This window comes from Theropithecus gelada, chromosome 9, assembly GCF_003255815.1.
Source record: "Theropithecus gelada isolate Dixy chromosome 9, Tgel_1.0, whole genome shotgun sequence".
NCBI classification, from domain to species: Eukaryota; Metazoa; Chordata; class Mammalia; order Primates; family Cercopithecidae; genus Theropithecus; species Theropithecus gelada.
In genome coordinates, this window is record NC_037677.1 from 77334485 (window position 1) to 77406573 (window position 72089).

The following is a 72089-nucleotide window of genomic DNA, read 5'->3' on the forward strand; positions in this document are numbered from 1 at the left end:
ATATTTATCCATGCCTCTATAACATAATTGCTTTTTTCTAGAATGATTTTTGTCTTCTTTTATCTGGCAAATGCATTTTATCCATCAATATTTGTTCAGATATTACTTCCTCTGTGCTATACCAACAGCCCACCAAACAGAGGTAAAGATTACATTCACTCTTAGATATTTTTTATGCCTTACATGTTACCCTTTTATTAAATTGTATCATTATACATATTATTATAATCGTTATAATATTTGATTATACTTTTGTGTAAATATGGCTTTCTATTATTAAAAAATATTCTGACACTCGTTAAAATAAGCAAGACTTTATTCAATACTATTGCAATAAGAAAGACGGGGCTCAACTTTGAATACAGCAAAGATTGCTGGGGGTTTATATCCAATGAGCAGAATGAAGAGGTGAGTTGATAGAAAATTACTAAAAGCAGGTATCAAAGGTAGGCATATTTTTACTAAGTTAACTTAGCAGGAATCTTGCTGAAGGTAGGCCAGGGTGATAGCAAAAGTAGGGGCTGAGAAATCCAAGCAGATACTGAGGGTGATCAGATATCAAAGGTGGAAGAATCTGAATAAACTAACTTTGCAGATTTCTTGCTAAGACTGGACTACACAGGTCAAAGACAGAAGAAAGACAATGTTCTGGTTTAGCCTAAAAGGGTGCTCAAAGGAGCCTGTTTAAAATTTAGCCAAGGAGGAAGTCTGTCAATATTAGATTGGGTTTTGCTTTAAAGATAGAATAAGTCCTTTATTTCATCATTATACACCTAACACAATGCTTGGGAAACTGCAGGTGCTTGGTACGTATGTGTTTGATGGACTGAACTCTTTTCAAGTAAGGTCATAATTTGAGATTTCAAGTGATTTTGATAGCCAATAAGAGAGGTTAAAGGAAGTATAATTTTAAGTTATATTCCCTTCAATTATATATAGGTTGACTTTAAGTCTAATATGACATCATAATTTTGGATTTGACAATTTCTGCTTAGTCTTTTTATCTTGTTCTTAAGTGGGTGTGACCCTTTCAAAGAAGTTACTGTTCTGTAATACACTGAATTATAGATTGATCACACCTGTTTTTAGTTGAATCTTCCTGTAAGACATTTGTAAGTTTGGGGGCATAATGAGTTTAATATTAACATTTCCTTCCGGTGTTTCCCAATAAACTTCATTAATGCCTGTTATATTTGTCATATTTTTCAAAATTTAAGTGTATAATAATCTCCTTTTCACTAGATAACTTTGCTTCAAGAAGTCTCAGGATCAAAACAGTAATTTATAAATAAGACTTATTTTTAAGGTTTATTTATTTCTTTTATTTATTTTTATTATACTTTAAGTTCTGGGATACATGTGCAGAATGTGCAGGTTTGTTACATAGTTATACACATACCATGGTGGTTTGCTGAACCCATCAAACCGTCATCTACATTAGGGATTTCTCTTTTTTAAAATCTCAATTGAAATATTATGTATATAAGTGTACACATTTTAAGCATATATCAGTGTAAATTATATGTAAGTATTGGCATAAACACATTTCAGGTCAGGAAATGGGAATAACTCATCACCACAGCATGTTTCCCTGAACTCCGTATCAACTGACATTACCACCTCTAAATACATGACAAAGTCAACTATTATTTTGATCTCTATCTCAACAGATTCATATTTCCGGTTCTAAAAATTCATAATAATTTAACAATATAATGTGTTTTCATTTCGCATTTGACTTCCTTCATTCTATATAATGCCTGTGATAATTAATTTTCTTACAAAGATCAGCAGTTTGGTGTTGTCTTTGTGGTGCTGTGTTTCTTTAGAATACCAATGATTGGTGGACATTAACTTTTTTTTCTAGTACTAGGCTGTTATGAATAATATGACTATCTATATTCTTGAAAACATCTTTTGGTGGATACAGACACTCATTTATTTTGAGTATTTACCCAGGATAACATTTCTGGGACACAAGGCTTATAATGTTTAACTTTAGTAGTAGCGTATTTTCTTTCCTTCTTTCCCTTGCTTTCCTCCCTTGCTTCCCTCCCTCTCTTCCTTCCCTCCTTCCTTTCTTCCTTCCCTCCTTCTTTCTCCTTTTCCTCTTCCTTTTTCCTTTCCTTCCCTTTCCCTTCCCTTCCCTCACTTGTTTGCTTGCTTGCTTTATTATATACCTGGAAACTTTGTTAGAATGTTCAGTAGATATTCTGATCTTTTTTCCAATGTCAAAGAAAAATGTGCACTATTTCACAACTAAAAGTTACTTTATTAAGTTTTTGTAGGTGTCATTTATTGGAGTAAAGTAAGGAAGACTTTTTTTGGCCCTCTTGTGCTTGATGTATTAGTGTATTTATTATCAGCAGGTATTAAGTTTTACCAAATATTTTTGTGCATCTATTCTACTGACTATAAGGAAATTTACATTTTTTCTTTGAATACTATGAATTATATTTATTTTTAAATTTTAAATTTGTTTCTCATTTTTAAAATAAACCTAACTAGACTATGAAGTATTATGCTTTTTATAATTACTGGATTCCATTTGTTAATATTTTCTTTATGATTTTTACACCTAAGTTCATGAATGTGATTAATCTCTAATTTTCTTTTCTAATAAGAAAATCTGATTAATTTGATGTTTTCTTCCAATAAAGAAGAATCACTTTAATTCTGGTTTTTTAAAGCAAATTATTAAATGTTTTGTCTTTTCCACTGTTTGGAAGATTTAGTATAAGATTGTTCTTATTTCTTTCTTAAATATTTAGAAGAATTAACTAGTAAAATTTCTTGTCCTAGGCCTTTTTCTGTCTGAAGATTTTAAACATAAGCCTACTTCATTGAATGCATACGTGACTATCTTGTTTTCTTTTCCTCTTAAGATGATTTTGTAAGTTTTATTTCAAGAAATTTGTTCAATTTTTCTAAAATTTAAAAATTGGATAAAATAATTTGTAATCTTATTACTTTTTACTATATGTAGTCTATCTCCTGAAGTCCCCTTTTAAATATAGAATATCAGAGTTTGGGTGTTTTCTTTTTTATTCTGTAACATTCCTGCTAGAAGTTATAAATGTTATAACTCATCCAATGTAAAAAAATATGTTATCTCTGTTGTTCATTATTATTGTTTGTATTTAATTAATTTTGTATATTTATTATTATCTTTCTTATAATACCTTTGGCTTTACTCTTTTTAAAATATCTTGAGACAAATACACAAATATTTGATTTTTACCTTTTGATTTTGAATTTAATGTTAAAAATATCCCTCTAATCAAAGCTTTATGTCTTTTCTATGTGTTTAATATATATTATATTACTCTGTTTAAAATACTTTGAAATTTATTGATGATTTCTTCCTTGAAATATTGGCTATTTAAGAAGTATATTCCTCAGTTTTTAAATATTAGTCATTTTCAATTTGATTTTGTCATTGACTTCTAGCTTAATTACACAATGAAAAAGTAATCTAGGCATGATTTCAATTTTTGGAAATTTGGTGAAATATAGTCTTGATATTTTCATTTTATTTGATAATTGTCCATAATCACTTAAAGCAAATATATAATTCAGTATTGAACTAAGCCATGTAGAGATGTAAAAAGGCAATCTTTCCTACCCACAACAAAAGCAACATCAAAAGGCCAACAAATTGGATGTTTTCACTTAAAAAGAAAAAAAAAAAAACTATCAGGAAGTTGTGATTGCAGAGCCACCATGAGGCACAAGATTTAGGAAGAGGCTGGTGCTTACAGGATTAGAAAATAACAAATGCTGGCTTACCTTGGGGAATTAAACTGTACACTTAACAGAAGAGGACAGTCAGTGAATAGGTGAAGTAATGGAAGCCAAATGTGCACTATTGTAAGAGTATCAAGCTCCTGGGGGTCACAGAAATGGTGAAGTCTGCTCCCTTTTGCAGAGTTGTCCTTCATGAACTCAACAATGTCCTCAGAGAAAAGACTCCAGATAATTTTAAGAAAGCACTCCTTGTGATGCTGATCTGAGAAAGAACAGCAGCTTCCATTGCAAAGTACATGAAACTCCACTTGGGCCCTTATTCCCTATCTCCACTTCAGAACAAAAGATAATCTCTAGGAGGAAGATGGAGAACAAACATTGTTGCTCTTAGTACACTGGATATCCAAAATAATGGTGACAGCATTCGGTGTCTGGTGGGGGCCTTTTTCTATATTCTCACTTAGTGTAAGGGGTGAAAATGGCAAAAGAAAACAAACACTCTGTCTTCACATGCTGGGAGGGCAGACAGGCAACTTCCTCCCTTAAGCCTTTTTATAAGTACTCTAATCCCATCCATGAGGGCTCTGCCCCCATGGCTGAATCACCTCCTACAGGCCCTGCCTCTTAATACTATTACATTGGTGATTGACTTTCAATGTATCAGTTTTTGTGAAAACATTCAAATCATAGCAATTGTGTAAGCCAATTTCTTATACTGCAATATACACAAATTCTATTGGTTCTTACTGGTTTTGTTTCTGTGGAGATCCCTGGTTAAAACAATAAGTTAAAAAACAAACAGACATGTTGAGGGAAGCTTCTGTGGCACTTAACCAGCTGCCTAAAGGGTCCTTGGAAAGAAAAAAGTTAGAGAATCACTTCTGCCATTACCCTACCAAGCCAGCATTATTATATACAATTTTGGAATTAACTCACTGCATGTAAATGTAGCCTGATTTTCTTTATAATCATGTATTTAAATAGTGACAATTAAGCAAACATTTTAGAATGTGTTATTTCCTGAGATTAAACGCTTTTCCTGATAACTTTGTTCCCCTCCCCATATAGAGTGTTTTTTTAAAAAACAGGTCACAGCAAAGGACTTGCTGCCAATGAAAAAGCAGTATGTATTTTATAATACAGTCACATAAGAACTTCTTCTGCCAGTAGCTGTTGATTGCAGCCTGAAGGGCTCACCCCTTCTTTTCTAGGGTGTTTCAGTCATTGCTTTTTGCTGTTAATGAGACTAAGTCCCACTCTGTGACTTATGCACAACTCTTACTGAGATAGAAGACTGAAAGACTTCCTTCATGATGCTGTTCTTAGGTTCCCCGAGGCACTATTTAATCACTGGTGAATTGTGCCTCACAGAGAAACTTTTTTTTTTTAAGCTTTTTACTTCAATAGGAGAATTTAATTTATTACAATTACTGTTAAATTAAACCTGAGATATAAAACAGGCCATTTATAGTAGTAACACATTATTTTAAGCAAAAGCAAGAGAGATGCTAGTCTGCAGTCATATCAGTCAGAATGCCAAGGCTATACTGAAGTGACACGTCACCTCTAAATCTTGAGGACTAAATAAAACAAATAATTCTTTGCTCACACTGCATGTCGATCATTGGTGGGCTGGAGGCCCTCGTCTTCGTTTTCCTTATTCTAGGAAGAAGACAGATGAAACAATCAGCATGTGAAATGTTGCAGATTGCCAAGATAGAGAATAAAATAGACCATGGACTTGTGTTTTGGCTCTTGAATCCTCCAGCTAAAAGTGCTGTATGATACTTTCTGCTCACATTTCACTGGCCAAATAAAAAAAGAAAAGAAAAATCACATGACCACTCAACTTGAATCAAGGCAATGAGAATATTTGTTACAAATATTTTCTGATGACAACTAGAGTTACAATGTACCTATTAGTATACTTTTCAGGGATTTTTTTCTGAGGATTAGTGACTTTGAGTAGTAATTTATATTCTTCATTTTGCAAAATGATTTCTGGGAGCTTATCCAAGGTGTATGAATGTACACTGTAATGCATCTTGTTAAAGCAGAGTACACAATTTGTACTGAGTACTAGTAATATTCATTTTAGGGACAAAAATCTTAATTATAGTCACTTTTTGAGCTATAGTTTTGACATGGATTTTTAAAACGTTTGAAAGGAGCGTTTAATTTGTTATTTTAATAATAGGAAAGTATTGTTAATTTTTAAACACAAAACCTATAAAATGAACCCTTACCGGTTTACTGAACCAGTGAATTGTATTATTTTTTCTTTTGAGACAGGGTCTCCCTTTGTTGCCCAGGCTGGAGGGCAGTGGCTCAATCTAGGCTCACTGCAACCTGTGCCTCTTGGGCTCAAGCGATCCTCCTGCCTCAGCTTCCTAAGTAGCTGGGGCTACAGGGGTGCACTAGCATACCAGAATTTTTTTTTTTTTTTTTTTTTGTACAGGCAGAGTTTTACCAAGTTGCCCTACTTGGTCTGTGAACTCCCAGGCTCAAAAATCCTCCCACTTCTGCCTCCCAAACTGTTGGCATTTCAGGCATGAGCTACCATATCCAGCCCAATTTAATATATGCATCAAGCTAAAACTAAACAGCAGTTTGGTCCTGTTTCTATTTCAAATCCTAGTGAAAACTTCTATGAAGAATGACCGATAGCCCTCAATCTCTTTGTCATTCTAATTTTACATGAGATTATTGTTTCCTTTATGTATGCTTCATCTTTGCATATTGTGTTGCTTACATGATGTCATGGCTTTCAGCATTAATTCTAAATATTTCCTTATCTTTATTAGACTTAACTATAAAGGCTTAAGCAACACTCTTTCTATGACTTGCATACCTCTGCTCACGGGAACTTCAACTTTTTTTTTCTTTCTTTTTTTGTTCAATGTACTCTGAGATATCCTTGCTGCTGCCTTCTCTCTACTTAATTTGCCTTTCTGGGCATTTCTCCTAATTATCTCAACTTTGTTCACCATGTCTTCACATTTCTTCATCTTTTTTTTACTGGAACAAGGCAGTTTTCATCTTGTGAACATGACCTCAAAAATATTCCACTTCATTTGCTTAAAGATCCCAGACTCTGGGACAATTGCTGGGCTGTCGTATGTAAAACTACTCTGAATATAAACATTTTAGGTCACTTTTGTAAATGCTTCATTGATTGTAACTGTTGTAACTGTAATGGGTAAGTTCCCTTTGTTCCAAAGCCAGTGGTTTTGATGTATTGAAATATTTTAGTCTATTAGTGTATTGAAATGTTTTAATCTAGTTCATCAATTTGCAAACATTATTGAGTCCTAGAAATGTTTCTGATGTTTAAACCATTTTTCTGGAGAGCTATTCGTGGAGAATCTCTTTGAATATATTAAGTAGGGTCCCAGAAACTATCTTTTTTGTAAAGTTACTCAAGGTATTTTTATGACCTCAATATATTTCTATTAATAGAATCATTATCCTGAAAATATAATCTAATTGCTGTGCCTCCTGATGTAAATGGAGAAGCTAAAGCACAGACAGCAAAACAGAAAAATCAAGGTGTTTAGAGAACAACAGAGGTGGATCCTACTTATGACAGTTGTGTGATCACTGATGAGTGATTTAACCTTGCTGACCTCTAGTTTCCTCATCTGTAAAAGTAAGAAACTCTTACAGGACAGTTGAAATATAAAGTTAGTTAATACATGTAAACTATTTAGCACATTTTTGTCACGTATTATTTGACATTTTAGGCTTTCGTCCATCTTTCTGGGTCTCTTGGTCAAATCTGACCTCTCCAAAATTCAGTAAATATTAGGAGAAAACTGCCATAAATATGATTGTTTTGTTTCTTTAAATATCATATGGTTCTTGTCTTAGAGTTCCATAAGTGGCTCTGTCCTTTAGCATAGAGCAGATTGTGTTTGTGACACATTTAGGTTCCCTTTATTGTGCCAGCAAACTCGTGTGTCCCAGCTGCTTTGTTTTAGCTGACAACAGTTTACACCTTCACCCTTTTCTGGTAGAATATCTCTTGGTTAACCTCAAATCACCTTTCCTAGAAGTATTTAAAAGCTTACACTTTTTTCTTCCCTCCCTGCTTGACATAAGCCCAATGACTGACATGCTGGTGTAAAACCTCCTTTCTTCACTCTGGGCAGGCTACAGCTTTTGCTCCAGAGCTTTTCTTGGCATCAGTCTAAGGTTAAAACTTCTTCTGAAACCATATATTTGCTGTATTCCTTGCTTTGCCCTATCCTTTTTTTTCCCTTACCCTCTTGCAGGTTCCTCCAGAGGACATTTCCTAAATAAATCATGTATTAAGCTCTGACTCTAGGAAACCTGACCATAACCAATGCTCATTGTGTTTTGTTGGCAAAGTAATTTAGAAACAAGTAGAATACCACTAGATCCTGTAACATGGCCCCTAGGCAAGAATCACCTAACATTGTCTAACATGGCAAAGGTTCAAACATATTTATTTAATGAATACAAAAGAATCATCCCTTAAAGAAAAAATGAAATTCAAACATTTTCTCAATCCTTTAGCTAAAGTTACTTGACTAAAATTTATCCCTTTGAAAATAAACTACCGTCCAGAAGACATTACAGATTTATTAAAGTGACACTGAGATAGTGAAACATCTTCAAGTTCAACATTTTTTCAAGTAGACTTACCTACTAGTGAAGAAGATTTGACTGAAATGGAAGTGGTTTGTTGAATAACAGCCTTTCTTGACTTCTGGATTCCAACCTGTACAAGTGATATTGGAGTATGGCTCATTGTGTATATATCCTATCTTGTTTCCCCTTTATGTACTTATCATGCCTAAATGCATTGAGAAAAGAGTCTTAACATCAGAGCATCCTGGGTTCTCATCCCTTGCTACATCTACTGTATGCTTCGGTCTTGGTTCTTTGTATTAGTCCTTCAGTTTAAATAAGAATCAAATAGCTAATGTTTAGTAAATATTCACAAGTGCCTCACATGTTTTATCTAATTTGATACTTCCAATAACTGTGTGAGGTAAAACAAGCTATTATTTTTGGAGGAGGACAAGTGCTGTGGAAGAGAAATCCAGTAAACAATGACAGTCAGGTAATCTATTTTTGTTTTTGCTGTGTGATGGCTAATATATTAATGATGACATGTATACACCAACATGGAAGCTATTATCTTCATTAGCCAGTGGTAGCTTTATTTGTTCTTACTGGCAAAAATTGACAAGGCAGAGGACATGTTTGGTGCTAGCATGTGACATTAACTTGGAGAATGTAATGACTTTATATCACCCATACCTTTTAACAATGGTGGTAAAAAAAAAAAAAAAGGGCTATCATTTAAAATGTGTAGTTTGTTCTAGCCATGCTATACAGTGCTTGTATGCTATTCAGTAATATGATTTATTTTTCAGGAGTTCCATGGAAAACCATTTAACTTCTGGAGTGTCATTAATTAAAATGGAAATACATTAAAACTCATTTTCTAGAAGCTTTCATATTATGTATTAAAAATTGGGTTATGATTCCTGGAATAAAAGGTCTTCTAATGTTGTTCTTTGAACATCACCCTTATGTAATGTCCATGATGGTGTATTTTGTGCAGAAAGAGTATTTATGCTTAACCTCAGGGAGTTTGTTTTAAGAAATAAGCAATATTTACAAGACTGATGTATTTTATAAATAGTTTCTAATGTTTATATAAATTCATTTTAATTACATGTTTATGTAGGTGGAAAAGACATATGTGATACTTCCAATAGAAGGCACCTAAACAACTTCTATGCTAATGCAATTACTTTGATTTACAGAGGAAAATTTGAGACATGGAGAATTTGAATATGCTGCCTAAACAAAGGTCAGGGGAATCGAGGAATTTATAAAGTCATGATGTTTAAGTCATTGAATATTTTCTCAAATACTGATAGACTGCATTACTGACTTTTGTTTTATCAAACAGTTGTTAAGAGTCTGGAACACATTCAAATAAGCATTGTTATATAAATGATTAGTTTCTTGGCTTCTAACAAATGCCTCCTTATCATTAAGTACAGTTGAAGCAGTATTTAGACTACCAATGAAAAATTATGAAATTACTGCTGTAGTATCAAAGAGAAAAACAATGACAAAATGAAAAATTTTATTTTCATGAGTTTTAGAGGTTAAGGAGAAATAAGTTTAATCAGGATGATGGAAAATAATTTCAAAGATGTTCTGAACAAATTTGTGGGAATTTTAGAAAGTCCTTGAAGATGGAAAGAGGGTCTCTCTCTTACATCACTTCAAAATGCACAGCTTCCCTTCCCCTGAGTGGTGTTGTATCACTAAGTCCGCCCGAAGCAGTCATGAGTAGAGTCACAAAATAAGGAGAAAGAGAAACAAGTTGAGCAGATTAAGAAAGCCAGAATGGGAGAGGAGAACAAAGGAATGAAAAGGATGTGTGTCGCTGTGTAAACAATTGTTGGAATCAGATGGATTAGTCATGAAAGACCAAAGAAATAAAGAATATGTGAAAGACTGGATAAGTTCCTGCCAGAACTGAGCATCAGTAAACGCCAGTTCCTAGTATCTGGACTCTCGTTGGAGTGGGCACAGAAGGTGGAGGTAGAGGATGTATAGGGATACTAGCTGTATGTGTGTATGTAGTTTTCCTAAATCTGCTGTTCATTACTAAGGGAGGGCCTATTAGGAGCTTAATGGTTTAGATTCTACTTTTAGCATATAAAGCATTGATTTCCGACTTTGTGAGGAAAAGTGTTTGGCTATTAAAAATAGTTTTACAGTCAATGTTCTGTGATCTGCCCAAGGTCAAAGTATCATTGACTGCAGGGAAAACAAAATGGAACTTTGGTTTCTGACTCCAAGTCCAAAGTAAAGTTTACCCTGGCCTCTTGCATTTTCTTTTATCAGATAGATTTTATTTTAAATTGAAAAACAAATTGACATTATGAAAAATTACTAAGCTTAGTGTCAAAGTGTATGGTTGGCTTTTAATTTTAAGCATATCCTAGCTTTAAGCCTTAGTGCAAAATAGCTTTTGCAATGATGCTTTTTTCATCTCCAATGGATACGTCTAATTTTTGAGAATACCAATTTTGCAAATTCATTTTGAGAAAAAAATGAGTAATGCATATCAAATGCTTAGCCCTGTGCTTGGCACATAGTAGGTATACAATAAATGTAGCTGTTCTAGTTATTTGCCTTACATTTCAGGCCAGGTGTCACATCTGAATCCCTGTTGTACCAACAGTACACAGAAAAAGTTTCTTGCCTTGTGTGTTTGTGGCACGTGATTTTGCACAGATGGAAATCCAATGCTTCTCAAGTATTCCTCAAGACAGACAGTCCCAATACTGATTTTCAAATCCGTGAGTTTTGACCAGTACCATTGACATTATCCCACAGATATATTTTAAAAGATAACTTTGATTAAATAAATTTGAAGAGGAGTTTTTCTCACAATCAAGTATGTAGAGAAACTGGTAATATTTGCAACAATTAATATTCTTTAAGCAAATTAAAAGAATGTATGAACAAGGGAATATTAAATGCAATATTAAAAATTGTGAAATTCTGGGCAAGGCAGACTTGATTCTTATTTGGGGTTCAGAGTTAAAGACTCAGGCTCAAAGCAATCAATAACAAAGGCTGTAAGGGAATTGTGATGATTATTATTGAGTGTCAACTTGATTGGATTGAAGGATGCAAAGTATTGCTTCTGAATGTGTCTGTGACGGTGTCACCATAGGAGATTAACATTTGATTCAATGGGCTGGGAAAGGCAGACCTACCCTTAATCCAGGTGGAAACAATCTAATCAGTTGCCAACATGGCCAGAATAAAAAGCAGACAGATAAATGTGTAAAGACTAGACTGGCTTAGCCTCCCATCTTATATCTTTCTCCCATGCTGATTGTTTCCTGCCCTTGAACATCAGATTCCAAGTTCTTCAGCTTTTGGACTTGGACTGGCTTCGTTGCTCCTCAGCTTGCAGATGGCCGATTGTGGAACCTTGTGATCATGTGCGTTAAAACTTAATCAACTCCCCTTTATAGATGATAGATAGATAGATAGATAGATAGATAGATAGATAGATAGATAGATAGTTCTGTCCGTCTAGAGAACCCTAATAGAAGAATCATATGAGAAAATACATTCCCAAAATGGTTAGGATATTGCAATGACCACCATGAAGCAGTGGACTCCCGATTCTGCATACTGCTGATCCTGCAGACAGCAATCCATGTACATGTCTTTTGGCCTTTCTGACACTGCTGCCTTTGATAAATAGATACCAAAAGCAAAACAGTTTTTCCATTGCTCTTTTTTGGCATAATTGTGATTCATCTTCCATGAATGTATCTGTTTGAGCAACCTACACCTGCTCTATAAGGGATGCTGAGAAAGAGCTATTCATATAATCCTCCTTTGAGGAGTGGGGCCTACAATTATAAAAGTAATATAAAATGCTGTACAGCTGTTACTTCATAATTTTGGTTAAAGTCTCAAAGCTAGTGAAAATTAGTAATAAAAAAATCAAACTTTAAAATATGGTGATAGTTACATTCCTAGGAAACTTGAGGAGAAATGACCAAATTGGTGCCATTATCACCTCAAACTAGAGCAAAAAAGAGATTTAAAGATTTAAAAGAGAACTATAAAAAGTTACTTAATGGAAACTAATGCCTATAGATTTGGTAATATGAGGTCTTCTCTAGACTCTAATCTTAAAAGCAGCAGCAGCAGTGGAAGAGGAAGAGGAGGAGGAGGGAGAAGAAGAAGAGGAGGAGGAGGAGGAAAAGAAGGAGGATAAAGAGAGAAGGAGGAAGGAGGAAGAAAGAAGAAAAAGAAGGAAGAAAGAAGGAAGAGGAGGAGGAGAATGAAGAGGAGGAAGAGAAGAAGGAAGAGGAAGAGATGAAAAAATAAGGGGAAAAGAACAAATCATGCCTCCTTTCTTATTGTAGGCCTATATAATTACTTGCCAGGCATAAGATTTGGAAAAGGAAAGAAGATTTAAATGAATGAAATAATTAACATTTGATTTTAAAATGATTTTTTACTAAACTATTATTTAAAAATACTTACAAGGCCAGACTAGATTAACTGTGGGAAGAGACTACACATGATCTTGACTATGAGGAGGCATGGTTCTTTAAGGGCTGTCTTTGAAGAGTAAAAGTCTTTCTTCTGGCTCTTAATAATTCATTATTTACAACATGCAAAATACACAAACCTCTCATCTACCAAGGCCCCCAAAACAAAATCTTTTAGCCATCTTCCAGAACTAAAGTTTAGGATTTCATCAATGAAATCAGGTTCAGGTGTGTATGAAACTCATTGGCTATGACTTGATTTGAAGACCATGTACTAAAGTTATCTGCATCCCACCTAACCAGCCTACAATAGTGAGACAGGAATAGGATAAGTACAATAAACACTCCATTTACAAAACTGGGGGTGAGAGGTTGCTGAGCACATTGCACTCACTGACTTGTAACGCTTCTGAAATAGGATGGGGTTACATGTGGGCAGTTTCACAGTACTTAGTGGCTCCTCCCTCTGAGCTCTGAGCTCCACTCTGAATCAGCATGCCATTTATGGAAGAAACATCCTGGCTTTGCAGCTGAGCAGCTTTCTAAACCTACTGCTTATCTGTAGATGGTTAAAGGTTCAGACATTGCTTTTATTTTGAACTTTTTTGTTTCTTCTGGTTTAAAACAGTGTATTTTTTTTTTAATTATGAGCTTTCTTGAACCCCATTAGAAAAAAACTACCACATTCTGAAATCTCCTTGAGACAAGCTTGTCTGTGTCTTGGCCAAAGAGTGAAGATGCTATGGGATTTATGGGAGCCCTTTTATTCAGCAGAGAAGATTTAAAAGACATAGACTTAAGATTATTACAAGCTATTTTGCCCAGCTTATAAGTTGTAAAGAAACATCTTTGTATATTCCTGAGGACTTTGATATGGTTTGACTGTGTTCTCACCCAAATCTCACATTGAATTGTAATAATCCCCACATGTAAAGTGCATGGCCAGGTGGAGATAATTAAATCATGAGAGTGGTTCCCCCATACTGTTCTTGTGGTGGTGAATAAATCTCATGAGATCTTATGGTTTCATAAAGGGTAGTTCCCCTGCACAAGCTCTCTCTTGCATGCTGACATGTAAGATGTGACTTGCTCCTCCTTGTCTTCTGCCTTGATTGTGAGGCCTCCCCAGACATGCGGAACTGTGAGTCATTAAACCTCTTTCCTTTATGATTACCCAGTCTTGGGTACGTCTTTATTAGCAGCATTAGAACAGACTAGTACAGGCTTAAAGAGGTCTTAAGCCCATATAATTTCTATCTTGACTCTTAAGAAGACATTTCAATTTTTTTCTTTGTTATGAGACCATTTTTTACTTTAAGAGTCTATTGGTGCCTGGAGAAGCTGGAAATGAGGAAGCTATATTTTCTCACCCTTCATGTCCTGAGTTGGTAACATTTCCTCTATATTCTGATTGAAAACTAAGTGAACAGTTCTTTTCTATTCTTACCTCCTTTCCTCATTATATACAACTAAAAGAAGACAGTTGCCACCTTCAATATTCTGTCTAGATATATCCTTATCTAAACCCATTAGTTTCTTAAGTTTTGGTTAGTGATTGTCTGAACCTTCAAATCACCAGTCTGAACCTTTGTTTTCCCCAGCTCATCCCACAATGTCATGAGTCTTATTTCTCTAATAGATTTCTAATTCATAATGTCCGTAGTGGTTATTTTTATCTCGTTCTACCCTAACTAGGGGCGGCATCGGAAAGCAGAATGCTGTTGTAATAAAAAGATAAAATGAGTGACACTGGCTTTGAAGTCAACTGATGGGCAGAGGCTGGAAGCACCCTAAGGAGACATCACAACAAACAACAAACAAAACACAATGAGCCAGGTAGCCAATAAAAATAATAATTTCAAATATAAAAAGAAATGATTGATATTACATTAAATACAAGTAAGATGAATATTCTAATCTAAACACTCTGAGAGTTTGATGAATAGAGAATAAAAAGAATAATTAACTATTGTATGTGTATAAGAAGTATACCTTAAATAAAAAATACATATTCTGTTGAAAGTAAAGGAATGAAAAGATACTACTTGTAATGACTATGTTAGTGGCAAACAAAACAGACTTTAATAGAGATAGAGTTCATAAAAATAAAAGTGTCAATGAAACACAAACTCAAAAATTATAAATTCATGTGGAACTAGTAATAGGTTATAAAAATATGTGAACTAAAAGCTAACATAATAAAAGAAGAAATTTTAAACAAAGTACACTATGAATACATTTTTAACATAGTTTTTTAGTAATTTATGAAAATATTAGATGAAAAATCAAGAATGTAGAAATCTTAATAAAAGTACAAACAATTGACCTAATTGACAAATATAGCTTATTATTACATTAGCTAATATGTAAAATATGCATTACTTTCTAAGGGTGTTGAGTTTACTATTAAATAGTTTTTATTAGGTCACGAAAGAAGTCTCAATATATTTGGAAATACTAAAATTTACTAAGTAGGTTATCTGACCGCAAAATAATTGAGGGGATTAATAACTATAAGATGTCTAGGAAAGACAAATGTATTAGAAAACTAAGCAATACACTTGTAACTTTTAACTCAAAAGTCATACAGTAAATTAGACAGTATTTCAAACTGAGTGACAATGAAAATAAAACATTTCAAAAATTTTTGTATGCTGCAAGAGCAAATTTACACATTTAATCTTTTTTTAAAGATAAACAACTAGTGATTTCAGTTTTTTTTTTAATTGAGAAGCTAGAGGATGATAAGCAAATTAAATCAAAATAAGTAGAAGAAATGAAAAAGGTAAAAACAAAAATCTGTGAAATAGAAAGGAAGCAAAAGAGAAAAAATAATCAAAGCCAAAGTTTCTTATTTAGAAAACTCACAAAATTGATATTCTTAATGAAAATGATCTTAAAAATCGCACAAATAACCAATATCATAAAAGAGGGAATATTACTATAGATCCTTCTATATCAGCTGAGTTTAAAAGGGATATAATAAGCTTTCTGTGTTAAAATTAGTCAATTTAGGTGAAAATGGAAAATTCCAGTTTTCTAATACAATTTCTCAGAAAACTACAAATTTAAAGAAACATTCTTACTCTGATAAAAACTTCTAAAGAAAATCCAGAGATAAATTTTATGTAAAAGTAAAACATTGAATGCTTTCCTCATAAGATTAGATATAAGGCAAGGTTGTCATTCTTACCATTTATATCCACGTTGTACAGGAGATCTTTACCAGTACAATAAGGCAAGTAAAAGAAATAAGAGGCAAAGTTTCAAAAAGAATAATAAAAGCCATATATATTCAGGGATGACATAATTTTTACAAAGACTATCCTAAGAAATTAAAAAAAAATAAATAAAACCAAAGCTATATCTAGTAAGCAAGATGAACATGGTCTGAGGTACAAGGTTCACATACAAGAGTATATTTTATTTTACATACCAGCAACACACAATCTGATTATTAAATTAAAAGTAACAAATACTATAAAAAGATAAAGCAATTAAGGAAAAATACTCTGAAATGGAGGAATATATTATGTTCATTGATATATTATGAAATGCATGATACTGTTTTCAATACTTTTATTTCTCTCAATTTACAAATTTTGTGTGATTCCAATAATTCCAACAGATATTTTTAAACAAAGTAAATAGGAAGCTGATTGTAATTTTCACAAGAATTTACAACAGACATAGAAACATAATTTTAAAAACAATCAAAATTGGAAAATTTGTGCATTTGAACACCAGGCTTACCATAATACTATGACAATCAACTAGTTTGTTATTTGCATTATGTGGACAGATAAATCAATGCACCAAAATAGTAAATTCAGTTGCACACTCATAATTTTATGGTTAATTGATTTTTCAACAAAAAATGCCAAAGCCATTGAATGGGAGAAGGATGATGTTTTAAGCAAATGGTGCTGGAACAACATATTCACAAAGATATGGAAAAAAAAATTGGCATCAAAGAATGAGAACTTTGTTTCGAGTAATCCCACAGAAAAAAATTAAACCTTGACTTTCTCTCACCTGATATTATACATTTTAAATTTTAGAAGAACACATAGCTTTATAACATGGGATTGACAGAGATTTCTTAGAAGGGCTAGAAAAATAATAAGAACAAAGGAAAACAACTGTAAAATGGATTTTATAATAAAACTTTTCTTTGACAAGTGATACCATAAAATGTATAAAGTGAAAGGATTAATAAAAATATAAGAAATATATTTGACAAAAGACTCAAATCTGGAATGTATTAATAACTCAAGTAAAAAGTAATTCTAGTTATAGAGGTAATACATATTATTTCACGTAAGTCAATCAATTCTATATAAATACATAAAGAATAAAACACCTATGAACTTTTCCAAATTCCTCTTCTCAAAATCACTCTTAATAATTTGCAATATTCTAGACTTTCTCGTCACACACATACCGCACAGTCTATATAAAGTTGCTTTATAAACTATGTAGATGTTAGAATATATTAAAACTCTTAAAATTATTCAATATTATAAATTATTTTTATTAGAGTGGCATAAAATTCCTATTATACAGTATTTACATATTTTTTAATGAATTCATTGAAATTCTATCTCATATATATATTTATGTTGTCTTAATTTCAGCTATTACAAATTAGATTGTGCCTAACGTGAACATAAATCTTTTTAAAAAATTGCATTCTCAAGACAGATTTCAAGGCATGGGATTACTGGAAACAAAGCTCTAATTCTTTGATGTCAAATGTTCAAAAGAGTTATTCAAAGTAGCATTGTCCTAACATTTCAGAGAAATTGAATCTTGATCACTGAAGTATTGTAAATAGAGGAATACCATACTGTCACTTATAATTTAGAAGAGAGGAATGAGATTGGAGACAGTATATACAGTTAGAAATCGATTACAATGGACAATGCAGAAAATAACGTGAATATATGCAACAACTGATCAGCCCTCATAATCCATTTATTTCTATAATATTTCAATAAATATTTATTGGTCATCCACTCTGTCCCAGGTAGTGTACTTGGGACAGACCTTATGTTTCAGCAGTAAAAACAAGAGCTTGCATTGCAGATTTAGGATGCTTGGAGGGGCTTGGAGAAAAAAGATCCCGTTTTCTGGCTTGATGACTAAGTGTATAGTAAGGAACTTTATTCACTACATTTCTCATTATTTTTCTGCACCTTAACACCCATCATTTCACCAAATAACTCTTCCTTCAAGTTTAGCATAAATGTCATTCCTTCAACAGGGCTTTAGGAATGGTAATCACTCGTTTCCAATGGGTGAGATGCATTTTTCAGCAACTATCTTGCCTCCTAAGCATAGACATAAAGCATCTTTAACATAATACCTTCAAAATAATTACAAACTTAAGAAGACCTGAGTACATATTTTAGAAGTATAAGTTTATCAATCCTTTCTAGAGAAACATTTTTACCCAGGACCATCACTTCTTTTCCAAGCTCCAATTGAAAATCAGCTCCTTGCCACACTGAAGTGTACTTTTTCCATTTTTCTTTGCCTTTCCCTAGGGAAACATGCTCTAGTTATTCTATTCTCTTGACAGGCTTGGATAATGTAATTATGCATTTGAATTTATTGTGGATCATGCAAAGGTATAAATGGGTGCACAAATTTCATCATGTATTGATTCATGCACCATTTGCCATGAAGTTGATTTGGAGAAACACAATTACTGCTGTTACACTTCATTTAAAAGTGTTTTCAACAGCATAAAGTGCTAAGTTTTAGAACTGATTGTCTTTGGAGGTACAGACCTTAAGGTATAGTTTTGAAATTTTCTTGCTTTAACCAAACAATACTTACAAAAGTATTCATAATTGGCATAGTTACCTGTATTAAAAATAACGATTTTGTATTGGCAAGGAGGAAACATTTTTCCACCATTATTCTAACAGTTTTATTGTTAAGACATAAAAATCTGTTTCTTTACTTGTCTTAGTTTTGTTTATTCTACAAAATTTAATGGACTAGTAGGCTGTATGAAGACTGCGCATATAAATGGTGCTTCTCCCAAAATGATGTATTTTCTTTCTTTGTATAATTATTAAGTATACTTTGTGATAGATAATGATATATCGTGTAATTTATTGAATACTATGATGAAAGTGAAAAACAGAATGATTTTATGGTTACTCACCATGAATGTACACAGCCAAAAGCACACTGTGCCTGAAGAATATTTGAGGCATTGAAGTAAAATTAATTGCTGGATGATGGGGATGCTTCAGTGAAAGAGTTATCAATTTGTCTCTTTTCTGATGAGGCTCTTGAGTAGCTGATAGAAGGCACTAGAACATTCATACTTGTTGATGGATTCACAGGCATGGTGTTCTTCAGGGTGATATTAAGTTTTGACTGTACCTTTTTTTTTCTTCTTTGCTTTATATATTTCTCTAGAGCAAGTAAGAGCATCCTGTATCTCCCTGTCAGCTCTTGAGAATCTCTCCTAATTAATGTTCATTTCTTCTAACTTTGGTATGCTACCACTGACAGTAGCAAACACCTTCACCAGTTTCTTCTCTGTGAGCTTTTTTGGTGTCTCGGGTATAATTTCTTCTTCCTCTACCTCAACTTCTTTACTTCTTTCTTTCTCCATTTTTAACAGTGCTTCACTGGAAAATCCTTCAGCCTCAGTGCCAACAAGCTCATGATTATCCTCTTCATGAATTCCCAATTCTGTTTCCCAAGCACTAATATCTTGTTACTTACTATTTTATCAATAGCAGAATCTTTGTTAAAGCCTTTGAATGTGTTCACGTCTTCAAAACTTTCTTCCTAATACTGATTATTTATTGTTGTGTGACTTCTTCCCAGACTACAGCCATGTTTCAGATAAGCATTTAGAATGCTAATACCTCTTCAGAACTATCAAAGTGTTTGGCCACGTTAGTTGCTTCAATTGCCTGCACAAATGTTTGGCGGAAGGGGAACATCACACACCGGGGCCTATCATGGGGAGGGGGGAGGGGGGAGGGATTGCACTGGGAGTTATACCTGATGTAAAGGACGAGTTGATGGGTGCAGCACACCAGCATGGCACAAGTATACATATGTAACAAACCTGCACGTTATGCACATGTACCCTAGAACTTAAAGTATAATAATAATAAATAAATAAATAAATAAATAAATAAATAATAATATTCATTGAAGGCAGCTATTGCGCCTTGTTGGTTGAATGTGTGAAGTTGTTTTCAGTGGCAAATCCACAACCTTTACATCAGAATGCATGCCATTGATAAGCTGTGGACGTCCCAGAGCATTGTCTATGATAAAAAGAATTTTGAATGAGAGCTATTTTGCCTACAGTATTCTCTTACCTATACAATAAAAGAGTTCAAAAATCAGTCTTTGAATAAGGCTGATGTCATCTAGGTTTTCTTTATGTTGACAGTAAGCAGGAAGCATATGCTTTTCCATGTTCTTGAATGCTCTAGAGTTCTCCAAGTGTTAGATTAGGAAAGTAATTAATTTGAACTTTGCAATATTTCTACTGAAAAGCAGCCATTACATGGGCTTTGAATGCCTTAAAATCTGCCATCCTGGACTCTTGATGAATGTATGACGGTTAAGATATACACTTCCAGAACAAGTATTTTTTTATCATTATTATTTGTCCTGGCAAATATTTCTCATTTACAATTATCCCATGCAGCTCTTTCTTAAAAGTTTTGGCGCCTTCAGTATCAGCACTTGCTACCTTACTGCTCACTTTCACATTACGAAAATCATGATGCCTTTTGAAGCTGTGGAACCACTCATGTATTGCTATAAACATTTATGTATATGTATGACCATCAGCATGTTTCTTTAGTGTTTTGAAAAGACATCTTGTCTTAGCCTGATGCTGTCACATATTTTGATTATTTACATAAAAAATGCATATCAATTTATATTGAATTCTCCTAAATTTTGAATGTTGGCACAAAATTAAAAACAAAATTGCCCAGGAAAAGAATATATGGCCCACATCAAATATGTCTAGATGCAGAAAATAGACTGTGGTCTAGCAACTTGCAGTCTTTCATCCATATCACAGCATACAAAAAGTCTGTTCCAATAATCGCATTTATTTTGTCCAGTTTGTTTCTCATATGGAGCTAATTTAGGGTGATATCACTTGGAAGGCAAAGAGATAAAATAGGTGAATTGAGCTATGAAAGTTATCAATTCTTAGTTTTTTATATATACAGAGGAAATGAATATTCATTTGCTCTTCACTTTAAATATTTTTTTAAAGCTGCTTCCTCTGGTAGAGACATATTTTAATTTAATCAAATTGAATGCACACAGTCCTTGAATGGTCTTATGGCAACTACTTTTTATTTAAGAGAAAGTTTTCCTACTGCTACATTAACTACCTCTCTAAGATAAGCACATAATTTTTTAAAGGAACTGTGTTATTTTTATTAACGGTAGAATAGTAAAAGCCACTTCCACATATGGTCTGTCAATAAACAGTAGCTAATAGTGAATGTTGATTGTTCTGTACTAAGTGTTAGATGCTTAAGAAAGGATAACAGCTCAGGAATCAAGGAGGAGCTTTTCTGTATTACCTCTCTCTCATACATTCAAGAGGAACACGGCAGAGGCTGTTTTAGCTAGGGCATTTGCGCTGTGAAGATAGAGGCTCTGAGGGTCACAGTAAGAAGGAAGAGGGAACTCATTTTAGATTATAGGAGCTACTGAAGGTAAAGAAAAAATCATCTGTACAAAATTTAAAATGATACAGGTGTCATGCTGCAAAAGATGAAGCATCACAGAATTCTCTAAATGTGATGAGTAAGTGGTAAGTGTTGGTCAGGTTAGGTGAAGAGGCAGTTATTAAGGCTACAGAAAACTAAACAGGCTAACAAATGTAAGGTGGTGTGAGCATCAGCTGTAGTCTTTAGTTAACCCAGACTCCAATGCTGCCAAGAGTGGATATCATCTAATGAAGCTGGGGAGGGAATGGAAAAGCAACCCAAATATAAATTCATGCAAAAGACTGTCTTTTTTTCTTTTGTGTGCTCTTGACACCTTTGCTGTATATCAGCTGACCATGTATATGTAGATACATTTCTGAACCTTCCATTCTGTTTCATTGATCTATATGTTTGTATTTATGCCAGTAACAAATTCTTTTAATTATTGTAGCTGTGTAATGTATTTTGAAACAGCAAGTATGATACCTTCAACTCTGTTCATTCTCAAGATTGCTCTAGTTGTTCAACAGTCTTTTACAGCTTCATATAAATTTTAGTATTGTGTTTTCTATTTCTGTAAAAAATGCCAAGAGGATTTGAACAGAAATTGCATTAATTTGTATATCCCTTTGGATAGTGTGGACATTTTAGCAATATTAATTCTTCTAATACATGAACATGGATTGTCTTTCCATTTATTAGTGATTGCTTAATTTCTTATTTACAGTTTTCACTGTACCTGCAAAATAATGAATTTGAAACCCTGTCTTACACCATATACATTCAAACTTAAATAGATTAAAGATATAAACATATGATCTGAAACATATAACTTCTGGAAGAAAATATGGTGGAAACCTCTTGAAATTAGTCTTGGGAATGACTTATTAAATTTTTTTTTTTTTTTTTTTTTTTTTTTGAGACGGAGTCTTGCTCTGTCACCCAGGCTGGAGTGCAGTGGCCGGATCTCAGCTCACTGCAAGCTCCACCTCCCGGGCTTACGCCATTCTCCTGCCTCAGCCTCCCGAGTAGCTGGGACTACAGGCGCCCGCCACCTCGCCCGGCTAAGTTTTTGTATTTTTAGTAGAGACGGGGTTTCACTGTGTTAGCCAGGATGGTCTCGATCTCCTGACCTCGTGATCCGCCCGTCTCGGCCTCCCAAAGTGCTGGGATTACAGGCTTGAGCCACCGTGCCCGGCCTGACTTATTAAATTTGACACCAAAACAGAAGCAACAAAACCAAAAATAGTCAACTGTGACTACATAAAACTAAAAAGCTTCTGCACAACAAAGCAAGTCATCAATAAAGTGAAAATGTGATCTACAGAGTGAGAAATAATATATGTAAACTGTCTGAGAAGGAATTAATATATAAAATATATAAGACTGTCCTATATCTGAATAGCAAAAACAAAAACATAGAAACCGGACCAAAAAACAAATAAGTAAAATGAACCAGGCACTGAGAGACCAATATGATATAATCTCACTTATGTGTGAAATCTAAACATTAAACTCAGAAGTAGAGATAGAATGGTGGTTTTCAGAGTTTGGAGGTAATAGGATGGTGGAGAGATGTGTAGGAAAAGGGGATATGTTGGTCAGTTAGAAGGAATAAGTTTGAGATAGAAGGAATAAGTTCTGATGTTCTATTGCACAGTATGGAGACTATAGTTAATATTTTATTTCAATAAAACTAAAATGGGATTTAAAATGTCCTTATCACAAAAAAGCGATATATATTTGAGGTGATGGATATGCTAAATATCCCAATTTGATCATTTCACAATGTATACATGTATTGAAACATCACATTGTATCACATAGGAATATACCATTATTATTTGTCAACTAAAAATGAAATTTAAAAAAATGGGCAATGGAAATGAGTAGATATTTCTCCAAAGAAAACATACAGATAGCCTTTTAGTATATTAAGAGGTGCTGTATACCAGGAAAATGCATATCAAAACCACAATGAGATATCGCCTCAAACCGACTATATTATATATAAACACATGCACAATGTACATACATGTTTCATATGATATATGACAACACCCATTGTATATGTGATAAATGTTGTCAAGGGCATGGAGAAATTGAAACTCTTATGTAGTACACTATTGGTGGGAATGTAGAAAGGTGCAGTCAGTAAGGAAAACCATATGGAGCTTCCTTTAAAAGGTAAAAATAGAACTATAAATGATTCAGCAATGCTATTTTTGGATTATATAAAGAAAATGAAATCAGGATATCAAAGATATATCTGCACCCCCACATTCATGGCAACATTATTCATAATAGGCAAAATATGAAAGCAACCTAAATGTCCACCAAGGGATGAATGAACAAATATATTGTGGTATATACATACAATGGAATATTTCTCAGCCCTAAAGAAGGAAAATCCTGACATTTGTGACATGTATGGACCTAGAAGACATTATACTGAGTGAAATAAGACAGTCACAGAAGAACAGATAACTGTATGATTTCACTTATATGAGGGATATAAAACAAAAAAGAAAAATAAACTCATAGAAGCAGAGTAGAATGGTGGTTGCCAGGAACTGAGAGTGGGAAAAAATAGAAACTTGTTTTTCAATTATACGTACATATATATATTTTATATATATATACACACACACATTCATATATGTGTGTGTAGTATTATACATGTATATAGCTGTATAGCTATATATAATATAAATATATTTATATAAATATTTTCTCAATATATATATTAATGCAGGACAAATAAATTCTAGAGATCTGTATAACATAGTACCTATAGTTAACAATATGGTATTGTGCACTTTAAAATGTATTAAGGAGATAGATCTCATGTTATGTGCTCTCACCAGAACAAACAGACACACATTCTCATACACCCCTACACAAAACACAAGGACATTTTTGGAGGTAATTATTATGTTTAGTATCTTAGTTGTGATGATGGTGTTATGGATGTATGCATATGTAAAAACTCATCAAGATGTATATGAGAAGTGTACACAATTTTTGTTCATCAGTTATACCTCAGTAAAAATAATAAACGTATGCATATTAAAAACCCTTAAATATGAGAATTATGAAGGAATTGGGACAAAGATGTGAGAATGGCTGTTTCATCACTTTCAGTAGAAGTCATCTGAAGAATATCATGGACTGAATGAAATAAGCCACATCTAATATCAAGTGGCTTGTAGTTGAGTATGATGTGGAGTTGACTAGTAAGCACTCTGCAGTGAGGGAGCAGAACCTCTGACAATGCTATGTTCCCCCAAAATATGTGTAAGTAGGAAGTTGACATAATATAACCAAGCAGGAAGCAGCTATGGACTATGTGAGGCTGAGAACAGTGACACTTTGAATAGCTTAGATAGCTAAGGTAAACGAAAGGAGGAAAAATTTTCCCCATCTAGGTTTAATCCAATTACGGAAGCTAAAGCCTTTTCCTGTCTTTTCCATATGATAAAAAATAACTACCACTCACTTGATTTAAAGAACATTTGACATCGTTTTGGGCTGGAATCTTTGTCTCAATTTCCTAGTAGTAATATTATTGGTAAAGACCTTAATCGTATTGCAAGTGGATTCCAGGCTAAGACTGGATACTGCCATTAGAATTTAAATATATTTGGATGGATACAGTAAGCTTGTATGAAATTTACCTAGAAAGCACCAGATTCCTCTGAAAATCTGTGAATGCATTTTGTTTTTATCAAGAAAACGTACTTCCACAGTTGATATGCATATACACATAGATTGTGAATAAATGGATTTTCTTTTTTTCTCAGCACCATAGCTATGGCCCAGAGATAGCAGCCCTTTCCTTTTGAACATCTTCACCCACAGGTAGCATTAGTGTCGAAAGACAACATTTTATAAATTGTTTTAAAATGCTATTATAAACAAATGTCTTAAAAAAAACTGATTTAAAAATCTAATAACAAAGCTATGTGTTAAAGCACTCTCACTGTTCAAATTAGAAAGGCATAAATGTTGCAAAAGGTTACTCAACACTCCCCACATCTGCTAAAACAAAGATGATTTGAGGTCAAATTAGACTTTTAAATACAAATGTTACATTGAAAGGAAGCATAAAATTTCAGTTTAGTTTGGATACATAATACCATAAGTAAACGAAAATATACAGGGATGTAAGCACGCTTTCATAGGCATATTTATATTTGTATAGAATTTTAATATAAACAAGAAGAATATTTTAGATAATTTTAAACTTATACCTTTTCTAAAATAATTTGTGTATGAACAAATAATCTATTCCCAGGTATTGTGCAGTTGTTTGTATATTCTATTTTCTTTCCCCACACATATAATGTAATTAAACTTTATTTATTTATCTACTTATTTAGTATCAGGCATGTAAGACAGGAGGTCAGTTTTTGGAGTATTATGGGAGAAATGGCGTAAGTAGTAAAATCTATTTCTCATACAATTATTATTTTATATTTGCTTCTAGGATAAGCAGTTTCTCAGGAAGACAAATTTTTTTCTCAAGATTTTAGACACTCACAATGGATGTATATAAAGAACATTTATTTGCTGAGCGCGGTGGCTCACACCTGTAATCCCAGCACTTTGGGAGACTGAGGCAGGCTAATCACCTGAGGTCAGGACTTCAAGACTGGTCAACATGGTGAAACCCCATCTCTACCAGAAATACAAATATTAGCAGGGTGTGGTGGCACACACCTGTATTCCCAGCTACTCAGGAGGCTGAGGCAGGAGAATTGCATGAACTCAGGAGGCGGAGGTTGCAGTGAGCTGAGATTGTGCTACTGCACTCCAGCCTGGGTGACAGAGTGAGACTCCATCTCTAAAATAAAGTAAAAATAAAAATAAAGAACGTTTCTTGATTGCTCTTGGGACCTTGTTGTTTCACTTGCTGTCATTTAAGAAGTTGTCAAGTTTGAACTGGGTCCCAGAGCAGCCTCTGCAAAGCAAGATGGTACACCTAAGATGCTCTTAGATGTGATGCCCCACTCTGCAAATATATATATCTTTTCCTTATTGGCTCTTCCATCATGTTGCTAGATTAAACATGTTCATTTTTTTAATGGCTTGTTTTTAAACTAAGACTGTCCAGTGGTTCAACTACTTTATTTGACCTAGAAAAAGAAATGAGTTTATGAAATAAATGTCTCTATTTGGGTCCTACATTAATAGGAAAAGTTATCTTTAACCCATTTTGTATGTTTTAATTTAAGGGTGTTCAGTCTCCAAATCCTAAACAAAACAACATGACTTTTGCTTTTTTGTTTTCCAAATGCTAAAAAAATCCAATATTCTCTAAAACAAAATCATCATACAGAGATGAGTATTTGCTTTGCTTTTTATTTTTTATCCCAAACTCCAAAGGTTAGACATTTAAGATGGATTCTCTAAGTAAAGAAATGACGCAAAACTTTAAGCACACCTGATTTAGATAATGGTTGGATATCTGAAGTTACAAACATCTCACTTCTGAGTTGGAATCACAAACTGCCACTGTAAAGAGCTTTAAAGTCTAAGATCCAGAAAGATAAAGTACTTAAGCTATATCAGCCAGTTAAATTTAGTATTAATAAATGGATGTCAGATTTCTGGTGTCCTGGATGTTATTTTAGTTCTCTCTCTTGTTTATGTTATAATTTAATGAGGTAGCTAAGAACAAGAGTTTGCAAATTCAGAAGAACATGGTTCAATTTATTTTCTATAACACATTAACTACCTATGCATTACATAAACTTTCTGAACTTCAATCTCCAACTGTAAAACAGGGATACTATTTTCATCTGTCTTAATAGGATTAAATTTTATCATAAGTGAAATTTGTTTGACATAGTGCCTGGCATATATTATGCCATCAATAGATGTTAGTGGTTATTATTCAATGCAGCATGTTGCATTATATTATTATAAAATATTATCAGAGTATGACAATATTGTTATTGACTATCGCCAGCTGACTCTATGCTTGTGACTATGTTAACCTTATGGGTAATATGATTTGGATACTGCACTCATAGTCTCTTGCTTGTTACATCTTAAAGTCAATGATACATATTTACTTGAAAAAGTCAGAAAACTCTGATGTCATATTTTCTCCCAAATCTCAGTGGCTTCAATAATATATTTTATTTCTCATCTATGCCACAATCCACCATGCTCAGCAGGTGAGTTCTCCATGAAGTAATTCAAAAATTTCGGCTCCTTCAATATAATACCTATAGCATTTTCTAAAACATTCCAGCTCCATTTAGAAATATACATATAAATATATACATATAAATATATACATATACACACATTCTGTTTAGCTTTTTTATCTTTTGTTTGCCAGGTACTGAAGTAAAATAAGAACTAATGAACACATGAAAGATTTTAAGTATCCGAATAAGAAGCAGAATATGTTACATTGGCCCCATTTCAACAGCTAGAACAGTCACATAGCCCCATAAAACTTTAGGGGAGGTTTGGAGCTTACTGTACGTATTCACACCTACGTAAAGGAATGGCCTTTGGAGATTACATTGATGTTTTCTCAGCCATAGTAAATGTGCAGAGTACAAACACTTGACTGATTCATGTGAAAGAAAATATCAATGTGAAAGAAAATATCAATAGTGAATGACTGTGTTTGAGCCTCATAATGCTCCAGTGAGATTGATATGTATTATCAGATTAAGAAAGTGAGACATAAGTGATTTACCAAGGTCCCCCACTGAAATAAATGAAGAATCAACATTCTACATCCGAAATTGTGACCTTGAAATTACAATGGGCCTATGCATTTCACTCTCAGGTTCTGCAAGTGCTGAATGATAAGGAATTGCACCTGCATCTTTCTGCATGTATGAGTAGTGGAGTCCTCTGTGGAAGGCTTCGCAGAATACTGCCTTTGAAAGAAGGATATCACCTTATTTAGAGGTATAGCCAATGATTAACATGTGCAGTAAATAACAGCTTTCTTGGCGTGAAAACTGTAGCACAATTCACTGCCAAACTCTCCATGGGACTGAGCTGAGACCTTACTTTTTGAAACCGTGTATTTACCTAGTTTCTTCTCTTGCTCAATCCTGCATCCCTCACTCCCTTACAGGTTTCTCCACAGAACACTCCCTTAGTAACTCACATGCTGATGGATCCATATATTACAGGTTACTTCTGAGCCAGCTGGTAGCAATAGTTTCCTGTTTCTATTGTAACGAATTACACATTTATTATCTTATGGTTAGGTATGTCCAAAATTTAACTTGTAATTTCACAAAAATCGGATGTTGGCAGGGTTGCATTATATTTTTGTGGTTCTAGGGGAGAATCCATTTTCTTGCCATTCCCAGCTTCTTCAGGTATGGAGCCCACATTCCTTGGTTCATGACCTGCATCTTTAAAGTCAGCAATGAAGACTAGTCTTTTTCATATTACATCCCTGTGACCACTTCTTCTTCCTCCCTCTTTCACTTTTAAGAACACTGGTGATTACATTGGACACACCTGGATAACCAGGTTACTTTGCTTGTTTTAAGGTCAGTTGATTAGTTACCTTAATTACAGTTGCAATCTCATTTCCCCCTTTCTATGGAATGCAATATATTCAAAGGTTCTGTGGATTGGAATGTGGACATCTTTGCAGGGGGTGTGCATTGTTTTGTCTTTCACACCAACTATAGACAGTTGGGGACAGGAGTAGGAAAGAGACTCTTTAAGTACAGAATACTGAACATGGATCATTTACCAGCAAGTAGGTAATGAGGACTCCATCACTGGTAATAGGTAGAGCCTTGATAATCTCTGACCCATAGAACAGGTAGAAGATGATTCATTATCTTGTGCATAGTTTTTGCCATTTGAGGGATATAAGGCAAATATTAATTTAAAATGCTGTGGAAATGAGTGGCTATTGATAATTGGCTTTTGCTGAGTGCCATTGATGCATGTATGCAGAGATTAAAAGCAGCAAACCATGGATAATTTATTAACCATCAATTTCAAGCAAATAGTGAAAGGCATAGAGCAGCCTTGCAGTAGTAAAAGATACCCTCATTTTTGTGAGCAAGAGAATTGTGCTGAAGACCAGGCTCAGGACTAAATTTTAAGAGTAGCATAATTTAAAGCAAAGCATTATAATCTACGAAAGTTATATACACTATATTCAGGCTGTTAATAAAGGAGAAATAAAACCCTATTACTTGAAAGGAGATATTTGGGTACAGGTAGATTAAAAACTTTACCATTTCACCCCAGATCCCCTGGGGCCTGCATGATCCCATGGTCTATCTTAGTCCATTTTGTGCTGCTATAACAGAATACCACAGACTGCGTAATTTATCATGAGTAAAAATTGATTGGCTCACAGTTCTGGAGGCAGAAAAATTCAATATCAAGGTGCTGGCAACTTGTAAGACTCTTCTTGCTGAATTGTCCCATGATTGAAAGTGCAAAGAGAGGGTGAGAGATCAAGAAAGGGTCAAACTCATCCTTTTATAAAGAAACTACTCCTGCAATAAAAGCATTAATTCATTCATGAAGGCAGAACTTTCACGGCCTACTCAGCTCTTAAAGGTCCCATCTCCTAATACTGTTAAAATGGCGATTAAATTTCAACATGAGTTTTGTAGGGGACAAATATTGAAACTGTAGCAATGCCCCATTTGCCCTTGTAGAGAACAGCTGCCTCTAATCCCTTGCCTGAATACTGTAAAGAGGACTCAAATGAAGCAGTGGCATTACCGGACAATATTTGCATTTCCTGGCAACATACATGCCCACTTTGCCATCAGACTAATAACTAGGGTAGTATTAGAATAATATCCTATGGCAGATGCCAGAATTGCATCTCAAAGTAATCAAAAGGCTCAGACAAGTGAGTATGTTAAAATAGATCGTAGTATAATTGGAATACCCACCAGTCAAATAGTTACCTTGGGAGTGATGACAGGAGTACATACACATTATCTATGCCATATTTATTTGTACATTCGACAAATATTTACTGAATAGATGCTCTGTGCAGGTCAAAATGAATGTATAAAATAAAATAAATAGTGCTCATCAGATAACATATTTGACAATTACAGAAGTTTGAGTGTTGCATATAAAGTTTTGTAATGGATATCAACTTGTATAATTGATTTTTTTAAAATATGCAATTCAACTTGTGGTTGACATTGACAAAGAGGTATAGGAGCCACCACAGTAAAAAAAATTTGATGGGTTCTCCAAAGCCTAGTCCAGAGTTATCGTTTCTGGAGGCTGTTAGCCCATGAAAGCTGCGGAGGAAAAAGGGAGGGCGGTATTTTCTACAAAATATCAGTCTGCACATTGGAGAGGCACTGCGTTCAGTAGAAAGTGTGATGTGTAAAGAGTTTTGACTTTAGTAGGGAAAGTTGTTGCCCTATTTCTCAGTCAGGTCTGTTTAAGCTAAAGGAAGGATTCAGACTTGTTCAGTTCTGATTGGTTGAGATAATTGAGTCCTGATGATCGTGTGGCTTCCCAAGCCCAAATCCAAACCCAGACTGCCAGATATTTCTTCCAAATTGCAATATGTGTTTGTGTGTGTGTGTGTGTGTTTGTGTATGTGTGTGTGTGTGTGTGTGTGTGTGTATGTGTGTGTGTATGTGTTAGAGGTGGGAGTGGAGTAGATTTTTGGCAAAGTTTTTTTTGGCTCTCCCAGAAACTGTTCTTGCTCAATGGTATAAAACAAAATGCGTGTCAAGAACTGCCTTTTCCAAAAGCAAAGGGCAGGGCACATGGTCACTCTTCTCTCTCTTCTCTATGGCCTCTTGGTTCTGTTATCTAAATTTGGGCATCTCTATTAACCACAGAGAGTCTATTTAGTCTGGTGGGCTTGGGGTCTTAATTATGGTTTTATGTCAGAAGGCTTTTGTTTGAATTGACAAAATGACATGAGTATCTTGGGTTTGACCTGGTGAAGGAATGAGAAGATTTTTTTTTTCTTTTTTTGACTATGACAATATAACTAAAACAGATCAGTCTTTGTTTCATAAACAATGAAAACTCTTCCTTTAGTGGTTGGTTCATTCATTGGTTGGTTCACAAATAATAGCATACTAATATAAGTTGTCAATAATAGGGGAAATTTGATGCAAGCTGTATGGAAACATTTTGTATGATCTTCTCAATTTTTCTATAAATCTAGAACTGTTCTCAGAAATAAAGTTTTTGTTTCTTTGCTTGTTTTAAGTGTGACATTAGCCCCAGAGTCAAATTAAAGCTTTATAATGATTAGGTGATAGACACATGGAGTCTTGTATGTTTGAAATTTTTTCTCCTTCAGGTTTTTTTTTGTTTGTTTTGTTTTTTTGCTCTTCTTTTATTTCCACATACATTTTACGTTAAAGTTGTTAATTTATACTAAAATGTTATGGAGATCATGGCATTGTCTTGAATAAATAGATCAATTTGGGGTGAATGCATATCTTAATATTGAATCTCTCAATATATACATATTTTATATATGTCTATTAAGGGCTTAAAAAATTTCTCTCAAATAACATTTCATATTTTTTCTGCACAGTTCTTTCACCCTTCTTTAAATTTATTCTGAATCATTTGATTTTTATGCTATTGTAAATAATATCTATTTTTAGATATTTCAAAATTTTGTGTTCTGTTACTGGAAATAACAAAACAATTTTATTTATATTCACCTCATATGCCACAAACTTACTAATTTCCTCACTGATATTAATAGTTTTTCTGTAGAATATATGTGGTTTTCTGCATTCATCCTTATGTTGCTTGAATATGATGTCACTCTTTTTTTAATCAATACTTACAATTTTATTTTATTTACTTTGTCATGCTTTTGGAAATGTACAGTAGGATGTTAAATAGAAGTTGAGATAGCAGGCATCTTAATATTATCTATCCTTTATCTGGGAGAGAAAGCTTGACATTTTTCAGTTCAATTTATTATGATAGTTGCTATAATTATTTTATTTTATTTATGTATTATTTATTTTTTGAGACAGAGCCTCACTCTGTTGCCCAGGCTAGAATGCAGTGACACCATCTCAATTCACTGCAACCTCTGCCTCCCAGGTTCAGGTGATCTCATGTCTCAGCTTCCCGAGTAGCTGGGATTACAGGTGCACACCACATTTCCCGGCTACTTTTTGTATTTTTAGTAGACAAGAGGTTTTGCTATGTTGGCCAGTCTGATCTCGAACTCCTGACCTCAAGTGATCAGCCTGCCTTGGTCTCTCGAAGTGCTAGGATTACAGGTGAGAGCCACCCCACCCAGCTACTATAATTACTTATAAACATCCTTCATTAGGCAAGGAAGATCTCTTTTATTTATAGTTTAATATGAATTCTTATTTTTATTATGAATAGACACAGAATTTGTTCAATGAAATTTGTTCAATGAAATAATCATGATTTTCTACTTTATTCTATTTGATTGATTTATATTATATATATGTATGTATATATATACACACACCTCTTGGTGCATCAATGTGTAAGAAATAAATATATAAAAAGGCAAAAATATGTATATTTGTTTTAGAAATTTTATTTTCTTTGGAGAGATTGATTTGCAATTTTTCTATCCTCTGATGTCCCTTTTAGGTTTTATTATTAAGGTTATGCTCATCTTATAAAATGAGTTGGGGATTCTTTCTACATTTTCCATCCTGTGGAAGAGTTATATAGGTTTTATCTTTCTGTAAACTTTGCTAGTATTAATTGTTGGAGTCACCTCTGTCTGGAATTTTCTGTGTGGGATATTTAAAATTACAGATTGAATTTATTAATGAATATAGAAATAGTCCTCTGTTTTCTGTAGAACCAATTTTGGTAATTTGTTCCTTAAGGTCTTTGTTCATTTAATATAAATGTTCAAATACAATGTTATACAGTACTTGATTGTATTTTAATTCTTTTTAATATGTTTATCCCTGACCCGATGTGCTCTCTTATATTCCCCACATAGATGATTATTTTTACTTTTTTCCGTTTTTTGGGCCAGTCTTAATAAAGTGTTATTAATGTTTTTAATATATTTAAAATGACGTTGGTTTAGTTGAATGTTAAATATTTGTTCTCAGTTCCTTTAAACTGTTCCTTCTACTTTCTTTGAGTCCTATTTGATATTTTTTACTAGCTTATTAAAATGTAAGCATTGATTTTCACCTTTTAAAATAATATATCTAACAATACTATAAAACTGTTTAAACATAGCTTTAACTGTATCTCACAGTTTTTATCATTATAGGTACTTTGTTAATATATTTTCTCCTTTTAATTTAATTTCTCATATAATTTCTGGGTAATTTAGTCATATGCAGCTTAAGAGGTGCAATGTTTTTAGTTTTCATTTTTAAAATTGTTTTTTAGCATAATTTCCGTGTGGTCCAAAAACATAATTTTCATGATTTCTGAATTTAAAATTTGATTACTTATTTTCAGAAGCCTCACATGGCTAATATGGGTGATTTATCTATGCAGATGAAAATAATATCTAACCAGGTGATACTACAGGTGTTTTTAATATATATTATTAAGTCAAAAATGGTAATTGTACTATTCAAACCTTCTATAGTATTGGTAATATTTGTTTTCTGCCTTTTTAAATTAATCATTAAAAGCTTTATTACAATTTCCTAATGTGATTGAGGATTTGACTGTTTTTCTTTTAAATTTGTTAATTTTGCCTACTAAGTTTTGAGAATATATATATATATTTCTCTATAAATATATACAATCTATATGAATATATAAAAGTTCTCTCTGGCGGAAAGTCACATTTACCGTTCTGCATATCTTAATTTATCTCCACTAACTACTTGCCATAAAGGGCTTTGAAACAGGTTTAGACGGCAATGGAAGCAGTTCTGCTTCTTTCCTAAAATAACCCAGTAGGCCCTACAATACTAGACTCATCAGTGGTGGAGAAAGCACCAGCTTTTTTTGACTTAGTAATTGCATAGTATATCTTTTTCCATTCCTTTACTTTTAAATTTTGGAATTCTAGTATTATGTCCTTCGAACTATTTTGTAGTTGTTTTTTAAATCCATTCTAATAATCTTTATATTTTAACTAATCTATTAAATTTATGTTTCATGTAGTTAGTAGTGATTTTAGGTTTAAATTTATTAATTTATGTTAGTGAGTGTATAGTGATGAAAACCTTTCTCTTTATTTTATGCCTTATAAATTAATAATTTTACCACTTCTCAGAAAATTCTCAGGAGCTTTCATACTGCTTGTCTTAAGAGCTGTTTTTCTTTTTGTATAAATTCTGTATTTGTTTAAAACTTACAAGATGTTTTATTATGTTGTTATTCTTTCTGCAGTCATTATTTGTCAATCAATATTTTCCACTTTCTGTTGTCTCTGCATCTCTTTCTGTGTTTCCTCTGGGATTTTTTTCTTCCCTTTGAATAATATTCTTTAATATTTTATGTGAGGTACATCTGCTTGTGTCAAGTTTTCTGTTTTGGTTTGTTTGCAGTTTTTACACTTGTAAAATTCTGGTTGATGTTATTTTCTTTTTTTAGAGCTTTGAGTTTATAATTAGAGTCTTCTAGCTTCTATTTATCTCTTGAGAAATCAACTCTCAGTACTTGTATTCCTTTTTTTAAAGGTAATATAACCCCTTTTTGCATTGGACTCAATGTTTCTTTATTATCTTTGATATTTATTAATTTACTGCAACATGCTAATATACTTTAAAAATACTTATCTTGCTGATTTGCATATTGCTTCTGTTATCCATCTTGTAGTTTACATTAGCTATAGAATACTTATCTTGCTGATTTGCATATTGCTTCTGTTATCCGTCTTGTAGTTTACATTAGCTATAGAACATAGAACCATGTCTTAAACTATTGCTCCTGTTTCATTTGCTCTTTTATCTCTTTTGGGGACCCCCGTTACATACATCAGGGGTCTACAAGCTTTTTTTTTTTTTTTTTTCCTATAAAGAGCCAAATAACAAATAATTTAGGCTTTACAGGATTTATAATTCTTTGTCATATATTCTTTTGTAAAGGGTTAAAAAATGTTTGAAATATTTGAAAACATCAAAACATCCTTATATCAAGGACTGTACAAACAAGGGTAGGTGGTATTTATTTCTATATTTTTTTCTTCCTTGAGTAAATCTTGTGTTTTTAAAATACTTTTTTTTTTTGTTTGAATGTCATTGTTTATTTAAAAATGTAGAAAATTTGAGGTTCTGAATTTTGTCCACTCTGTAGAGAGGTTTTATGCAGCTGACATGGACCTAGGCTAAGACTGTTAGAAATTTAAAATCCAGTCAGTATTGAAATGACTTAAAGCTGACCTTTAATTTTTGTGAGAGCCAACCTAGTTATCATTTGCCTTATTTCTAAGATATAGATTTTCAGGATCTGAATGGAAAGTTGGGGGGATTTTACTAGAGTCCCTCCTCCTTTAAAAAAATGCCTTGAATTCAAATTTTGGCCTCCAGGATTTGTGTCTTCCAAAATCTGTGCTCAGTTATTAGATCACCCAGTAACCAGTTTTGTTTCCAGAATCAGTTATCATCTGAAAGGAAAAAAGTAACCATAAAATCTGAACTCACTCCTTCTCCAAATTTTGTTCCCACAAATTCTCACTGCTTTAATAACTCGAAAATATCTTCAAATTTGTTTTTTAAAAAAAGTATTTTACCAGCTTCTATAGTTTTTGTTTCCATTTTATTTTTAATTCATAATTTCTCTGATTAACAATTGTCTTGATATTTCTAATGCCTGTTTGCCTTTTTTCATTCCTTCCTCCCTTCCTTCCTTCCTTCCTTCCTTCCTTCTTTCCGTCTTTTTCTTCCATTTTTTTTTCCTAATTGATTTATAGGACAAGGATAATTCTTTAGTTATTCCACATTTCTAAATGAAATAAATCTGGCCAATATTAGAATGACATAAGTTCCAATAAAGTGGCCATCAAAGGCGTCTGGTGGAGGGCACAAAAAATATAAAGTGGCACACACACTTAGTTTACTAAACAGGTGCTCTGAGGAGACTGCCTTAGACTTTAGAGGCTTCCTTTTTTTTAAAATCATCTGATGTTGTTAGGCTTTGTTTTCCCACCCAAATCTCATCTTGAATTGTAATCAACATAATTTCCACATGTCAAGGGCGAGACTAGGTGGAAGTAATTGAATCATGGGGGTGTTTTCTCCCATGCTGTTCTTGTGATAACGAGGTACTTCTCATGAGATCTGATGGTTTTATAAGGAGCTCTTCCCACTTTGCTTGGCATTTCTTCTTGCTGCCTTGTGAAGAAGGTGCCTTGCTTCCCCTTTCCCTTCTGCCATGATTGTAAGTTTCCTAAGGCCTCCCCAGCCATGCTGAACTGTGAGTCAATTAAACCCCTTTTCTTTATAAATTACCGAGTCTCAGGCAGTTCTTTATGGCAGTTTGAAAACAGACTAATACATCATCTAATCAAAGGAGATACATCTTCTAATTTACCCAACATCTGTATAACAAATGTATAAAGTAGGGAGAAATTCTAAAAGCTCTAAGACAAAATGAAGTGAGGCTTTTACTGCACAGTTGTTCCTAGATTAAAAAAAAAAAAAAAAAAAATCAAGGTGTCAAGACTGTTATATGCCTAATTCTATATATTACTTAATGTAGAAAGATGACATCAACCAGCTAATTTTTTATTATAGAACCTCACTTCTTAAACAGAAAGTCTAAATAATTGTCTAAATATTCTAAGCCAGTCAACATAAATTTTATACCCCTTACAGCAAAAATCTTATACTCAAATCACTTCTCATCCTTTTCCCCATCTTTAAATTGTAAGGCTAAAATAGTTTTATCTTTAAGAACCTCTATTATAATCTTCAATTAGCTTTTAAAGGGCCAATATTTGTATTTCTGTTTTGTTTCTGCATTTAGTTTTATGTCGTTTTTTCTTTTCCGAAGAAATTACTTGTGCTGGGCTCCTGACAGCAGTGCCTATTAACATTGTACACCCCTAATACATGTCACCTCTAATCCACTTGATTGTACAGTCTTTTGAATTGTTTTAAAAAGGTGTAACAGAGAATTGAATTGATGATGAAGATCACTCTCAAGACCTGGAGTTATTTAAAAGACTTGAAATGTGGGGCAGAATATCAAAGTTAGTCTCTATTTGACTAGTAATACCAGTAGTAAAGCATATCTAAGCAAATAATTATCCAAAGCTGCTAAGAATTCAAAACTTTTTAAATAATAGTGTGTATTTTACATTCAGTCTCTTTCAGCTGTGTAACTTCTAAAGCTATATTTTGACAAAATCATTCATATGATGAAATTGTTTATCAGTTAAAGTAATTTTAGAAAATTTGTAATTGAAATAAATTTCTTTTGATCAAACTCTTCAATTTGATGAAACAAAGACAAATTTGGCTCAGGTTCTAAGAAAGCTGAGTCAGATTCATACACTAAAATAAGGGCACTGATTAAATAGATGTTAATATGAACGGTATAAAAGTTTGATTCCAGACAACCTTACAAGTTATGCTGACATCCTGTTAATGAATTAGAACTCTAGCTGGTAGCTGCTTGGTTCAGCTGTAACTAATTATCTTCCTCAATAGTATTAAAATACTGAATGCATCATCATTAACAATGACACTAAAGGTCTAACTTCAGCATTAAAATCCAAGTAATGATACTCATAACTCTCTAGGAGTCATGGTTATTATCCTCAATGAAAGAATATTATGCTCAATGAAAGAATAAAAGAGTTAATTGTACACACAAGGGAATGAGATACATGATCCCTTATTTCTCCTAAACAGTTCCAGGAATGGTATGCTCTGTGTGTGTGTGTGTGTGTGTGTGTGTGTGTATTTTAATTTATTTTTGATTGACAAGTAATTATATATATTTATGGGTTGCAATGTAATGTTTTAATATATAGTACATGTTATAAAAAGGTTAAATCAAGCTACTTAACATATCTATCATCTCACCAGTTTATCTTTGTGTGTGTGTGTATGGTGAGCAATTTTCTAGCAATTTTGAAATATGTAATACATTATTAATATATTACATATAATTTTATTACATATGTACATATTAATAAAATGTACATATAATACATATGTAATACATTATTAAATTATAGTCGCCATGAAGTGAAACAGATCATTAAAACTATAGCATGTTTTGTTTTTTGTTTGGTATGATCCTTGTAAAATACCCAACAGGGAAAAACAAGAACAACAATTTTTCATAAAACACACACATTTATATTAAATGCATATTCATTGACAATGACACACACATATAGAAAGCTCTTGACTTTAATATGCTGATTTCTTTAAAAAGCAGTGCTTTGTACATTAAGTATTCATTGTAAAACTTGACGAAAATAGTGTGTCTTTTGAGGTGGGAGGCTTTATGGAGGGAACATATTGTTTAAAGATTTAGACATCATTTTATTATTAAATAAAAATTCTGGTAATATCAAAGTCAATAAAGAGATATGATTTACAGCGTCACACGCCAAGTGAACTAGAATTTATTTTTAACATAAGACTGCTTATTTTATTTGATTCTACTTAGTACAGAAATATATTGCTCTTTAAAAATAGATGAGTATTTTTGTAAAAACTCTTTCTTAGATGTTACTTCTGAAAAAGATTATTGTAATATTGTGGTATTTTAAAATTTATTTTATAGCACTTATTTGTTTCAATTCAATATATTAATCATAAATTAAGTAATAAAATAATTTTAAATAATATAAGTAATAGTTATCACATGGTAACTACTGATACTAGATTTCTTAACTCCTGGGAATAACAGTAAGTTGATATATTGAGTTCTGAAATTTAGAAAAATTTCAAAATCTAAATAGCATATTTTTGCAGATTGTTGTGATTAGTTGCTGTCTTTTTCATTTGGCCAAGAATATATCCAAGCCCAATATATGACTATGAGAGGTGCAGCCTCAGTGCTAACATGAACTGCTCAGAAATAAGAAGTGAGAAGACAAACATGAGGGTGAAGGTTACTGCATGTGCACCATAGCAACAAACCTGAATACAGAAATATGTCCAACTGCATTTTTCTGTCTCCACCTTTTCTTTATCCCTAATTGCATAGAAAATATGTTTCTTTAAAAAATAAAATGTAATCTATAAGGCTTGTAGGAAGAAAGTAAAAATCACACAAATTCACTTGGAGATAACTGGCATTGTCATTCTCATAATGATTTCTTCATGATGTGCGCGACAAATATTTACATAAAGTTCTACGTAAGCAAGATCATGGCAGACATTTTTAAATAATTTTACTTTTAAAAATATAACTGCTTTTATCCTTTTCTGCTGTACTTCTTTTCTACTCTCTTCCCTTCTCTTGTTCTCCTTATTCTGACTCTAGTGGCTTAAGCAATCTAGTAGGCGTTTTTCAGCAACTTCTGCCATGATCAAATGATATTGCGTACACATTCAGAGTTTCTTTTTATATTTGGTGCTGTTTGTTTCACAAAAATAGTGTTATAATAAATTCAATTGCTTGCTTTCTGCTTTTCTTATTTACTAATACATTTTGAAAAACCCTTTAATACAAGAAGTAAAGACTTAACTGATAATTTAGTATACATTTGACCTCCTCAGATATCTCAAGTCTCTCAATATGTCCTACTTATATTCAGCCTATTTGCCCCTCTCTGGCACACTTTATGTATTTTTTTCTGACACATATTCAGATTTTTTTTGTCTTTACTTGTAGCTTTATATTCAGTCCATATTTAAAAAATAAACCTTTATTTTTTATTCATAAGAGTATTCTCTGGATTTTTTTTTTGAAAACTCATTTTTATCCTTCATAATGTCTTTTCCTTTTAACAACTTAAAAAAACTCCACTTTTTATTGTGTAATTATCTTTAGTTTATAGTTTATTCATGTTACTCTTGTTGTTTTTAACTTAAGTTCTTGGGTGTGCCAATTCTTTTGTTGCATCTTCCTTCTCTGACTTAGGGTGGTTTGTTTCCTTGTATATTTCATGAACGTGTTAGTTATAAACACATAATTATATAACTTATATAATGTTACAAAAGCATACATTACTTTTCCACCCCATGAGATTCTCACAGGGGAATTTTCTGCTCACAGAAATTTTGAATTTGCTTGTGGTGTGTGCTCTATGCCCATTAATTGCTTTTCATGTCCCTGAGTCAGTGGGTAGAGTAATTTTGTGTCTTTATCATTGAACTTCCAGTTGGAGGATCTTGTTTCCTATCATTATATGGCATTAAAACCTATTCTAAACTTTTAGTCACTAAACAATTCAACTTATTCTCCAGGGCTGCTGTAATATCATCTCATCTGCTTATTGTTGTGGCATTCAGCTTTTACTTTGTATTTGGTACATGGACATTTTTTTTTCTTTCTTGCACATTAAATCACATTTTTTTAAAACAGTGGGAATAAATTATGCATTTCCCAATATATCTAGGTATTTGTATAGAGAGTTTTTGGTTCTAGTCTAGGTCATCATTTTACTAGAACTGGAAGTCCGTTGCTCTTTTGAATAGCTACTATTTTGCAGTAGAAAGTGTATTTATTACTCACATAGTATTGGCACTTACATTTTTCCAGTGTTCCCCTATTCAAATAGAGCCTGAACTAACACATTTTTGCAATAATGTTTTTTGTCTGTGGCATTACATCACTCAAATGCTATTGCTCTGTTAAAAGTTAGTAACGTTTTAAAATGTTGATGGACTATTAATTAACTGAATTTTAAGCAAAGTTATAATAATTTACATTTATCCTAGTGATACATCCTTAGTGTGGATATAAAAATTACTTCATCGGGTCTTCAATAAAGGAGGTAAATTAGTTCATTCTTCTCTTTTGAGGGAAAGAATTATAAAAAACAATAAAACAAAGAGGGAAGCATGTGAATAGAATAATAAATCTGAAAACTTTGTGTCTGACAAACCAGGAAAGTTGGAATTAAAAGCACGATCATTTAGACTCTGAGAAGAGATGATAAATCCTCCCATATAAAACTAATTCCATACATGGGGTCATTCAGGTGCTTGGTATGAATCCTTAGGGTACCATAACCTGAGATCACGGCTGTCTGGAGGCATCAGTATGGTAATTAGGACATGCTCATGAAATCAGATAGAATAACTCTTTCCTTGGAATTTGATGAATGCTACCTCTTAAAATGTATAGTGGCAAAGTTATGTTGGGTTTGTTTGAGTTCACGTTTCTAGCACTGTTGACTGGAAAGACTTCTCTAAAACCAGTCTTATTTATCTACTAAAATTAGCTTCTATTTCTGACATATACCAAATGACAGAGCTCTCCTACGTTCTCTGTGACCATGACTGCTGTTATTGCAGTCTTTCCACATGAACTGAGAACAAGTTATTTTAGATAAAAATGATGAATTCTGGTAACAGTCTGATTTTATTCAATTAGAATACAGTTCTTCTCTTGTTTTTAAATAATAAAAATGAAGATATTCAAAGTGAATAATTGCAACTAATATTAAATATTATTAATAAAATATTATCAATTCAAAATTGTATTTGAAGCAGAGTTGTATTGAACTTTTTTTTTGTCTTGATACTATTTGTGGAGAAAAATTAGTGGAATAAATGACTGATGTGAAAATTGTAAAGGGAATATTTAAGATTGAAGGAATAAATACTTTTCAGGCACTCCCAAGCCATTCTAACTATTGACAAAATAGTAGTCTTCTATTGTTTCTACAGATGCTTGAAATTTGAAAAAAAAAATTCTTTAGAAATGCACGTTTCATATGTGAAAAATAATTTTCATCAATCCATTTTAATCAATAAAATTGTTTAGTGTCTGGCCGGACGCGGTGGCTCACTCCTGTAATCCTAGCACTTTGGGAGGCCAAGGCAGGTGAATCATTTGAGGCCAGGAGTTTGAGACCAACTTGGCCAACATGATGAGACTCCATCTCTACTAAAAATACAAAAATTAGCCGGGCGTGGTGTCAGGCGCCTATAATCCCAGCAACTCAGGAGGCTGAGGTAGGAGAATCACTTAAACCTGGGAGACAGAGGTTGCACTGAGCCAAGATTACACCACCACACTCCAGCCTGAGTGACAGAGTGAGATTCCTCAAAATAAAAATAATAATAATAATAATAAATAAAAATAATGTTGAGTATCAGATTGTGAAAAGTAAATTTTGACTTATATGAGAATCCTGCACTTATATCCAAACAAAGTGCTTGTAAAATTAAAATTTTGTGTGAGTGAAACTGCTTATCATATTTTCTAGGAAAGTTGAATTTCTCTGATATTTCACTTTTTTGAAAGGGAAGAGTGTCATCAATTTTTATAATGCGGCAGGTTACTCTCTGCAGGTTTCCCTTGATCCTTTGTCAACGTCTAAGTAAAAAGACAACCATCTATATATAAATTTCCTAATTAACACAGCAGCAGATGAGCTCTCTGTCCACTGTATTTCTATAACAATTCTTTTGTTAATATTTCAGGACATGTTTTAAGTATTACCTCAGATAATGTTTCTTTATACAAACTTCTTGGAAGAAGAGACTCTTGTAAATGGTTTAGTATCCTCACTCTACCCAACATATCAGCAAGAATTTTTCATATAGTATAAAAGCATACATGTTAATTGCAGTTATACCAATATTAATTATCAGGGGATGGCCTGTGTGGATAGGATTGTTATAGCAATGAACTAATATGTTTTTATCAAGGATCTCCAGAGCAATTGCATCAATGCCTGTATTTTCTCACATTTTTGAAAGTGATCTCCTGCTCTAACATCATCATTTGGTAACAGCAAAAGTAATATTTATTGAGTACTTGCTATATATCAAATACTGTATAAAACATTTACATGTATTATCTCTTGTAATCTTCCTAGCAACCCTATTCGGTTAAAAAAACTATTATGATCCTTTCTCAGCCTTATAGTTGAAGAAATTGAGGATTAAAAAAATTAAATAACTGATTAAGGGCTTATAGCTTCTAAGTGTTGAAGCCAGAATTGGAATTTATGCATTTTGTATTTCCAGTCCAGATGCATAGCTGCTTCTCAATGATAAAAATTTACTACTTCTTCATCCTCTTGAAGACCCTCTTGCAACTCCAGCATCAAAGAGATATAATAACTAATTGTAAGTTCAACTCGGGTAAACATTAAGAATAAATAGTATTGTCCAAACTATTTGACCTGTCTTTAAATGTAAAAGCCAAAGTTTTATTATGCTTAATCAATTATTTATTATTTATCCCTACTTTGTAACAAGTATTAGTTACATAGTATGTCAGAAAATAAATACTATACAGAAAAATAAAGAAGGAATGAAGGAAAGAAAAGTGGGAGGTAAATGTGATGCAGTTTTAAATAAGTTGATCAAGGATGTATCTCATATTTATTTATTTTTTATTTATTTTTTTTTTCGAGACGGAGTCTCGCTCTGTGTCCCAGGCTGGAGTGCAGTGGCGCTATCTCGGCTCACTGCAAGCTCCGCCTCCCGGGTTCCCGCCATTCTCCTGCCTCAGCCTCCCGAGTAGCTGGGACTACAGGCGCCGCCACCTCGCCCGGCTAGTTTTTTGTATTTTTAGTAGAGACGGGGTTTCACCGTGTTCGCCAGGATGGTCTCGATCTCCTGACTTCGTGATCCGCCCGTCTCGGCCTCCCAAAGTGCTGGGATTACAGGCTTGAGCCACCGCGCCCGGCGTATCTCATATTTAAACAAAGATCTAAAAAAGAGATATGTTGAAATATGTATTCTTATTCATGTGATTCATTGAACCTTTAGTTATTAAATATTTAATATATGAATATTGCTGTATTAAGCTCTGGAAATACCATGATTAATAAACACCAATAGTATTAGAGATCATGTAAGTTAGCAAAATCCATTTAATAGATATAAATAATTGCCAAATTAAAACTCTGACAAGTTTTTTGAAGGGAAAGCATGGTGACTATGATGATTTGTGACAGATCTTGATTAAGCTTTTGGCAAAATGGGAACAGGGAAAGCAGGAACAGGTGTGCTACAGTTTGAGAAAAGCTACTCTGAGGAAAAGGTGTCTGAGTGGAGTTCTGAAGATGAGCAGAACAAAATTGAACAAAGAGGAGAGTAGGAGGCATGCATAGCACACAAAGGTCAAGAGTATCCTAGTGAAGGAACAAACTGTTGGGCCAAAAGCCTGCTCAAAGGGGCAGTATGACTTAGTTGAAAGACCACATGGTTGTTATAAAAGTCCATGTGACTGAAACCAGAGGCTGGGGTAGAGTGGGTATTATAACTTACAAGAGGTGGGTAATCACCGAAGTAGGCAGGTCTACTAACTTTTTACCACCTTATTATGTAGTACATTTCCACTTCCAAATGTATTTTCTCATTGTGTTCTCACATTTTTCATAGGTGCAGAGAGAAAGAAATGCCATAATAAAACAATTTATTAGGAGTTCAAGTTATTGCCCAAATCTTACAACAAATATAACAGGATTGAATTCCAGACTCAGGCATTTTATCTGAGGTCAAGCTAAAGATTGTTTTGGTTGAATATCTTGTAGTTTTTTCTCTTGATCATGGGCAATAATAGTTTATTGTCAATATAAAACTAAACACAGATATATAAAGTAATTTGGTTTTTAGTTTGAACTGATAAATAAGATATTTTTATCTTGGTCTTTTTTACTAGCCCTTCTAACTTGATGATAAGTATTTAAGAGTAGAAACTTAAATAAAATTCCTTTGAATATCAGTTTTTAAAAATTTAAAAATTTATTTCAACTTATTTTGTTGATTTTGCAACAGTTTATATTGTTTTGTATCTTCTAAGAAGCCAAGAAACATAATTCTTTATGGCCTGTAATTCTGAATCTGTCCTTGTATAATGACTTACATACATGTGTCATTGACATTATCCCAAATTACCTTAAAAATCTGTTAATTTATGAAATTTCTTTAAGAAGTCACAAAAGCATCTTGCGATATTTTATAAAAGGACATGCAGGCATATCTAATTGTATTGCACTTTATTTTATTGTGCTTTGCAATATTGTGTTTATACAAATTGAAGGTTTGCGTCAACCTTGTATCACGAAAGTCTATGATTGTAATTTTCCTAACAGTATATGCTCATTTTATGTTTCTCTTTCACATTTTGGTAATTCAAGGAATAGTTTTGAGTTTGTGTCTTATCACTTAAGAAATTCATTTTGTAAGACTATAGCTGCCATAGATAATGATTCCTCTGGTGAATCTGGACAAAGTTAATTTGAAGCCTTTTGGAAAGGATTCATCATTCTAAATGCCACTAAGAACATGCATGATTCATAGACGGAGGTCAAAATACAAACACTAGTAGAAGTTTAAAAGAAGTAAACTCCACTCCTCCTGAATGACTTTGGAAATCGAGATTTCAGTGGAGAAATTTACTGCCAATATGGTGGAAACAGCAGGAAGTAGATGTGGAGCTAACGATCTGAGTTGCTGCAATCTCGTGATATAAGTTGAACAGATGAAGAGCTGCTTCCTATAAATGAACAAAAGGAGTTTCTTGAGTTGGAACCTACTCCTAGTGAAGATGCTGTCAAAATCATTGAAATGACAACAAAGGATTTAGAATATTACATAAATTTAGTTGATAAAGCAGCAACAAAATTTGGGATAATTGACTCCAATTTTGAAGGAACTGAAGATAAAACGCTGTCAAATAATATTGCATGCTAGAAATTAACCTTTGGTGAAATGAAGAGTCAATCAATGCAGCAAACTGCATTATTTTCTTTTTAAAAAAATGTTATCATAGCAATCCCAACCTTCTGCCACCACCCTGCTGATCAGCCAGCAGCCATCAACAGTGATTCAAGATCTTTCATTAGCAAAAGGATTATGACTTGCTTAAGGCTCAGATGACTGTTAGCATTTTTAGTAATCAATTATTTTTATTATTTATTTATCTCTTCTTTTAAATTTTAGATTAAGGGGGTACATTGTAGGCTTGTTACATGAATCTATAGCATAATGGTGAGGTTTGAGCTTCTAATATATCCTTCACCCAAATAGTGAACATTGTACCCAATAGGTAATTTTCAACCCTTATCTCCCTCTCACCCTCTCACTTCTAAGTTGCCAGTGTTTATTATTTCCTTTTTTTTTTTTTTTTTTTTTTTTTTTTTTTGAGATGCAATCTTGCTCTGTTGCCCAGACTGGAGTGCAGTGGCATGGTCTCAGCTCACTGCAACCTCAGCGTCCTGGGTTGAAGCAATTCTCCTGTCTCAGCCTCCCGAATAGCTGGGACTATAGGCAACTGCCACCACGCCTGGCTAATTTTTGTATTTTTAGTAGAGATTGGTTTCACCTTATTGGTCAGACTGATCTCGAACTCCTGACCTCAGGTGATCCACCCACCTCAGCCTCCCAATGTTCTGGGATTACAGGCATGAGCCACCACACTCGGCCTATTATTTCCATCTTTATGTCCATGTGTATCCATTGTTTAACTCCTATTTATAAGTGAGAACATTCAATATTTGAATTTCTGTTCCTGAATTATTTCTCTAATAATCATAACCTTCAGCCCCATCTATGTTGCTGCAAAGAACATGGTTTGATATTTCTTTATGGCTGCACAGTATTCCATGGGTATATATATACTTCATTTTCTTTATCCAGTCCACCATTGATGGAAACATAGGTTTATTCCATGACTTTGCTATTGTGACTAGTGTTGCAATAAATATATGAGTGCAGAGGTCTTTTTAATATAATGATTTATTTTCCTTTTAGTAGATGCCCAGTATTGGGATTCCTTGGTCAAATGGTATTTCTATTTTTAGTTTTTGCATAGATCTCTGTATTTTTTGTTTGTTTGTTTGCTTGCTTTTGTTGTTGTTTTTTGAGATAGAGTCTCACCCTGTCGCTCAGGCTGGAGTGCAGTGGCGAGCTCTCAACTCACTGCAACCTTTACCTCCCAGGTTAAAGCAATTCTCCTACCTTAGCCTCCCGAGTAGCTGGGACTACAGGTGCCCGCCACCACACACAGCTAATTTTTGTATTTTTAGTAGAGATGGGGTTTCACCATGTTTGCCAGGCTGGTCTCGAACTCCTGACCTCAGATGATCCACACGCCTCAGCCTCACAAAGTGCTGTTCATATTGTTTTTCATAGAGTTTGTACTAACTAACCATCCCTTTTCTCTGTATATAAACATTCTCTTTTGTTTGCATCTCAACCAAGATCTGTTGTTTTTGACATTTAATAATAGCTATTTGGATTGGTGTAAGATGATATGTCATTGTGGCTTTAATTTACATTTCTTTGATGATTAGTGATGTTGAACACTTCTTCATATGCTTGTTGACTGCTTATATGTCCTCTTTTGAAAAATATCTGTTCATGTCCTTTGCCTACTTTTAATGCTTTTTTTCTTATTGATTTAATTTTCTGATAGATTTTTGAATGTTAGTCTTTTATCAGAGGTATAATTTACAAATATTTTTCTCATTCTGTAGGTTGTCTGTTTGCCCTGTTGATTATTTCTTTGGCTTTGCAGAAGATTTTTAGCTTAATTAATTCTCATTTGTCTATTATTATGTTTATTGCACTTACCCTTGGGGTCTTAGTCGTAAATTATTTGCCTAGGCCAATATCCAGAAGTGTTTTTTCTAGATGTTCTCCTAGGACTTTTATAGTTTGAAGTCTTTTATTTAAGTCTTTAACTCATCTTGAGTTGAGTGTGGTATATATGGAGAAGTAGGGGTCCGGTTTTGTTCTTCTGCATATGGTCTATCTTGTTTTCCCAGCACCATTTATTGCCCTATCCCTACTGATTACTTTTGTTGACTTTGTTGAAGATCATTTGGTTGTAGATACGTGGTTTTATTTCTGAGTTAACTGTTCTGTTCCATTGATCTATGTGTCTATTTTTGTACTAGCACTATGCTTTTTTAGTTAATACAACCTTATAGTATAATTTGAAGTCAGGTAATGTAATGTCTCTGGCTCTGATCTTTTGCTTAGGATTGCTTTGCTTATTTAGGAATTTTTTTCTTGGTTTCACATAAACTTCAGGGTTGTTTTTCTAATTCTGTAAGGATGATGTTGGTAATTAGTTAGAAATTGTATTTAATCTGTAGATTGCTTTGGGCAGTATGGTCATTTTGAGTATTTGATTCTTTCAATCCATGAGCATGGGGTGATTTTTTACTTTTTGTGTCATCTATGATTTTTTTTTTCATCAGTGTTTCATGGTTCTCCTTTTAGAGAAATTTCAGTTATTTGATTAAATTTATTCCTACCTAGGTAATCAATTGTTGTGTGGCTATTGTAAAGGGGATTGGGATCTTTATTTGAATTTCAGTTTGACCATTACTGATATACAGAAATGCTACTAATTTTTTATGTTGATTTTGCATCTTAAAACTTTATTAAAGTTGTTTTTCAAGTGTAGGAGTCTTTTGGATAAGTCTTTAGGGTTTTTTTAAATATAACATTATGTCACCAGAAAATAGGGATAATTTGACTTTCTGTTTTCCAATTTGGATATTTTTTATTTTTTATTTTTTTCTTGTCTTATTGCTCTTACTAGAACTTCCAGTACTGTGTTGAATAGGAGTGGTGATAGTGAACATCCTTGTCTTGTTCCAGTTCTTAAGGGTAATGAATGCCTTGAACTGTTCATCTCTTCAGCATTATGTTGGCTGTGGGCTTGTCATAGATGGCTCTTACTATTTTTTTTTTTTTTTTTGTGTGTGTGTGTTTTTGAGACGGAGTCTCGCTCTGTCACCCAGGCTGGAGTGCAGTGGCCGGATCTCAGCTCACTGCAAGCTCCGCCTCCTGGGTTCACGCCATTCTCCGGCCTCAGCCTCCCGAGTAGCTGGGACTACAGGCGCCCGCCACCTCGCCCAGCTAGTTTTTTTTTTTTGTATTTCTTAATAGAGACGGGGTTTCACCGTGTTAGCCAGGATGGTCTCGATCTCCTGACCTCGTGATCTGCCCGTCTCGGCCTCCCAAAGTGCTGGGATTACAGGCTTGAGCCACCGCGCCCGGCCGGCTCTTACTATTTTGATGTATTTTTCTTCAGTATCTAGTCTGTTGAGGGTTTTAATTATGAAGACATGTTGGATTTTATCAAATGCTTTTTCTGTGTCCATTCAGATAATAATATGATTTTTGTTTTTCATTCTATTTACATGGAGAATCACACTTACTGATTTGCAAATGCTGAACCACCCTTGCATTCCTGAAATAAAACCCACCCGATTATGATGAATTACCTTTTTGATGTGCTGTTGAATCCTATTTGCTAATATTTTGTTGAAGATTTTTGCATCTATGTTCACTAGGAACATTGACCTGTAATTTTTCTGTTGCTGTTGTGTCCTTGCCTGATATTAGTTATCAGAGTGAAACTGGTTTTATAGAATGAGTAATGGATGAATCCCTCCTCCTCAATTTTGGAATAGTTTCAGGAAGATTGGTACTAACTCTCCTTTGTACATCTGGTAAAATTTGGCTTTGAATCTATCTGCTGTGGACTTTTTTCGCTGGAAGATTTTCTATGAGTGATTCAATTTCATTACTCATTATTGATCTATTCAGGATTTCTATTTCTTCCTGGTTAAGTCTAGGGAGGTTATATTTTTGCATAAATTTACCCATTTATTCTAGACTTTCTGGTTTCTGCATATAGAGATATTCATAGTAACCTCTGATTACCTTTTATATTTCTGTGTTATCAGTTGTAATATCACCTTTATCTTTTCTGATTGTGCTGATTTGTATCTTCTCTCTTGTTTTTGACTAAAGTAACTAGCGTTCTATCAGTTCTGTTTATTTTTTCAAAGTAATAAAATTTTAATTTGTTGATCTTTTGTACCATTTTTTGGTCTCAATCTCGTTTGGTTCTGCTCTGATTTCTGTTATTTCTTTTCTTCGGTTAGCTTTGGGTTTTGTTTGTTCTTGCTTTTCTAGTTCGTTGAGGTGCAAAGCTAGGTTGTTAATTTGAAATCTTTCTGTTTTTGATGTGGACATTTAAATGCTATAAACTTTTATCTTAGCACTGCTTTTGCTGTATTCAAGAGGTTTTGGTATGTCATGTGTCTGTTTTCATTTATTTCAAAACTTTTTTTTTTAATTTCTGCCTTAATTTTGTTGTTTATCCAAAAGTCATTCAGAAGCAAGTTGTTTAGTGTCCATATACTTGTGTGGTTTTGAGAGTCCCCTTGGTATTGATTTCTAGTTTTATTCCACTATGGTTCTAAAAGATACTTGATATTATTTACTTTTTTGATATATTGAGACTTGCTTTATGGCCAAGCATATGGTCAGTTTTGGAAAATATTCCATGCACAGATGAGAAAAATTTATACTCCCTGGCTGTTTGGTCTGTTTGGTCTAGAGTCCAATTTAAGTGCAGAATTTCTTTGTTGACTGTCTGCCTTGATAACCTGTCTTGTGTTGTCAGTGGGTGTTGATGGCCCCCGCTGTTATTGTGTTGCTGCCAACACAATACTTAGGTCTTGTAGTACTAGTTTTAATACTGCAGTGTTGGGTGCATATATATATATATTTAAGATAGTTAAATCTTGTACTGATTTCTTTATCATTATTCAATGCCCTTCTTTTTCTTTTTTGTTTTTAAAATTGTTGCTGGTTTAAAGTCTGTTTTGTCTGATTTAAGAATGGCTTCTCCTGCTTGCTTTTGTTTTCCATGTATGTGATCTATCTTTGCTATCACTTTACTTTGAGCCTACAGATGTTTTAAGTGAAGTGGGTCTTTTTTAGGTAACAGATGGTTGGGTCATGTTTTTTTTAAATTCAATTTGACAATCTATGTATTTTGTGTGAGGAATTTCGGGTATCAACATTCAAGGTTTATACTAATATGTGAGTTTTCTTTACTGCCATAGTGTTGTTAGTTACTTGCCTTGGATTCTCAATTGTCTAATTGCTTTATAAGATTTGTGAGTTCTCTAATTACATGTACTTTTATAATAGAGTGTATCATCTTTTCATCTCCATGTTTAGAACTTCTTTGAGGATTTCTTGTAGGACTGTTGTACTCATAATGAATTATCTTAGTGTCTGCTTGCTGGGAAATACTTTGTTTCTCCTTTATTTACCAAGCTTAGTTTGGCAGGATATACAATTTTTGGTTGTCATTATTTTTCTTTAAGAAGATTAAAGTTAGATCCCCAGTCTCTTGTGGCTTGTATGGTTTCTGCTGAGAAGTCTGCTATTAATTTGATGGAATTTCCTTTATAGGTGATTTGACACTTCTCTCTTGCTCTTTTAAGATTTGTTCTTTCACCTTGGCCTTGAATAGTCTGATGATTATAAGCCTTAGTGATGTTTGCCCTGTATAATATCTGCCAGGTGTCTCTACAGTTTTGTATATAATTTCTACATATTAACAAGATTAGGGAAATTTTCCTAAATTATTCTCTCTAATATATTTTCCAGACTTCTTTTTCTTTTTCTCCCTGAAGAATGCCTATAAGTCATATATTTGTTCACTTTGCATAATCCCATATTTCTTGAAGACTTTATTCATTTTTTAAAATTCTTTTTTCTTTATTTTTTCTGACTGGGTTAATTAAAAAGACTGGTCTTTAAGCTTCATTTTTTTTCTTCTGTTTGTCTTAGTCTATTTTTAATGCTTTCAACTGTGTTTTGAAATTCCTTCAGTGTATTTATAATTTCTAAAAGCTCTGTTTTTCTTGTTTTTTATATATGTGTGTGTATATAGTCTTTCATCTTCTAAATTGTTTTTTCTTTTTGGTTTCTTTGTGTTGGTCTTCCAACTTTCTCTTGGAGTTCACTGAACTTCCTTGCAATTGATATTTTAAAATATTTTTCTGTCATTTCAAAGTTTTCATTTTAGTTAGGATCCATTGCTACAGTGCTAGTGTGGTACTTTGGAGGTGTCATAACCTTCTGTGTCTTTCTAGTGATGGTTTGTGTGTGTGTGTGTGTGTGTGTGTGTGTGTGTGTGTGCTGGTTTCTTCTTATTTAGAGATGCTGCTCCTTCTTATTTTGGAATTTACTTTTCATTTGGGTAGAATTTTTCCCCCTTGAGCATGAGACTATTGTGTGTGTTGAGTAGGGTCCTTTGGCTTTTCTTCTTTGTGCTTTTAGGGGGCCAAGGCTCTGTCTGAATTCCCTGATTTAGGTAGCCTTAGTGTAGTGGTTTCTCAAATGCTAATTGTTTAGTTTTTTGTAGATTATTGTAGTGGTGTGCTGTGCATGTGATCAGACTCATTGTCTCCTAGGGAGATGGGAAAGTCGAGTCTTGGGAGGCTTAGCTTATTTTCCACCGCTGTGAAATTCTGTCAGCAGGAATTATACTGCCGTTTATGCTATGGGACAGTAGGTGGAATTTGTGCATAATGGTTGTTATGATGACAGTGGAAATTTTACTTGGCCTTTGTTGTTCAAGGAAAATAGTGGGGTGTCCGTGGTGAAGGGCAGGGTATTAGGCTTCCAGTGATCTTATCCTGTGCTCTGCTGCCAAGGTGGCAAAGCTGGGCAGGGTTGCATCTGGACAGCGATGCAAGTGCTGATACCGTCTTGGATTTAGGGGCCACTCTCAGGCCATAGAGACAAACAACCAGGAGGGGAGAGGCACCTCTTTTGAGCCACAGATCCCTCTTGGGAGAAGAGGGGTGGCCTGGGGTTTTCAGCCCAGCAGGTGTTCTTGGGAGCCACCCAGCTTCCACATGCTAGACCTGGCAGTATTGGGGGAACCCACCCCCAATATTTCAACATAGGTTCTATTTTCCCGGAGTGTCGGCTGGTCTGAGAAATAAAGATAAAGAGTACAAAGAGAGGAATTTTACAGCTGGGCCACTGGGGGGGGATGACATCACATATCAGTAGGTCCATGATGCCCACCTGAGCTGCAAAACCAGCCAGTTTTTATTAGGGATTTCAAAAGGGGAGGGGGTGTACGAACAGGGATTAGGTTACAAAGATCACATGCTTGAAGAGGCAAAAAGGGGAACAAAGATCACATGCTTCTGAGGAAACAGGACCAGGGCAAAATCAGAAACTCCTGATAAGGGTCTATGTTCAGCAGTGTATGTATTGTCTTGATAAACATCTTAACAGAAAACAGGGTTCAACAGCAGAGAACTGGTCTGACCTCAAATTTATCAGGGCTGGGGTTTCCCAATCCTAGTAAGCCTGAGGGTACTTCAGGAGACCAGGGCACATCTCAGTCCTTATATCAACTGCATAGGACAGACACTCCCAGAGCAGCCATTTATAGACCTCACCCAAGGAATGAGATTCTTTTCCTAGGGGCTTACTATTATATTCTTTGCTAGGAAAAGAATTTAGCAATATCTCTGCTACTTGCATATCCATTCATAGGCTCTCTGCAAGAAGAAAAATATGGCTCTTTTTGCCTGACCCCGCAGGCAGTCAGACCTTATGGTTGTCTTCCCTTGTTCCCTAAAATCGCTGTTATTGTGTTCATTTTCAAGGTGCACTGATTTCATATGTTCAAACACACGTGTTTTACAATCAGTTTGTACAGTTAACACAATCATCACAGTGTCCTGAGGTGACGTACATCCTCAGCTTACAAAGATAACAAGATTAAGAGATTAAAGTAAGACAGGCGTAAGAAATTATAAGAGTATTATTAGGGAAATGATAAAGGTCCATGAAATCTTCACAATTTATGTTTCCTCTGCCACGGCTCCAGCCGGTCCCTCTGTTCGGGGTCCCTGACTTCCCGCCACATGGCAGGTCTTTCTCTGGTGTCTGGGCCTGGCTCCAGCCAGTCCCTCCGTTCAGGGTCCCTGACTTCCTGCCACATGGCAGGTCTTCCTCTGGTGTCTGGGCCTGGCAACAGGCCCAACCCTCAAAACTAGTCCCAAGCCACCTGTGCCCAGATCGCTGAGCCATTCCAGACATTCCAGGCTGTGATAAACCCTGGGGCAGAAACAGCAGCTATTGTGCCACATTCTTCCTGGTCCAGCCTCTCATAGGGGCACCAGCTCCTGCACCACCTCCCCAAGAATCCGCATCACACATTTCTCTGTGTTCTGTCACTGGTGGCTCCTCCCCAGATCAAGATCAGGCCACAGATTTTATCTCCATATACCTGGGTGATGTGTTCAACTCCTGAGGACCTGGGATCAGGCCAGTGGATTTGTCCTTTGGCCCTTTGGGGCCAAGCACTGCCTGTGATACGGTGGTAAATTGCTCCCGCCCTACAAACAAAACACTCAGGTAGGGCAATAGAGGCTATGCTGTGAACCTTCTCCTGCAGGAACACCAGGCAGGCAGTCTTGGGAGGGACAGGCAGGTCTGTGGCTCAGGTGCACCTTTTTCCTGTGGCAATAGTGTTGGGGCCTGTCTTTGGGGTGTGTGAGTATGCCCAGGCCCTACTGAAAAAGTGTCGTTTGGGGAAAAAACCTGAGGTTCATTGTCTCATGCTAAGGAAATCGAAGTCATGGACACACCAGGAGCTGATTTAAGAGTGGAGTGTTCAGTCTGGGCAAGGTGGCTCATGCCTATAATCATGGCACTTTAGGAGGCTGAAGCAGGCAGATCATGAGATCAGGACTTCGAGACCAGCCTGGCCAACATGGTGAAACCCCATCTATACTAAAAATACAAGAAGAATTAGCCAGGAGTGGCAGCATGCCTGTAGTTCCAGCTACTCAGGAGGCTGAGGCAGGAGAGTCACTTGAACCCAGGAGGTAGAGGTTGCAGTGAGCCAAGACTGTGCCACTGCAATCCAGCCTGGGCAATAAGAGCGGAACTCCAAAAAAAAAAAAAAAAAAAAAAAGGAGGGAGTTTAATAGGTGAAGGAAGAGAAAAGCAGCGAGAAAAGCTCCCCTGTGCAGAGTGAGGGGGGTATTGATTATATCTCCTCATTTGAATCAGGATGTGGTTGGTTTTATAGAGGAGCTGGAGAAAATTTACATAGGGCCCTGAGGATTGGTTGGACCAGGTGTGCCATTTACAAAATCACGAAGAAGCTGGCTATCCCACTCTAATATTTTATTATGTAGATGGGGGTCTCTATCTGGCTGGCGCCATGACCTCTGCACATGTGGCGACAAAGAAAGGGGAAGAGAAAACCTCCATGTTGAATATACCTGGCTTCCAGGTTTCTCTTTACTATTGGCACAGCTACCGGTGTTTACCTATGGAAGCTTTTTGCTTGCTTATTTATGCTTGCAGTTTGATTTTTCAGTCTGCCTTTTGTTAGAAAGAAATGATTTGGGGGCTGCTTTTTAATTAAAAGTAAAACCATATTGAGGACTCCTGTAACCTCCCTAACTGCCTAAATAATTTCTTTTTAATTCCTATATTACTACTCTTTCCCAGCGTGGCAGAGAGCAGGAGCTAAAGCCTCTTAAGGCAGGATGAAGAGCATTTGGGGGTGTGTACCCAGAATCCCGTTGGGCTCCATGTGTTCCTATTTGAGCAGTGACTCTGCATGGTCTCCAGGCAGCTGCCCCTGCCAGTCCAAAGGTCCCTAGGGGTTGTGGGAGCTCTTATAGATAGGAAAACCTCAGAGGCCCATGGTGGAAATGTGGTTCTTCGGGGTTCTTTCATTCATCCCCTACTTGGGTCCAGGTCCAGATCAGAGTAGTGGACCTGGTGCTCAGCAAGGCCTGGCAGGCAGTTCTGCTTTCTCCCTCCTGAACCACAGTGTCCTCTATCACCTTTCTATTGAATTTTGGTGTTCTCTCATGAAAGATCTGTTGGAATGTGAAGGTTTACTCAATATTTTGGTTACTGTCCATGGAAGAAGCACATTCCAGCTACATCTACTCAGCCTTCTTGAACCTCTTCCATATTTTTAAAGTATGTACATTGTATTTTAGACATAATGGTATGGCACACCTAATAGACTACTATATAGTGTAAATATAACTTTTATATGCCATGAGAAACAGAAAACATTGTGTGACTGTTTATTGTGATACTCACTTTATTGAGGTATTCTGTAACTGAACTTGCAATATCTCCAGATATGCCTGTAATAGCATCAATTTTATCTTACTAAATAGCCTCTTTTTGTAGGTGAAGATTTTCAAACCTCAGTTTTAAAAATTATTCCCCGGAAAATTTCACCTCAGATTGTCAGTTCCAACTTATCATGGGGATTACTGCAATATGCCTGGACCAGCGTAATGTCTCCTATACTTAATATCAACTAGCAATTGTCTCAAACTTCATTGTAAAGATATGGACATTCAGAAAACACAATCATACATATATTGGAATGAATTCACATTCTGTTTAAAAATGAATGCCCATGATTAAAAGAAAACAATATAATCATAGTATATGTATGGCTTTCTATATTAGGAATGTTTCAAACTTAAGTTGTAAATTGTAAGTGCAATTGTCACATACTACTTTTTATCTGCCTATTTTAAAGGTTCAAAGAAAAACAATAAAATGTATAAATGTACAAGTCTCTGGCTTGACAACTTTTTTAAAATGTGCTTTGTAACCATTTTTTTCAACTTACTTTTGCTCTTATATGCCACCACACACACACACACACACACACACACACACACACAATCTTCTGGCTAGTTATTTGGCCTGTTGTTTATGTTTTATATACACTTCACTCCCCTCAAACTGTAAGTTCTATTATATAATTGTGTTACGAATGTTTTTAATCTTGCATATAGTCTCAGTAGTTCTCACATAATTATGCAATAACATATTCCCTTATTGTTATTATTTTATTCTCTGAAAAGATAAATGATATGGCTTAGCTGTGTCCTCACCCATCTCATCTTGAATTGTAGTTCCCATAATCCCAACATGTTGTGGGAGGGACCTGATGGGAGACAATTGAGTAACAGGGAGGTTACCCCCATGCTGTTCTCATGATAGTGAGTTCTCATAAAATCTGATAGTTTTATAAGGGCTTTTCCCCCCTTTTCTAGGCACTTCTCGTTCCTGCCACCATGTGAAGAAAAACATGTTTGCTTCCCCTTCTGCCATGACTGTAAGCTTCCTGAGGCCACCCAGCCATGCTGAACTGTGAGTCAATTAGACCTCTTTCCTTTATAAATTACCTGGTGTTAGGTATATCTTCATTAGCAGGGTGAGAATGGACTAATACAATATGAGAACTCTTGATTATTTTTGTTATCACAAATTGCTTAAATATGATATTTATGTACTCTCTTTTAGTGGAATTTTCATGGATGTGCTAGAAATTATGTGGGGTTCTTCTCAATTCCAAATTGTTGAGTTTCCTACAACTGATCTAACGTGTCTATCTGCCCCCTCTTAGAATGTTTCTATACTGCATGTTGTGATAAATAATACAAGAAATATTTTAATGTAGGACTCTTATCCAATATTATTATTGTACAATATAATCATTGTAAAATTATACATTAAAACTTCTATGAAGAGTCTATGTTTTTCAGAGACTATTCTCTAAAATAGTACATATCAAGAAAAGTAATACATATGGAATCACAATATGTATAATAAGTACAACAAACACAGGTAAAGACAGATATAATCCTATGCTTACACATTCAGAGAAAAAATATATTTGTGAGACATAGGGAAGTCTAAATACATTTTATTTTTCAATAAAAACTGGCACTTATTGGAATTAATGTTTATTGAGTATATACTATGTAACAGACATTGTCCTGTACATTGAAGATAGGGTAGTGATTAAATGAAGAATTATTTTTCATTAATAAATTTGGCCACAGCACAAGACGTTAAATAGTTGTTGATGCACAAATGGTAAAACATCTATTTCATTAATCAATTGTTCTCTTAAAAAAACATACCCAACAAAACACTCTAAAATTTAGACTCTTAAAAAGAAATATTTAGTAGAAGACTCACTAGTTTTCAATTTGGGCGCATTAGGTAAAGGTAGAGTCTCATCTGAAATGTCTCAACCTGGGCTGGATACTCCACTTTCAGGCTGGCTCATTCACATGGCTGGAAACTTGGTACTGGCTGTTAGATGGGAACTCAGCTGAAGCTTTCAGGTGTGGGCCTTGATTTTACTCAGTGTGGACTTTACCACATGGTTGCTAGGTCTTTCTCAAAGAAAGGCAACTGGATTTCAAAGGAGGAAAATGATGCTGCCAAACCTCCTTAATATATCTGGGCTCAAAATACCCAGAATGATTCATTCTTTGCGTTCCATTAATTAAAACGCTTACAGGCCCAACATTTTGATTTGAGGTTAAAGGATGATGTGGGGTGGTTTGGATCCTGTTTTAAAAACTAGGTACACCAAAAACCTAGTCAAAGAAATAGGGGAAATTTTCTTGAATAAATGACATTTTAATGAAAGTAGAAAGACTGAAAAGATATTCAGTTAAATAGAGTGTGTATACGGACTGTCAGGAGACGCTATTCAATGTTGCATGTTCTGTGACCTGAAAGTTTTCTTTATATTTAGAGCACTCAAGGAAGCCTATTGTAGCTAAGACAAGGAGACTTCAAAAAGTTTGTTGAAAAATAGAATTAAAAGATAAAAATTTAAAAATAAACTTTATTTCTCAACATAAGCTCCATCAAGTTCAAGACGCTTTTTAAAATGATGATATGAGCCTTATAGTACATCTTGAAATAACTTAAAACTTCTGGGAACTTAACCAGGTCAACACAGGCTGGCTTTTTTACATTATTACCTGAAGAAAAATGAGTATTCTTTGACGATTATTTTCGATTAACAAACAAATAAACAAACAAACAAACAAAATCTCAGACAGAGCCAAATCAGAACTGTCCAGAGGATATATAATGATTTCCCACAGAGACTTTCACAAATTTGCCCTTGTTTGATGACAGGAATTAGCAGGAGCAGCACGATGGCAGAGAAGGACTCTGTGAAGCTTCCCCAAGCATTTTTCTACTAAGTCCTTGGTTAACTTCCTCAGAACACTCTCATCATAAACAGGTGTTCTTTGGCCTTCTGGAAAGTCAATATGCAAAATGCAATATGCAAAATGCATCCCTAACACTGTTGCCATGACTTTTGCTCTTAACTAGTCTGTTTTTGAGTTGACTGGACCACTTTCATTGTGCTTTGCCTTCAGGATTATACTGGTAATGCCCTGTTCTATCTCCTATTACGATTATTTGAAGAAGTGCTTCAGGATCTTGATGTCGCTTTTTAAAAATTTCCAATTGAAAGCTTTGCTCTTGACAATAGCTGATCTGGGTGTGGTAGTTTTGGAATCCTTCGAGTGGAAAGTTTGCTCAAATTTAACTTTTCAATCAGAACTGTGTAAGCTGAACTAATTGAAATATCTAGTTTGTTGGCTGTTGTTTGTACTGTTAATTGTTTGTCCTCTTCAATTAGGGTACGGACAAAATTACTTTTTTCCTCCAAGTTGATATGGATGGTCTACTGCTGTGGATTTCATCTTTAAAATTATCTTGTCTCTTCTTAAAATAAGTTATCCATTTTTAGATTGCAAATTTATTTAGGAAATTTTCCTCCACAAACTTTTCAAAAAGCATCAGTGATTTTTGTATTATTTTACCCCAGCTTCACCACAGATTTGATGTTTGTTCTTGCTTCCATTTTGGCAGAATTCGTGTTGCTCTAATAGGGGATTTTTTCAAATTGATCATTTTTCTTATTGCTCAAACTACATTATGTTAAGACATAACAAACTAAGACAAGTTTATTTTGTGCAAAAAAAAAAAAAAACTTCACATATAGTTTTTTCATAATATGCATTTTCCATGAATTTTTCAAGACCCCTCATATATCAAGGTGATACTAGACACATGATCTGCCATAAAAACTGACTGACCCAAAGAAGAAATTTATTCACTTTTTTTTTTCTGGGAACAATCAGAAGCTATTGAAAATTTTATTAGATAAAATTAAATGCCAATGATTGTTCCGTTAAAAAGCATTAGAGTCAGATAAGAGAAAATATGTGGAGACATATTAGGAGAATACAATTGTCAACAAAAGAGATGAAGAGAGTCACCGTGTAACTATTAAAAAGTCTGTAGATTAGACGACTATTTGGGAATTAGAATTAACATAATTTTATGATTATTCTCATATAGACTAATGAGATAGCGGGGAAAATCAATAATAATTTCTGGGTTTCTAGCTGAAGAAGGTGCATAGTGGTGATAGTTACTTAAAAATGAAACACTTTCAGGAGACCTAAGTGTTCAGGTGGATAATAATTTCACAGTTGACCAGGTTATGTTTAGCTGCCTACATAAATGTGGAGCCTAGAGGTGATATCTGGTTTGAAACACTGCTTTAAAAATCATAAAAAATATGTACTATATGTTAAATAAATTGTCAAAGTAACTATCAAATTGCTCCAAGACAGAGGCCAGAGTGAACAGCAAAGATGAAATAGAAAAATATTTGAGTAACTCTGAAATTTTGGTTTCAGTCGGGATGAGTAATTGGTCAAAGACAGAAGAGAAGCAGTGGAAGCATATAAGTTATGCTTATATGTTTTGTTTCAGTCAATTGAAAAAAAAAAGTACTGTAAAGAAGGATAATCATGAAAGACAATTATGAGTCTATAAAAGTTGTGTCAGGATGATATTTGAGGTATTTTTGGTAAACATAGAATTAGAATGAATAAACTGAATGTTCTCATTGTTTTTTTCTTACTATTTCAAATTAGTTCTGGAATATCACATTCCACACAAAATGGCTACTTTTTATGGCAACTACTAAAAACTAGAGCAAGCCCAAGAGAAGATGATCAAAATGGAAGAAAATCTGAAAACCATATTATATAGAAAAAGAAATAGGAAAATATAAAAACTTGAGAAGGTAATTCTTATAGAAAACATCAGCAATGATTTTAAATATTAGGAGACTGATTTTATTAGATTAATTTTATCCAACCAAAAGGAATCTAATCAGCCCTCAAAAATGAGTGAGGCTTGTGGCTTACAGTTCATATTAAGGAAGATCTTTGTTAACATGTAGAACACTTTTAATATGCTATTAATTTAGACATTACATCAGAATGAGTAACTTGATTTAGAAAAAAATACCCAAATCCTCAAGTGAAGGCTTTTTTCTGTTTAATGGAATAACACATTGGTTTGAGAAAACACCCTTCAGCACTTGTAATTAAATATTAAGAAATTATTACCTTTTGTAAAATAGCACAAAATGAAGGTCCTTCAAAGACTGTTACACAAAATTACAATAATAACAGTATTATAGTGTGATTCTTGCTGATATTTCCAGATGTTAGAATAGGATTTTGTTCAAAAATGTGAAATCAAATATTCATATAATTTTGGTTGTACAGAGCTATTTTTTCTTAGAGGGAAGTTAATCACCAAATAAAGCATCACTCATAGTGCATGCCTCTTTCCTTAGAGAGAATTCCAAATATGGCTGGTGGTGATTTTTTGCTCACAGCTGAGGTGGAAGTTCTGCACCAACAGCTGTAGTCGTAGCCAGACCATTTTAAGATGACAGGGCAGCAGTTTCTTTGATAAACAATTCTGTGGTGTGACTTTGTTAGCCCATCTGGAAAGCTCAGGAGAGAGTTTATTAGTATTTTAGTATTTCAGAACATCCAATAAGTATTTCATCCCACATAGAACCCTGAAATAAATCCCCTGCTAATCATGCTAACCAGAATGCATTACTTTCTCTAAATTGAACCCTGATTAATTGACCTTCCATATTACATTTAACGACAACCAGAAGCAAGGTATTGAGTTAGCTCTTCTTTAAAGATACATTGCTGCGACAGACAAATGTTTCCTTTGACAATTGTATATTAATTTATTGATTTTTTTTTTTACCTAGAGGAATACATATTTATTGATATGCAAGCTTTTCACTGACTAAACAGTGAATAGAAGAAAATATTCACAGTATGCAAATAATGAAGTTGTTTGCAAACAGACATGGCCTTTTAAAAGAGTACTTATTGTCTTTATCTAATTATAAACATAATATATATCCATAATATAAACTATTTGGAAAGCCAGGTGTATTTTAAAATTCTATTTTTCTTTCTTTTTTTTTTTTTTCCTGTAGTTGGGTACTACTTTGCCATTGTGTTTATCTTCATTTTACAAAGACAGACTGTAACTGGCATAAACTAGTGGCTACATTTGAAAAGACAAATTGTCTTACACTAGCCACATTGTCAGTGCTGTCAATTTTAACTGTTTTTGTTTCAAAATTCTTAATATTTGCTTTCATGAAATTTAGCATTTATACTAAGGGTGACTTTCACATAACAATATGTACTATCTTTTTTCAACAGAAGCTCAAGAACTAAATTAGGAAAAAGATATTGTAACTTGCTAGTGAATTACTTATTTCCACTCTGTCACCAGTAATGTTTCCATGTCAGTATTATGATGGGAAAACATCTACAGGGAATACTCTTATTATGCTATAAATTTCAATGTTATTTCAGAATGACTAATTTGATTTCCAAACAAAGTTTAAGGAATGACTTTTTTTTTTAATGGAATAATGTATTGGATAGAAGAAACACTGTTCGACTTTTTTGATTAAGGGTTAACAAATTATTTGCAGTCTTGAAATATGACATCTACTGAACATCCTTAGAGGTTGTTATACAGAATTACAACAACAAAAAATTGACAGAATGCTTCTTGCTGATATTGCCAGTGACTTGATTCCATTTCTGCTGTGTAAAGTTTCTTATCTCTTGGGGTGATGATATGCTTCAGTTTATACTGCAAATCTCCAAAAGTAGACTTTCTTCATGCTTCTAAAGGACTGTCAGGAGTTACCCAGCTGAAAAATCACAGAAATACTGTTTGTTCTTCCAAGCATTGTTTTGGCAGCTCTCTGCTGTATTAGAAAAGCTAACCCCAGGGAAGTTCTGTCAAAATTTGAATCTCATCTTGCAAATAACAGGGAGCTTAAATCATTGTGTCCTAGCTATTTTGTATAAGTATGGCCAATGTGATAACTGATGTGTGCATCATACAAATAATATGGTGACAATGTTTGAGAAAATTAGTAAAAATAAACACAATGGATGTTTTGATTATTTGTTTTATGGTCATAGTTAAGGCAAAAACTAATTTTAATCAATCATAGTTAAAGCAAAAACTATTTTTAATCAATTTTTTGGAGCGTGCCTTCCATTATCAGTTTTGTGGCCACTGATAAAGTATTTTGAAGACAGGATATTTCTGTTTTTTGGGGTCTTTTCAGTTCACTTACTTTGCATCAACAAAGATGTTAATCAAACAATAAACGTAAAAGCTTAAATACTACTATTGTTAACCAAAATAAAGTTAATAATTATAATAAAGGAAATCCCACTTTGCATATGTAGAATGTCATCAAGTTACCTTTGCATTCTTATACCCTATATAATCTTTATACAAACTCTGTGAACATAAAGCACTGTATCTTTATCCCAATTTTGCAGATGATAAAATTGAGGTTTATTTGGTGAAATATTATAAAGTTCTGTGAATATAAAAGAGATAATATTTAGATCAAAGTTACAGGTTTTTAGAAAGCTATATCTCAATCTTCCCTTTAATGATGTTTAATAAGGAAAAACTCAATTATAGCAGTTCACATTAACTGAGACAGCTAAAAACAAATAGGTGCTATGTACTATAAAAATTGTCCCAGAGGATGTATGGTATAAAATTTTAACTATAATCTCACATTTAATAATCATACATTAATTGCTGGACCCTTACTGTACAACAGAGATTCTCAAGGATTAAATTATGAACTGTATCAGATAACTAGGAACATATTTTTCACTATTCTTATGCTTCAACTTATGCCTTTGGTATGGGGAAATTTCTAATCTGGTGAACCAGTCTTACAGATAGTAGTATGATATGACTAGCAGGTGACTGAGAACAAAATAAATAATAAGGAGAAGGGACATAGATTATTCTATTGAATCCTAATTTGGAGTATACCAACATATAGGTGAAGTGCATAAAATGGGAAGTCCATAAATGGAAATGCTGCATTAAGACTTTACACAGTCTTTAGGAGGAAGAACAAAAAGGGAAAAGTACTGTCTACCTCCTAAAGCTACGAGACCACAGAAGATATGACCAAGAGAAGAAATGGCCAAAACATATTTTTAAGGCCTGTTTTGTTCCAGAACAAAAACCTAAAAAATGTAGCCTACAGGCCAGTGGATATGTCACCATGACTTGCAACTGACATCTCAAACATATCACATGTCTTTTCATTTCACTCTCCTTCCTGAGGTCCTCTGCTGGAACCAAATGTGTGCAGGAGAAACACCAGGCTTCTTGTCAGAGTCACTAATAAAGCAGCTGGTTGGAGTTTCACACCAGTGAATGCAATTCCACATTATTTTTGCTATAATGTCAGAAATTTCCCATTATGGTTCTAGAAAAGGCTACTCTAATAATGACAACACTTTTATATCATGTACCAAGTGTCAGGCATTGATCGAAGTGTGTGCATGTGAGCAAACACACACACATACACACGCACATACATGCACACACACTATATCTGTAGATAGATGGATAGATAGATATATAGATAGATAGATAGATACATAGATAGTGATATGGTTTGTCTGTGTTCCCACCCAAATCTTATCTTGAATTCCTATGTCTTGTGGGAGGAACCCAGTTGAAGGTAGTTGAATCATAGGGGCAGGTCTTTCCCGTGTGAATAAGTCTCATGAATCTGATGGCTTTATAAGGCAGAGTTTCCCTGCACAAGCTCTTTTTTTTGCCTGCTATCATCCACATAAGTTGTGACTTTCTCCTCCTTGCCTTCTGCCGTGATTTTGAGGCCACTCCAGCCAAGTGGAACTGTAAGTCTATTAAACCTCTTTCCTTTGTAAATTGCCCAGTCTTGGGTATGTCTCTATCAGCAGCGTGAAAGTGGACTAATAGAGATAGTTAGCTATAGCTAAGAGGTATGTATACACATACTATATATACATATATGTATATCTACACACATATATGTATATATGATATACATGTTGTATTGGTCCATTTTCGTGCTGCTGATAAAGACATACCCAAGACTCAGTGATTTATAAAGGAAAATAGATTTAATAGACTCAGTTCCACATTGCTGAGGAGGCCTAACAATCATGGCAGAAGGCAAAATGCACATCTTACATGGCAGCAGATAAGAGGAAAATGAAAGCCAAGTGAAAGAGGAAACCCTGTATACAACCATCAGATCTCATGAGACGTACTACTACGAGAACAGTATGGGGGTAAACACCCTCATGATTCAAATATCTCCCATCATGCCCCTCCCACAACACGTGGGAATTATGGAAGCTATTATTCAAGATGAGATTTGGGTGGAGACACAGCCAAATTATGTGTGCATGTGTGTGTGTGTATATATATACACATACACACACTATATATATATATATATACACACACACACACACACACTATATATATACACACACAGCTAAAGAATGTGATATATATACACACACACTATATATGTGTGTGTGTGTGTATATATATAGATGTATAGTGTGTGTGTATATATATAGTGTATCTATTTATTTTTTTAAAAAAAATGTACATGCACACAATGTGCGTGTAGGTTATCTCTTTCTATTACCACCTCATTTTGATGACAAAATTTCCCTGATTTCACAATAGAAGACTTCAAGCACAAACCCTTTATTTTCAGCACTACACTATATTGCTGCTCAAACATGATACTTGGAATGTTAACACATGATGCCTGTTAACTGAAATATTTTGGGGTGAAATAAGATTGAAAACATTGATGTAAATTCAGTATTAGTGAGATGATAATGCAAATCTCATTACATTTAATTGGTAGTGAGCATAGTGAATCTCTAGCAAGAAAAGGATGCACATATGTAGTGTTCCCCAAAATTATTGTTTGATGTGTACTAAATCCCACAGAATATACTTTAGGAAAAGCTGCCGAATAGATATGTATGCACGCACACACACACACACACATATATACACACACACACTTATATATATGTATATATAGAGCAAATCTCCAAAAGTTTACTTTTAACATATATATTATATATATGTTATTTTTTTTCAACTATATATATATATATATAGTTGGAAAACAGTTTTACCACTAGACTGCAAAGTTTGCCCTCCTGGTAAGAAAAAATTAATTAAATCTAAGCAATTGCTATAGTAAGTAATAAAACAATAACTGTTGAAATCAGGATAAAATTGCACTCATATAATTCGAAATTTCCCAATATTAGATGGTGAGATTATTTTCATAGCTAAAGAATCGGTTTTAAGGCCCTTCCCTCTGTAAAGCGATTCTTTCTTACTTAATTCTGAAGCCTTCTGTTACCCATCATTGCTTCCCAAACTGTCTGTTTTCAGAGATTCATTGTATGTCAACTGGTAATGAAATGATGTATGTAATTGTTTTTAACTCTTCTTCCTCCTCCTCCTACCACATTATTAACTATAAATTATTGGATGACTACGATTAAAGAAAGGAAAAGTTTCCCATTTTCTTTAGTACATGAATTCTTTCCTTTTTGCTTTTGTAATTGTTCTAGTTCTTGCCTATTAAATTCACATTTAATAATTATATAATTTTTATTATGTGGACATAATTTTGTCTTAAAATTTTATATTAATATACTTATATTTTATATATTATTTGCAATTACAATAATTTATTCAAGTGATGTGCCATTATTTAAGACTTACATAATCATTAGCACTAATATTAGGCATCTATTTTATTTAGTTTTGTTTTCTGCTACATAATCAGTGACACCAGAATTAAATCTATACTATTATAATCAATTCTAAGAAGAACTCATGAGAAGTAGCACACATAATATAATTGATCATAAAAATATTGAAACATAAATATATTGTAAAGATTTTTGGCTTGAATAATTAAAAATATATGTAAGGTTATGTAAATAAAAGTTTTGGTCTCCATGCCAAGATGACTCAACATATGAAATTTTTCAATTGAGTAAGGAAAAGTAAAATATAAAATTATGAGTGTCATGCGAACATTAGATAACGAAAATAGTAGCACTGATGTGTTGTTGATCTTGATTTGCACAGCATGGTAGTTTTTCTCAAGCAAAATACCCTTAAATTTGAAACCTCAAGTGTTTTTTTTTTTCTTTTTTCTTTTTTTTTTTTTTTTTTTCTTTTTTTTTTTTTTTTTTTTTTGAGATGGAATCTCACTCTGTCGCCCAGACTGCAATGCAGTGGCGGGATCTTGGCCCACTGCAACCTCTACCTCCTGAGTTCACACGAGTCTCCTGCCTCAGCCTCCTGAGTAGCTGGGATTGCAGGCACCCGCCACCACGCCCAGCTAATTTTTGTATTTTTAGTAAAGGCGGGGTTTCACCATGTTAGCCAGGATGGTCTCGAATACCTGACCTCATGATCCACTCGCCTTGGCCTCCCAAAGTTCTGGGATTACAGGTGTGAGCCACCATGCCTGGCATCAAGTGGGTTTTTATACTGCAGGAGTCAATAGAGTAATAAAAGGCACTTGAGAGGTCTCCTCTACTAAATCTAAAAGTGGTTGGCCTAAAACCTAGGCTACTATGTGTCCTCTTTCTCACCTACTTATTTTTCTTCTTAATTGGGAATCTAGAATTTCATCTAGAGTCACAAAGGAAGCTCGATGGTATTTATTTGAGCTTATGTAATACTCTGACATTTTCATTAATCAGTTAAATTGGCTGTACAATTTTCTTTTGGTCTTGCTGTGGAAGATGTGATTCGGTAGTCTTTCTGACTCCTGGCTCCCTCTTTCACTCTTTCTTCTATTTTTCCTCTTTTTTATTTTCTATTTTCTTGCACATAAGGGCATACACTCAGCAATTACAGTAGGTCCTGTCCTACAAGCTGGACACAGCAAAGAGCAAGAAAAGACACCTGTCCCTGCTCTCATGAATCTTACATTACAGTAGGAGAGACTATTAGAAAAATAAATGAACAACTAAGCAGAATAATTTCATTAAATAATAAATAAAAGGAAATAGAATTCTATTGTAGTAATTGATGGAGGTATAAGTGTTGTAAGTATGTATGTTTGGAATGGGGAAGGAATGCTGTTTTATATCTGTGAAAGCTACTCATAGTACGTAAAATATTTGTTCTGAGGTGTGAATAATACAAAAGACTCAGCTATAGGAAGATTCTAGGTGAAAATTTTCAAAGAAAACAGCAAGGTCAAAGGTATTATGGCAGGCATGAGGTTAATGATTCAAAGGAATAGGAAGAAAGCCAGTGTGGCTAGAACAGAGTAACCACATTTGAAGGAAACTAAGTTCCTCACGTTCCTTTGGGTGGGAACATAAATCTCTTCTTGGCAATTAGAGAGACCACCAAATCACACCTTCCACAGCAAGACCAGAAGGGAGAATTGTTTGCATGGTGGCTCACAACCGTAGTCCCAGCACTTTGGGAGGTTGAGGCGGGTGGATCACCTGAGGTCAGGAGATCGAGACCAACCTGACCAACATGGTGAAATCCCGTCTCTTCTAAAAATACAAAAATTACTCAGGCATGGTGGCAGGAGCCTGTAATCCCAGCTACTTGGGAGGCTGAGACAGGACAATCACTTGAACCTGGGAGGCAGAGGTTGCAGTGAGCTGAGATTGTGCCATTGCACTCCAGCCTGGACAACAAGAGTAAAACTCTGTCTCAAAAAAAAAAAAAGAGTATTACATTATCTCAAATAAATACCATGCAGCTTCCTTTGTGACTCTAAATGAAATTATAGATTCTCAAATTAAGACAAATAGATAAAATCTAAAATGTGGTGCCTAAATAATTGCATTAGTTTTATTCAGAATGAAACACACACACACACACACACACACACACACACACACACACACATAATGATTGTAAAAGTTTGCTATTCAGTAGAAAAGTATTACTGGAAGGCACAGTGTATATTTCCAATAATGAAAAATGCTAATTAGGGGATAAATTAGGCTTAAATTTTTAGAAAATAGTACATTATTAAATTTGCTAAAGCAGAGTATAATACCCTCATCCAAATTAAAGTATCTCATTATAGAATTTTAAAAGAAAAAACTAATAGATTCATGATGGAACTTTGTAATTTCAATATATTTGACAAGGAAAATTTAGAGAGCACATTTATAAATCTGTGTCTCTAAGAAATAAAAGTTAACAACAAAAATTAAAATTAATTTTTACATGAATAATTCAACTCATTGAGAATGTTTTGTTTTTTCTTTTCTTGAAGAACATTAGGATTTTAATTCTTCATGTTTTTAAAAGTCTGAGCTGGAGAAAATGTGACTAAAATAAAATTTATACCATTCAACTGTATCGCTGTTTTTTATATAATTGTCTTTAAAGTTGGATATAACTTGATTTGGACTATAGATCATGTGTGATTTAACCCATGTGTTTTATACATTTTAATAGGGTATTTTGTTGAACATATTTGAGCCAATGTCATAACACTTTAGAACATAAAATGTGCTGTTTGTTTCTCATGATTTTCTGAAGTCTGAACTCAAGAACACGTTTGCTCTAATAATATAACTTCTAATGTGATGTTATACCAGTTTTGATTATTCCACTAGGACCAAGTAGACATTCTTTGCTTTGACAGTTTATGCCTTTGTAAAATTATAGAAAGATCACCGATATATTTTAATGTATTAAAATGATTTCTCTTTTAGAGATAAAATATTTTCATGTAATATGTAAGGCAGAAAGCCAAATTTATTTATTTATCTTTAATGAATGACTGGTCAGTTACCCAAATGCCACTTAGTAATCTGTGAGTTTTATATGAAACATCATCTTTGTTATATATTCAATTACTGATTTATGTTGACAGCATTACCTACCATCTAGTGGGTATGTGCAATATTTCAAAATCTTCCTTAGTGTTTTACCACTATTATCTTATTTTTTATACACAAATTCATAAGGAAAGTATCATTAACATCCATAGTCTACAGATAAAAACTCCAAAGTCAACATATAACAAGTAAACCTGTCCTATAGCTAGAACAAGATATAGAAAATACAGTTTTCATAAATTAAATGGTAGTGGAAATAATAATTAAACAATATTTGTTGAATATATTTAAAAATACATAAAATTCTTAGATATACTTGAAATGTTTCTGTATTTTATTTACATAACAACTCAATAATACTAGATACTATTCTAAGCACATGTTTTAATTCATTTAAAACTCGTATCAACCTTAGCAAAATCACTGTAAAGAAATTGAGGCAAAAAGCAATTACATGACTCTCCCAGGTAACATACCAGACAAGTTGCAGAATCAGGATTTATACCGAGACAGAATAACAGGAATGTGGATGCTTCTAAGTCCTGGATATATTCAGAGATTTCCTTTTGATTTGTCTTGAAAATCAAGAATTTGTTAGTAAAGATGAAGTTATTAATATCTGCAGATTGAGATGCCTCTTTGAATATGATTGTACAACTAGAAAATGTGAGATTTCACAAAACCCATTAATATTTAAAAAAATAGTTTGACACAATATTTCTTTATACCAGCAATAACCAGTCACTAAATACAAGTTTTAAAATTCCAATTCGCAATAAAAATGTGTAAATTTTCAATAAAATTATATGCTAGCTCAATACACTATAACATTTTTTTCCTTTTCCTGTGAAATGTGTAGCAATATCATAGAAAGTTACTTACTCGAAAGATTCAATGTGTCAATATCTCTAATAAGGAACATAAAACCCACTATAAGAGCAGAAAGGGGATTCAGGGCAGGCTTCAGAGTGAATGTGCTAAAACAGTTAATTCATAGAAAAAAGGTATAAATTTGTCGGATGCTAATATGAAGGAAAATATCTGAAGCAGAAGAAAAACTCATGCAAAGCACATATACATGAAAATACATAGTTTACCCTTTTGCAAAGTACCCATCTGAAAAGGGATTAATAACCACATTATGTAAGAAGTTCAAACAATAGGGAAATAATAAGTAATCCAATTTAAAAATGGGTCAAGGTTTGAATAGATATTTCTGAAAATAAAACATATAAATGGCCAGTATCACTAATCATCAGAGAATTGTGCATCAAAACTACAATGACATGTCACTTCACCCTTGTTAAAATGTCTTTTTTCCAAAAGACAGGCAATAAGGAATACCAGTGAGGATGGCCATTGTACACTGTTGATAGAAATGTAAATTAGTATAGTCGCTATGGAGAATAGTATGGCGGTTCCTCAAAAAATGAGAAATATAACTATCATATGTTCTAGTAATTCCACTGCTGGGCATAGATCCAAAAGAAATAAAATCAGTATATTGAAGAGATATCTGCAATCTCATGTTTACTGAAGCACTATTCACAATAGCCAAGATATGGAAGCAATTTAACTGTTCATCAACAGATGAATGGTTAAAGAAAATACGGTACAAACATACAATGGAATATTAAGCCATACAAGGATGAAACCCTGCTATTTGCAAAAACACCGAGGAAACTAAGACATTATATTAAATGA